The sequence below is a fragment of the Macrobrachium rosenbergii genome, chromosome 55 (genome assembly GCF_040412425.1).
Source record: "Macrobrachium rosenbergii isolate ZJJX-2024 chromosome 55, ASM4041242v1, whole genome shotgun sequence".
Taxonomy (NCBI): domain Eukaryota; kingdom Metazoa; phylum Arthropoda; class Malacostraca; order Decapoda; family Palaemonidae; genus Macrobrachium; species Macrobrachium rosenbergii.
Window position 1 is genome coordinate 40,180,380 of NC_089795.1, and position 72,089 is coordinate 40,252,468.

The window sequence follows — 72,089 nt, forward strand, 5'->3', positions numbered from 1 at the left end:
TTTCCATCGATATTTATCTGTTCCAATATCCTTATAAGGTCTACATGTCTAACCTGATCAAAAGCCTTTCATAGTCAACAAAACAAATATATAGATCTTTTTCACTTCTGTTGCTCTCTCCATCAACATTCTCAAAATAAAAATTGCATTTGTCCCTTTATCTCTCATAAACCACACTTTCATTGCCAATCTCTGGGAGTATCTTATTTCTTATTCTATTCAAACAATCCTTAATATTATTTTTTTGTGATCTGACTCATGATACTGATAGTCCGGTGTTGTTGCACTCAAGTGTTCCTGGTATTTTTGGCATTGTGATAAATGTTGATTTGTACATCATGTTTGCAGGCTCTCCCTTCATATACCCTTCCACTGTTTCCATTAATATATCAATGATGTATTCTCCTGTTACCAACATCTCTGCTGCTATTCCATCATCACCTGTTGCTTTATCCTTTTCATTTTGCTTTAAAGATGCCTCTCTATCTCTGATCTGATTATACTCTGGTCCTTCTCCGTTGTCATTGAAGTCTAGATGTTCTATCTTCTATCATCATCAAACAATTCTCCAATATATCATCCATCTTTCCAATATTTCTTTGACTCCATTACTATGGTTCCATCCGCTTTTTTTTGGATACCGGTGCTGATACTTCTCTTCTTAAAAGTACTTTCTCTGCCTTATCATACTTTCTCCGTTCATCCCTTATCCAAATCTTCTACCTCCTCACAAATCTCATCCATCCATTTCCTTTGGGTTCTTGTGCATTCCCTCTTAATAGTTCTATCCAGAGTCTATATTCAACTCTTCATTTTACCCTTCTGCAGCCTTCTTTCATCATCATTATCAAGATATCTTCTGTCATCCATTCTCTCCTGACTCTCTCCCTTTCTGTTGATGATATTATTTCATTACCTTCTCTTATTGCATTTTCCATATTTTGCCACTTTTGCTGAGATGTTGGAGCACTGGGCCTTCCTCATAAGCTGGTCATATCTATTTCTTACAATTATATATATTGGTTCTTCATTTCTGTTTTCAATAATTTCAGTTGCCTCTTTGATTTAGGTGTACTCTTCCTCTGATTTTTCAACTTCACCATCACTGTTGCTACAACTGGTACATGGTCACTATTACAATCGGCTCCTGGTGAGATTTTCACTTGCTTGACAGAGTTCCTAAATCTTTTATTGATGGTTAGAAAGTCTATTTGGTTTCTCTAACTCTGTCACCAGCTTTTCCATGTCCAGAGATGAAGTCTTGGAGTGGTGCTTAAACCAGGTGTTTGATATAATCTGTTCTCTCTCTAAAGCACCAGTCTACAAATCTGTTTCCTCTCTCATTTCTTCTACCTAATCAAAAGGCCCAACAATATCCGCTGTTCTTCCTTGTCCCACCTTCTGCATTGAGGTCACTAATAACCATAATTACTTCATGCTCTTGCACTGCTACTGCCTGATTTAACTCTAGATAAAATTGATCAACACCCTTCATCATGTTCAGATGTAGGTGCATATACTTGTATTATGCATATATTGAATGGTGTGCTTTTATACGCACCAACAAAATCCTGTCAGATACAGCCTTAACAGTATAAACATGGTTTCACAGATTTGTTTAGAATCACACCAACACCTTCTCAGCACTCTGGCCTCCCAGTATGAAGGTTTCTCCTGTTGAGTTGGAGAATATCCCACTCCTGGCCATCTAACCCTCACTAACCCCTAATACTTGTAGTCACCTTTCCATTTCTCTCTCTCTACATTCATTTCTTTCCAGCCCTGGATATAATATTCTAACATTCAAGTAGCTATCCTTATTTTCCTTGTTTCTGTTGTCTTTGGAGTTGTTATTACATTTCTTTCTTTTCTTTTGGGGCAGTAGCTTGATGACGGTCAAATGCCACCTGCACATGACTAATTTGACCAGGCGAGACAACCACATCATCCATTCTGACATAGTTCCCACTAACGCCGTTCATCTGTAATCTTCTTTGTGATGCAGCCATGATTATTCTTGAGGTTATACATGGTGAGGTCTCCAGTTCTCTTCCATGCTATGGTTATAAGCCATAGACCTATAGTAAAGGGATATTTCCAGTTAGTCAAACTCATTCAGGCATAATCATTAGTGTATATATAAGAACTGCAGCAACGCATGCTCAATTGATCCTATAGATCAGAAAAGCATTTACACTGTACACCTTGTTCCTCCTGGCCGAGAGAAGGCTTGGAATACCACGTCACTGCTGGTAACTTCAAAACAAACCCATTAGTTGGTGGCGCCTAAAATCTGTTACACATCTGGCCTTTCATGGTAATGGCTCTTCTCCAGGTTGGTTGACGCCAAGTTTTTGGTCAGTATTCGTTGACTGGCTTAGATTTGTCTCCCAATTTTTCCGTGGTGAAGAACACACTTGCTCAAACCACATATCTCTTTGAGATTATACTACAAAGTCCCAGCACTTTGATTAAATGCTATAGTCCAATGCCTTTTTAGACAGCCGTAAAATGGATTTAAACATTTATACGCCCTAACTTTCAACAGTCAGTCACGTCAATGAAATTTCTTCAGCTCCGTAAACTCAATAGTGACAATGGTTGCCTTTCAGTTTTAGTTAAGTATTCACACTACGTTTTGCAACAAGAATTGTTAAAAGTTACTCACAGGAACTTATTATCTGTTTTACCAGTTTTTCCTTAGCTGCGAATTATGTTTGGCTCCCAGCATATTTTAACCATAACCTGCCTTAAATACACACTATTGCCTATTCATCTGGGATATTATTACGTGCTTAAACCTAGTAGCATATATTTACTGCGCAATTAATATCTAAAACTATGAACCGATGAAAATAAAGTTTTCGAGAGAACTTCAGGCCAAGGAATGTGTGCAACAGTACTCACACTAATTTTACAGGATTGTCAGTCATCAAATAAAGCATAGCAAAAATCAGAGGTTTTTAATAATCTAAATTTTATTAGTGATACTAGCATGGGTCATACTATCACATACAAGAGGTCTTGAAATTCTTATTACGTCAATCCAGAGCACTTAATTTCACAGTAGGACAAGTATTTAAAAGAAATTTTGACTACAGAATTTGTCATTACCAAACGTGATACGGGGAATAACCTCATGTTTAGGGTACTTTCTTTGAAATAGTTCTAAAACAGTTCGAAGTTTTATTTTGTACAATAAAACTCAACCATGGCAATCTCAAAAGCCCAAAACTTACACGTTCACCGCAGTTTTTAATAAAAAAGACTAATGATAAACTGACTCAAGTATTAAACACTTAAAACAGGATACAGAGTAATGCTGTGGTTCTGTTACTGAAAAAACCAATGTACAGTACGGTACAATAACTTAGTGGTGCTAATTAAAGTATCTAAAAGCGACTACACAAATTCCAAAGAACCCACTTCCCTCGTGTTGCACAAGAAAACCAATTTCTGCCTCAAGGGCAGAGGCGGTCACTGGGAGGTCATCTCGGGTCTAAAACGCCACTTCGTAGCTCATTTGCAAACAATCTAGTCAAATTGATAGCTGGAACACGTGACGTACGATGTTGAGTGGTATTTTTCAGATATTATTATTATTATTATTATTATTATTATTATTATTATTATTATTATTATTATATTATTCAGAAGATGAAACGTATTCATATGGAAGAAGCCCACATGGGCCATTGACTTGAAATTCAAGTTTCCAAAGAAAATGTTCTTTACGAAAAAGTAATATGAGGTAAGGGGAAATACAGAAAGAAGAGATCTCGCGTATTAAAAAAGAAAAAATTAGTCAATAAATAGATAAAATTGTATTATAATGCAAGAGGAAAGTATGAGGTAGTAATGCTTTGCAAAATCGCTAGAAATTTTGAAGTTCCAATTGCATGACATCCTCAACGAGTCAGTGCCACAGTCCATTAACCCCATGCAGTAGAAAATTGGACATTCACACAAGAGAAGCCAACTTTTCAACAAACCGGGAGGTCATCCAATGTCTAGCTGTGATATGCCATGAAGATTTTCTTACGAAGTTTCGCATTCAATCAAGGTTTCACAACAAGAACAGTTCCTGAAAGAAAATATCTTCATTTAGTCTTAAATTTCAAACTTTTGAATGCTAAGTCATGTAGATGTTAAGTATTTAAGTAACTACTCACGATATATTAAGTCAAGATCAGTCCTTAAAAGTGTCTAAAGATTAATAAGTCATTGGTTGAACCTAAGCGTTGAATTGAAAAAATAAAGGCTTAATGTACCAGAATATGAACAAAATAATAAAAACGCATAACTATTCTAAAACTGATACCTTTCATATGGAAAACTATATAACTTCCTGGAGTGAGCTTGTAAAATGAAAATATAAACTGAATACCATTGGTTATTTATAACTACATTAAGTCATCAAGTCCCTTGCCTACAGCCAGTTTAGAAAAATGGCACATAGAGTTTCCTCAATACTTCAGAACTTATTATTCAAAGCCGAAAAATTAATTCCTTACTTGATGAACAGGTGACCAAAGCCATTGTTTTATACCTTTATACGACTACTTGGCTTATCCAACAAGTGGTTACCACAAAGCAAGATACCAAGTCTAAGACATAATCAGATGTCTATGTTATGAAAATAGATAATATCCCTGAAAATAGTTAAATATCCCAGAATATATTTAGGAAGATATCTAATACCCATGTACAAATTACATGAGGTATGTTTTGATTTTTCAGGCAAATTTTACTGTTGTAGGAGTGTTAGGTAATAAGAGTTCCTCTCTGAATATAAATTAGTCATATAATTAAGTCATTTCACCTGCACGTACCATCACCGCTCTTTGAAAAAATGTGAATGACAGGTAAGCACATGAATAACACTGAAATAAAACCGAGAAGGAGTCAGAAAAGATACCTGGTGTGAGTATTGTTTTAGTTTTCGAAGTAATTACATTTAACAAACACATCCAATACTCTCGAGTGAAAACGAATGAACTCTTGTGGTACAAATTTAATTTCCTCTACTTAATTAAAGATTTATTCGAACCCAGTTTTATCAAAGAAATTGTTATGCATTTATTTGTAAAATATTTTTTTACACCCGGCAAAAGAGGGTTTCCTCTTAGGAAAAAATAAAAAGCAACAGGGAAAGGTTTTACAGGTGATTTTTATGTGTAAACTTATATGTCCCTAAAATATTCATATGCTTGTTAGACATCGAAGGAGAGTGGTCCCCATAGAAATATCTTCTGGCAATTGATTCTCATTCCACCAGCCAATGAGAAATCGTTTACGAAGACGCTTTGCCAAAAAACGAAGCTTTCAGCCAATGAAAGAGGGCGTTATGGTGGTTATGGTGGAGGCCTCTGATTGGCCAAAACAATTCCTGTCCTGGCATCGGAAGGCTCAGAGTAGTTCCAAACCGGAACACGGACGGATCTCTTTGTAAATGAGAGCTTGAGAAGTATAGAAAAAGATTCTGGTAAGAGCAAGGCGTTTCAATTCGGTTTTCTTACATTCTTAAGGGATAGATATTCTGACCTTTTTAGATTCTGAAAGTTCGAATAGCCATTGGCTACCAGAAAAATGCCTACCAAAGCGGGTGCTGTGGTCACGGAATTTAGAATTTGGAACTTTTCTAAAGAATTTTTGTAAGTTAAGTCCTTCGTAGCTGGAAGGCCACGGTATACTTTTCAAAAATTGACTTTCCAAATTTTTGTGATGATTCTAAGTGTGGCTCGGGGTCCATGGCAGAGCCTTTACCGTAAGTGTACTAAGGTGATGAAGAGAGTAAGAGGCCCGATGTGGACATCTGGACTCTGTAAACCAACACAAGCAACCTCTGCCAGTCCTTTCCGACCTCGAATAATGTGGGAAAGAGCCAACTATCTCGATTCATTGTGTTATGAGTACCCAAAATGACAAGTATGATAGATGCAGTTAAAATTATTATCTATGAGTAAAAAAACAAAATTCAATTGATGGTAGGCCAGAGATGAGACAGCCCGTAAGTGCCATCATCCATGTCTTTAAAGTGGCTTTAAAAATCCACGAAATATTAAGGTTTATTTACATATTCTCAGTTTGGGCAACAGTAGTAGTCAACGGTCATGTACTGTACTTTCTGAATCAGTATCTACAATCCGTAACTTATTTCATCTCTTAACCTGTAATTAAGGTGACTAGACTCTTTGCCTGCCGAATAATCATCACGAATTTGCAACATACTGCTTAAATTAGGGGAACAACCGTGATCATGGGTTAATTTTGCTCAGGACTACTGAACGGTGAGCTACGGCTTTTATTTCACCTTTTATTTCTTTAATCATTTAAAGATATGGCTATTGATCTAGGTTCGGGACAGTTTTAACTGATTGGTTTGAGATTTTGTAGTAACATAACGCTTTTCACGGCCATCAAAAGCTCAAAAGGACACTCATAGGTTGTGTTGATTTTTGCACCCTTTTCTCGGTGGGTAGTATCGACGGATGCCAGGTGAAAGGTGTGTTTAACGTGCACGAGCGCCCACGTTGAACACAGGCTTTTGCATTCGTTCAGTACTGTATCTTATATCCGAGATGAAGAGGAAAGTTTCTATAGTCTCACCAGCGTTTCAGGTTGAGCTCTGGAGCCTCAGCCACGCCCACCTGTTATGCCATTAGCCGGGTTTTAAGAGAAAAATTCTGGATTCCCTCGATCAGCTTAGGATTTATGTAGCGTTCGTTTGTTAGTCTCTCTCTCTCTCTCTCTCTCTCTCTCTCTCTCTCTCTCTCTCTCTCTCTCTCTCTCTCTCTCTCTCTCTCTCTCTCCATTGGTAATAAACTGCCAAGTACTTGCAGAATCAACATCACGAATTCGTAACTTAGTTCATCACCTTATCTATAATTCATGTAACAATTATTTGAGTACCGGTTGAATAACCATCACGCAATTTGCAGCATACTGCATATATTAGGGGAATAACTGTGATTGCGTGTGAATTGCTTGCTTCCTGAGTGGTAAACGACGGATTGCAGTGATTCCCAACTCTCACATCTCAAATAATTTAAAGCTTTGGCCATAAAGTCAGGCTCAGGACAGTTTTTAACTGATATTTTTTTTATAATATGAAGTTTCTCAAACATTGTCATCTTAAGCACAAAGGACGCACATTGTGTCGATTTCTGCAATGATTTCTCTGAGGGTAGGATCCATGGATGCTAGGTGACAGGCATTAGCAATTTACACACACGCACGAACCTACAAGCGCACGATAAAAGCAGGCTTTATTGCAATTGTACAGCTCTTTATCTTTTATCAGAAATTAAGAGAAAGCCTCCCAATTAGTCTTTCGTCAGCCGTCCGCAAGTTTGACAGCTCGAAGCCTCTGCCTCGCCTACCTGTTATTTCATTAGCTGGGGATTGAAGAAAATATCCGGGATTCCTTCGGTTATAAAGGATATTAGGTTAGGGCTTATTTATCTCTCTCTCTCTCTCTCTCTCTCTCTCTCTCTCTCTCTCTCTCTCTCTCTCTCTCTCTCTCTGATTCAAGCCTCCGAGAATTTCCAAGGACGTTTTTCGGTAATCAAAATTTGAAACATTTTATAGGACAATAATTATATGGTCTTGTATCTGTTTCTATTTAATTTTATGCGTCCATACATTATTTAAAAAAACTCACTTCATTTAACCAAAATCCACCTTCAAACAAAACTCACCGCCGTTGTTCCCAAGTGACGTAAAAGGTAACTGGAAGTGCTTGGCTCTGGCCCAGTGGGGCAGGTGAGTCAGTCAATCACCTGTCTTGTTCAAGACGGGGTGGTGGACGTATAAGTGTTAATGCCTAAAATTCTTCGAATCTGTGGAAAAAACTTACTTTTTGGTGTTATTTGCATAGTAAGTCTTGGGTAGCAGAGGTGTTTGGGTTCTTGATTTTCCTTACATATTGGTAGACGTGGTGGCAAGTAGTTAAATAGTGAGATCAAGTCACGTAAACAACTAGATGTCGGCGGTATCAGGGTGGGATAGATCCTAAGGGTACCGTAACATTTATCAGGAAATATATAGTGGAATTCTGCTATAGACTACCCAAAAGGAAGGTCTCTTGCTTATGCTGTTGGTACACATGCAACTTAATGTTTTAAATATCCTTATAGTACATTGTGAAATTGTTAAATCTGGTGGATTTGCGTGTATGCCTACGGGGCGGGGAGCGTTGTTTATAACTTGTATTTATTAATAGTGAGATTTAAAGTCACGTAAACAACTGGATGTTGGCGGTACCACGGTGGGATAGATCCCAAGGGTACCCATGACAAGTAAAGGTGAGTGTAACTTTTATTAATATATTAGCTTCGTCATATATTAGGTAAGTAAATATGGTGACTGGATATTATTGTACGAAGACTTTTATCAAGGAAAAAGCCTGTAGGACTATAACTAAGGATAGATCGAAGGAAAGTCCACTGCTTATGTTGATGGTATCCATATGTAAATTACGTGTTTTAAGCATCATTACGTCACTTGTAGTCCGCGTAGGCCTGCAGGGTTGGGTAGAACCTTAGAACGTGAGAAAATGAAATAATTTTTGTTAATCTGCGATTACGATCAAGTTTGGTGGTGACCATATTACTAAGCAAAATTAGGTTTGCAAATTTATGATTGGCTTTAAAACGTATATTCTGTGTCAAAATACTTTTAATATTTAAGAATTATATCGTATTGATATTAGCTACTTAAAGGGAATATTTTGTAACTTAAATACGAATGGAATTTCAAACCACACTGCAAGTGTGGCAGTGTTCACATAATGGAAAGTATTTGTCGAAATTAATCTTTACACCCTTGCATTTTGGGTTTAGCCAGCCATAGAAGGTAAATTAAAGTAATTTCCGTCTGGGATGTTATTTAATCAGCTGAATCTTGTTTCTTTGCTATGATGAAAAGTGCCTATGGTAGCTGATATTAAGGATAAACTCCATTTCTTGGCCGTTGAAAATTACAGCACTGTCAATGTTGGTGCAATTTTAGCTTTTATGTATAGTGTTCGGTAGTCAGGATTGTGGTATACATATTTTGCGATTATTACTGCAGTATAACATTTATCGGGAAAAATATAATGGAATTCTGCTATAGATGGCAGAAAAGGAAGGTCCATCGCTTATGCTGTTACTAAGGGATTCGGAGTTGATGAAACACGTTTTTTCGGCAACCATCAAAGCATCGGATAAAGGTGAAAGTTGGCAAGTGTATATTTGATAACCCTACCTAAGTTTTGCAAGTATTTAGTACCCAAGTTCGATAGTTTTGATATTCGTAGAGTAAAATGAAGTCGCCGATGCCGGAACCAAGAAAATCACAGACAAGGATTCTAAAACCATCCGTGACGTAAACATATGACGTCCTGAGGCTCCGCCCATCCACCAGGTTACTAACGCTTACACAGTCTAATCTCAAACAAATTCGATAATGGCCAGCAGGATATGGAATTGTCCCCGTGGTTGCAAGCCTGCATTTGTGCTAGGGTTTTCCACTTTGCATACAAGCGAGAAGACCCGTGGCAAGATTTACTCTAGTGTGAATAGGTAATTATTTCTATAGCGGGTCATAGTTACTTGGCCATCCCAAAGTGTGGGCAGGAGCTGTCAGACAATCACCTCACTTTGAGGAAGAGTACTGGAAGTCGGACAGGATCCAGTCATCATTTACATCGTTAGCGACGATGAGGACGGGGATGATGACCTCTTCCTCGAGAGTGACGATAGAGACATTATGTAAATAAATTATATATAGTGTTAAACATTTTATTTTATAATATCTAAAACATATTTATTAAAACACAATGACAATAATACGTTCCTATTCAAAACTGATTTTATTATATTTTCATTCTTGCATAATGATATAAATCAGTTACATTTGATTGATATTGGCAGGTAAATAATAGCTTGCCTCAAAATCTTGACTCCTACCATTGCAGCGAGTATACGAGCGCTGTTTAGGTATGTATGATATAAATAAAAGAAAAAGAGAAATAGCAGGTTGATTAATCAAATAGAAACAGTGGCGTTGTGACCTTTATGACTAACAATTTGAAGGAAAATGAGGTATCGTTGCTTTTCATTTGAATTCCACTTCTACCGACCGCCTTGATTTACTGCAAATGGAAGGCTTAGTGTCGAAACCTGAGAAAAACAAAACGAGTTGTCCTTCTGTATTCCCACTCACAATAGATGTAAGATCTAACAAATGAGCTATAGACTGGTTCATTGTGTGGATGAATTGCATAAACTTTATTATTTGTAAAGTAGAAACATTACAGTATCAAGAGAAACAAATAATTCCAAGCTAACAACTTAGTCCCAACAACTGCTGTAGTTATGATGAAAACTCTACTACAAAATAATAATAATAATAATAATAAAATTATTGAGAATGATAATGCCGTCAGGGGACGATGACAAATTCTGCTCATATCAATGATACTAACAAGTCAAGAGGTGGTTTGCTCACTTCTCCCCAAATCCCCCCCTGTAGGCGGAGCTGTGTGTGCCTCCTTATTGCGTCAGCAGGTGAATTACCGTAATGAGCAGGTACCGCCAAGATATGTCGCCAGCCACCTCACGTACAGTAGTTACCCCAGGTGGGAGGCGACTCCACCCAGCTGATAGACCTTGTCTCTTCACCTTGCATTGACATCAATTAGTGAACGCAGGCATGTTATCGGCAAGTGGGGCAGAGCCACAGTAGACATCTCTTCATCACTTCTCAACGTGGGTGAAGCCTCATGACGTCATAGAGTTAACGTCACTATTGTGTTCAAAACTCTACCTATTTTGATGGCTCTGCAACGAGAACTTCATGAATGTGAGGTACTAAATAATACTTGCAAAAAACATGGTAGTGTTATAAAATATACACTTGCCAACTTTCACTTTTATCCGATGCTTTGATGAAAAGGTGTTGCCGAGAAACCGTGTTTCATCGGCTCTGAATCCCTTAGTAGTACACATGCAAGTTGATGTTTCAAGTATGCTTATAGTACAATGTGAAACGGTTAAATCTGGTTGGTTTGTGGGTATACTTAGGGCAGGGAGTGTTGTTTGTAGAATTTATAACAGTATAACTTTTATATGTTGATCTTAGTTACGCGCAAGTCAGGTAAGGTGATCAGACTACGGCACTCCACAAAAATGTTCCATTTGAAAATCGTTTTGCTCTTTTTGTTAGAATTGCCTTACTTTTAAGGAAATGGATTTGCTGTACGTACTTGATGGGTTATAAAGCTTGTTTTTGGCAGAAATAGGATGTCTTGAACGGATCCATTAGCCAGCGTTAAATCTGAGTGGTCTTCACTGCCAGTCAAAAATTGTTTAGTTTATCGTATTACTTTTTGTAATAGAATCCAACTGGAATTTTAGCCTAAGGTGACTGCTTGCAAGGCTTTATAAAGTCTAGCATTCCATGAACTTTTTTGCGTTAGTTTTAAGGACATGGGGTAACAGTTTGTTATCGTTCATACTTAGTTAGCCAGACATTTCAATCATTTTTAGCCTTGATTACGGAAGTCTAACTGTGAGAAACATGTGTGTCTTATGATAATAAGTACTATATAAACTTATAGTTCATCCATAATTGTAAAAAACATATTCGAAAGCCCGCGGACCAGAAGAATAGGGCCATTGCGCACCAAGCCATATTGAAGGTGTTGCAGCAATATTTGAATGCGCTGAGATCATTCTTTCACTCTGACTACGTCTCAAAATACGTTCTCAAAATGTTGATTAGTGTAAGATTGTAATTTAACGATGGTCTCTCGGATAATCCGTAAAAAAAGCCTAGTTAGCCCATTGAGTATGCTAACAGTGACATAACAGTATTGTGGCGGTGCGTGAGCCATACCTGTTACCTTCCCGCGTTCTTTCCCGTAGGGGAGTAGTGCCGTCAGTGCACCTCATGTGGTGCATTGTAGGCATTACTTAAGGTTCTTCGCAGCGCCCCTTCGGTCCCTAGCTGCAACCCCTTTCATTCCTTTGGCTGTACCTTCGTTCATATTCCCTTTCTTCCATCTTACTCTCCAACCTCTCCTAACAATTGTTTCATAGTGCAGCTGCCAGGTTTCCCCCTGTTACACCTTTCAAACCGTTTTACTGTCAATATCCGTTTCAGCGCTGAATGACCTCATAGATCCCAACGCTTGGCTTTGGCCGAAATTCAGTACTCTATTCCATTCTATTCTGTAGGCTTTCTCAATGATAGTGGTGTAATGCACACCATCATAATACTGGGAATAAGAGAAAAACCTTTGGGCAGTCGTTTTGGTAGAACCAGCATTCATTTAGAACATCTGACAGTCAGCTGTGCTATGATAAAATATCTGGGCATGGTAGTTCGTTTTAGGCTGGAAGGAACCATATTATTATTTTGAGTAAGGTGAGAATGTTAGTTTACTTTTGAAAAGAATAAAAATGATGAACTGGACATTCAGGAGTGGAACAGACGTTTAATACTGCTGTAGAACGTTATTTTTAAAATTGATGAAGTTATGCTCCCAAGTGCTGCTGTATCGTTATTGATATCAGTTCATACCTGAGTGAAGTACAGTAAATCATATTGGTGGTGAAATTCACACTGAAGAGTAGTTGGTAAATGCACAACTAACATTCGAGCACAGCGCAGGAAATTTGAACAAGGTGCCTCGACATGTCCCACTCCATTTACGCAAACTTACTGAAGCTGAATCTACTTAAATATAATAGAAGAGGTTATAGATGTACAGACCTCACGCTTTATAAGGATATAACGTCGTGGAAATTGGGTATTGAATCTAGTTACTACATTCATTGACTAAAAGGGCTTTTACTGTTGAACCCCGTACGGGGTTAGTGCCGTCAGTGAACCTCATGCGGTGCACTGTAGGCATTACTTACGGTTCTGTGCAGCGTCCTTTCGGCCCCAGCTGCAACCCCTTTCATTCCTTTTACTGTACCTCCATTCATATTCTTTCTTCCATCTTACTTGCCTTACACCCTCCTAACAGTTGTTTCATAGTGCAGCTGCGATGTTTTCCTCCTGTTACACCTTTCAAACATTTTTACTGTTAATTTCCCTTTCAGCGCTGAATTACCTCATAGGTCCCAGCGCGTGGCCTTTGGCCTAATTCTATATTCTTTTCTATTCACTGTAGAAGTATGGTGTTACTGAAAACTCGAGTAAGACACTGAATAGTGAACCATCACTATAACAAGGCTGGGAACTTGATTCAAGTGTTTCTGTTCGTATGAGTAAAGAAAAGTTCTGTTGCTGCAGAGTTTAAATACTCTAAGCTTCAAAATGAATGAAATGGCTTTTTTTCATGCTGCTCTCGTCAAGGGTTGAACTATATTCATTCGTTAACGAATTTGTCCAGTTGTCGAGACAAAAGGGATATTCAGCTTCGGAGCATAATTCAATATGATGATCTCCAGTTCAGAGTGACATTCATTTGAGCATTTATCCCCGTAAGCGGGTAGTGCCATCAGTGACCTCACAGTGCACTGTAGGCATTACTTGAGGTTCTTTGCAGCATCCATTTCACTCATTTTACTATACCTCCGTTCATATTCTCTTCCTTCCATCTTACTTCTCACCCTCTCCTAACAATTGATTCATAGTGCAACTGCGAGGTTTTCCTCCTGTTACACGTTTTAAACCTTTTTACTGCTTCCATTTCATTGGTGAATGACCCCGAGTACCGTAAGTGCACCTCATACAGTGCACTGTAGACATCACTTGAGGTTCTTTTCAGAGTCCCTTCGGCCCTAGCTGCAACCCCTTGTATTCCTTTTACTGTACCCCCGTTCACGTTCTTTTTCTTCCAAGGTACTTTCCGCCCTCTCCTAGCAGTTAATTCATAGTGCAACTACGGGTTTTTCCTTCTAACACCTTTCGAGACTTTTTACTGTCAATTTCAGTGTCAGCGCTGAATGACTTCATAGGTTCCAGCGCTCGACCTCTGGCCTAAATTTTATATTCTGTTCCATTCTCTTAATCACTTCAGTGCTTTGGTGAAAGTAATTATGACAGGAGAATATCAGAAGGTAAATTCACTAATGTTTTAAAAACCCGAGTTGAAAATATGATCCATTAGTGATGACTTTAAAGTTAACTTAAAAGTCTTTGAGTGATGAAGTGATGAAAATTTCTGAACACTAATGATGGGGAGAGAGAGTGTGGCCTTTTTGTTTTTTACTCATTTTTATCAGAAATTACTTGTAAGTTAACTGTCCTAACCTGGTTTTGAGTTGGCTTTTTATTTTTAAGTCGACATAGACCTAATACCAAATTAATGACATTCTTAAAAAGGACAGTTAGTGATCACTATCAAATTGATTTGCCTCATGGCTAAGAGTGGTTTTATAGGAATGGTACGCCATTAAGGAGAGTTTCTGTATTTAGAGGCACTCAGAGGTTATTGATATCCCAAGTAAATTAATTTGAATTTCTGAATACAGTGATAATGCTTTGAAATAGGGCTGGATTGAGAAAATGCGGATGATTTGAGTTTTAGCGGGAAAAAACGCCTTGATAATTGAAAAAATACCTTTAGTTTTCCCCTGGTACCCAACTTGTATGGCAATGTATTTGTACATTTTTCGGCTAGTCTTAGTCTTAGGATTTACGTCAAAAGTGGGGAAAGCTGAGGTATCAAAACTGTTCGTTTTCCTCGCTGTACCTCTTGCCCAGCTAAGGAAATACCTTATCTGAGTGATAATGAATGGTTGAGTCAATTATTTATCATTAACGTAGGAATATTATCTGAATGTGAAATGTTACTTAAACAATTTCGTTCAAGTACATTAAGTAGTTGAAATGAGCAATGCTGTCAGAATCAATCAGTCACGTACAGATTTTGAACAACTGGGTAATTCAAAGATCGTATTTGATATCAGGAATTCGTAGCAGTAATGATTGGCAGTTGCAGTGGACAAACAATACTGAATAGTATTTATTCATTGAGTTATTTTTGTGTCGTGTGGCATGACAGCTGTAAGGAAGATGATATCAAGGGACATTCAAAACCAGTCCCTGTAGTAGGATAATGCCGTCAGTGCACCTCGTGCGGTGCACTGTAGGCATTACTTAGGTTCTTTGCAGCGTCCCTTCGGCCCCTAGCTGCAACGCCTTTCATTCCTTTGACTGTACCTCCGTTCATATTCTCTCTCTCACATCTTAATTTCCACCCTCTCCTAACAATTGATTCATAGTGCAACTGCGAGGTTTTCCTCCTGTTACACTTTCCAAACCTTTTTGCTCTCAATTTCTATTTCAGCGCTGAATGACCTTACAAGTCCCAGCGCTGGGCCGTGGGCCTAAATCCTATATTCAGCAATGTTCCATTCAAAACCAGTGATGAGGTGATTTTCATTGAGGAATTTTGGCGACTTATCTGTAATTATTTAAATCGATTTTTTTTCTGATTAATAAGTTGTCGTTAATGTAGATCATAAGAAGTTGTCGTTAATGTAGATCATTAGAAGTTGTCGTTAATGTAGATCATTTTTTGTTTACAGACAAGGCTTCGCTTGAAAGCCTAAACCTAAGGCCGGTTCGCTTTAAGTCGTTTCAACACCTCCATAAATTCGATTCGGTACAACCCAAGGTCACTAGATGAATTGTTCGTTTCAAAAGTCAGCGTCTCACTCAAGCAGAAGGAAAAATTACTTGATTGTTTTTACTTTCGAATCTTGTAAACCTTTCAACTCAATCCCTTACCAGAGAACTGAGATAAGTCCCTCAATAAAAGCAAAAATATGACGTGGTCCATTATGGCGAGCCTTAATGTTATTTCGCACTTTTGCATTTACGTTTGTGGGGTGAAAAGGGAGGTGGGTTAAATTAAAATTTCGAAATCGATGAGTAAGTTTAGATCAGCGAAATCAGTGAGTAAGTTTGGATTCTCGAAACGGAGACGTAAAGTTGAGATATTTTGAGTAAATTAGAATCGCGAAATTTTTGAAGAGTCAAGTTATCAAGATGCTAGATATCTGAATTATGTTAATTTTGTTCTAGTTGTAATCGATAAATTAAATGTTTGTTTACAACAGTAGACGTCAGCTTAATATCTATTACTATAACGCAAATAAGACTGTTTTGATAAATATGAGAATGATGAAATTGGTTTTTTAAAGATACCAAATTGGAGCGAGATCAAAATTTGTGTTCTTTTTTAATAAATCAGATTTGATTTTACCTTACTGAAACGACTTTGGTTGTATCAAAGCGACTTTATAGACGTATCGAAATGACTTAGGGAGCCCAGAACCAGGGACCAGGAAACAGGAACCAGGGACCAAGAACCAAGGATCGGGAACCAGGGACTAGGTATAGAATGCTGGTCAACCTTCACGACAGGCCAGGAACCGACCATTGCAATTGGTGAGTTAAATTTTTTTTCATCTGGTTGGATATTCTTTAAAAAAAAAACATTAATCTGTCGGTGACTCAAGGGCGGAAACCAGGGCATAAATATTTATATTTGTTAAAATAGGCGTGAGTCATTTTTCTAAACAAAAACAAAAACAAAAATGGAACGTTACTGAAGTTTTTGTATAAATAGTCTTGAGGTAAAGATAAGTCAATAAAATTTACTCAGTGCTGAATGCTGAACGTTTCACCAGAAGTGTCATGTTAAATTATGTAAACGTGAATAGGTACAGGAACTGAATTCTTACTTCATTTTTCAGCAGTATAATAGCCAGTACAAAAATGCTATATGGATTCCATAAGACAGAATAACATTCTTATGAAGCTCATTCCATTCATGATTTGATTCTCGTTTGATATTGAATGTTAGGTGTGTCTCGCTCAGTATACTTTATATAGGTATTCATTCTATGCGTCTGGTTTGTTTTTAAAACTATCGAACAACGCAAAATTGGTGAAGTGCTGTAAATTGATGCAGACAAATAGAAACAACTGGTCTCTGTTGTCTCTCGTAAAGGTGTCATTTCTAACACTGGTTGCTTGATAAATCAATTGCAGCCCATAGTAATTTTTGAAGAGTTGCTCTTGTGTTTTTAGAAAACCCCCAGCATCTCGTGAGGACAGCTTCACGATATCATTTTACTGACTAAAGGGTGTACTGTATATATGATATTTCACCCTTGCGACTGTTATTGCATTCTACAGCCTAACACCCTCATCATACATCTCTTAGGGAAGTTCAATGACGTTTTCTTAACGTCACAGCTTCCTCTCTTATAACTTAATTTTGTGTTATTTTGACCCTTCCACCGAAGGCAGCAAGCATAGCTTCTTACTCGTGAGCTCTTCACACCAAAGATAGCGTCTGAGTGTACGAATAATTAATTTCTTGCTTCTTAGGTCTCTGCGTTGTGAACAGTTGATCACGTCACATCCACGATAAAGCTGCTGCCTTTAAGTTCAATTTTCTACAACAACATAATGTGGCCAGGTACGCCTGAAAGGTAAGGAAATGCTTATCAATGTTTTTTTTCCATTATCACTGCTAAGGAAGCATATGGCATATGTACCGTGTATCAGAAAACAGCGATGACTGAAACGAATATAGTTCACTTTTTGTTCACTGATCTAGATTTTAATAAAATGGATGATTGTGTCCATCGTTAAGTTCAAAGATTGGCCTCGATGATGCACACTGGTCTGTTGCACGAATCCCCCAAGCTTTCATGGATGATGTGGAAATAGTTTGTCCTACTGAAGTATTTCAGTCAAATGTTGGTTTTCTCAAAAGATTTCCTGAAAGAAAAATATAAGGCAGAATGTCTGATTCGTCCCAGTTGGTATTGCTTTTTTGATATATGAGTCTAATGATAAATTGTGAAAGAATGAATGCAATAACCAGTTTGGTGGGAACATGTACAGTTCGTTAGTCTCATTTGCTTCTAAGCTTTTTGTAACATGACATTCGAAGTAACAAGGTTTGGCATAACAGTATAATAATTGTGCTAAGGACACTACTTATGAATACTTTCGATAAGTGTGACATCATCTGAAGCATTTGGTAACACTGCATTCAAAAAGTTATTTGCTCAGAAGGCTGTTTTGTAAAATGAGTAAGGTTTCCCTGATTTTGGTGAATGAGCAGAGCCCTTACAAATGACATTCCAGATTGCCTCTTCCGGTATTTATAAACGTATATTAGTTATCTGCTATTAAGTATATAAATTTTACAGTATAGATTGTAGTGGGATTTGTTTCCCACTTCAGTCTGTCACTTATACACACAACGCTGCCTAAACTCAGGTGGTGTGTAGAAGAACTATATCTTATTCAGCACATTAGGGGAAGGTTTAAGCTCTATCATTTCATATTCAAATAAGTTTTGATTCTTACAAAGATTATTTTCCTTTGCAGGGATCTTAGACCACTCACCACAGATGGACTTTCGACAGCCAGTTTAACCTAGGCCGAGGTTAGGCAAGCATGAGTGTAACCGCCTGATCACTCACATCACAGAGCACAAATAACTCCCTCAGAGATAGCATGCTGTTACCCAGGGCATTATCTTAAGGACTCGTGAGCCCTCTCCACTGAAAGATAACAATAGCCACTACCGTAGATCCCACCACCTGTGGACTGAACCCCAGTGCAAGGTAACACGAATATAAGAATGAATGCATCACTGTCCAGTGCAACAGGAAAACCCAGGGTGGCATCCAACAATTAGTGGAGCTAGCAAGCCATTCTGCAAGTAAGCTAATATCTAGGAAAGTAACTAATAGGCCTAAATCACAGTTACCCCTGCCATGTACGCAACCATTGCCCATGACTGAAGTGTGCTAAGCTGAGAGTGCTTAGATCTTGCCAGATACTACATAATACAATTGTCCAAAAGCAAGAAGTGTGTTAGAAAGACCACTGATATTGGGACTTTATATTGACCACTTGCCAAAGAAAAAAAATTAAAATTAAGTATGAGAACAGTTTTACATAGGAATACAATTTTTAACACTACCAGTGAGAACTAGACTTAAAAAGACTGATTCAAAGCACATGGGCGTTAATGATACAAACAATGGAAACATGTTTCAGTAACAACATAGAAAATGAAAATATAACGTTTCAGTAATAACATAGAAAATGAAAAAATAACGAAGTGTTACCGGCCCCCACGAATTTAATCATGCGTCAAGAACAAGAGTAAAAAGGTGGTATAGGAGTATTTAATCTCCGGAAGCAAGAAATTTAGAGAAATATGTATTAATTCACCTTTAATAAACTGCTTTCACGTATGTCTACACTTAAGACCACGAAGAATGAGAATTAGTGGGACCAGTTTGCTATTAACATATTAAAAATCTGAATGTTGTAAGCACGAGCCACCAAGAAATGTAACGACACAAGATATGTGGTTTTTCAAGAAAGCAATATACGAAAACTAGCGAGAGGACCTGCTTGATGAACCAAATGAGGGCTGACAGGAGTGACTTCCATCACCAAACAGGAAGGGGAAGCCAAACTGCTGAGCTATGCCGCCATAACCTGGATTATCATGGGTGAGTACTGAGGTATTTAGGAGTATGAAATCCTGTTTTAGCTTGTATGAGTCTGTGTTTAGATAGAGTATAACACTTTAAATTCCTATTTATTCTGCGGATGTGGGCACATAAGCAGAGAATTAGGAAACTGGAGCAAACCTGAGTGGTATCACCAAAAGAATAAAAGTATAAAGATGGTATTTACTGTAGCCTACAGCACAAATATTCATGTTCACAGACTTTCTGAAAGAGCTGAAATCAAAGACTTGGAAAGTAATTAAGAGAATGTAGCAAATCTATAAGAGATTCATACTGGGAATTTGATTTTGGGTGTGTGCTGTTCAAAGATGATGAAATTACAGGAAATCAGCTGAAGTGTAGAATTGTTTCATTTTATGAGATGTTTGGGTATTTCCAGTTGATGGCACACTTCTCAGTCATTTTGTCAAAGAAATCCAAAATTCGTCATCCTGAGGGTCGAGCTCAGAATTTGCAAGTTTTCTGAAATAATGATCTGTTGAGGATGCATATCCTTTAATCGAGACCGCTTATGAAAGGGGAGACTTTAGATCTTAAAGCAGCTGCATAAAATGCCTAGATTAAATCTCTCATTTAAGGAACTACAGTAGAAAAAAAAGTTTGCCTAGTCGTTCTAGTATGAAGTTAGACAACTCAAACGTAAATGTCCATTAGATGTGGTGGCTCAATCTGCTTAGCAGAGCTAGCCTACAAGTAGGACAAATGAATTTGGTGATATGTACAGTGCTTAAGCTTATTTATAGCCTAAGTCATATCCTCCTGGAGAAGGAGGGCGAAAGGTACGTTAGCTACCATGCAACTATTTTGCAACTTCAAAAAGCAAGTTGAAGCAACACGCCTTTAAAAAGAATGATATAAATACAAAATACCGATGCTTATAAGGAGTTTACAGGGGAACTATCGTATCATTTGGAACGGTTGTAAACTTTCTTACAACTTGATGATATTGGGAAGATATTCCTCAACAGCTTTGGTATAGATTTTAAATGCTAGAATTTCTGTACCTTTTAGACGTTATCAGTATCTAGTTAACTGTTTTTTCCTTTAGGCTGGCGACTTGGGGAAAACGGTTCGTCATGAGGAACAGAAGAATGAGTGGCCCTATTTGTTGTAGTATACTATAAGTCTTTCAAGCACTCTAAGATCGCTAGAATTAGGGCGAGTAAGGAATTCGTGCGGTGTCAAACGTCTTGTTATGATTAAAAATTTTGCCTTGTTAGAGCTTGCTCAAGTGAAATTCTTAAAAAAAAATTTCATTCATTTTAAAGATAACATCGAAACTTATTTGGCTTCATATTTGCAATACAAACTTAATTTATTTTCCGTAAATACAGAGATGACATAGCTGGTGGCCGCGCGCTCCCAAACCCCAAGTTTTCCTGACACGTGGTCAGTGAGGCATTTAATGGCCTGGTTCAACAAAAATAAATAAGGTAATCACCTCAAACAGCCAGTCACTGGACAGTATGGATAGCCAAAGCGGATCAAATCTCCCCACCGCCAAAATCTTTACTCCCATTTCATGTAAGCCGTTTATAACATATAGAAATACTTCATATTTTAGAAACAACAAGAGGCCTGTAATTAATGGTAAAAGATTTTTCTCTCATAAATGATGAGTAGTTTAACCCGCAGAGGCACTGAAAAAATACAATCACGTAACCTATAAATAACTGCTAAATAGAATATGGATAATAATCAAATGGCTTGAAAAGTCATTCCTGCCGAACCACCCTCACAAATTTTAAGTGTTAATGCATTAAAAACATTACGGTATTAGTATAAGAACTATGATTATTATTTCCTAAAAGCACACAAAGAAAGAAAAATCTTTAAGAACAACCAAAATTTACTCAACGCTGTTTTTTTTAAAAACGCAGTACACTAAATGACAGATCTCAGGCAAAGCCATAAACAAGGCATTGACCTCGAGGGTGAGATTTAGAAGGATTCAATAGATCTGCCAGTGCTGTATTCTTTTCCTGGCCACACCCTAGCGGTCTTAGAATGTTTGAAAGACTATGGAGTGGACTAAGCCAGTTTGTCACCTGGATCAAAAGAATTGTAAAAAGGTAAGACATTGATAAAATTAGAAATGTCCCACTAAATGCCTTTACTGTGTAAAGTTGAATTTCACTCTTTATGTAACGCCTTTGTTGTCCAAGAACATCAGTTGAAAGTGAAACTTCGTTACACAATAGATCAGACTCGACGGGAGTCAGTTACCGTACGTTGCCTTGAGAAGTATTTTGAACCTGATAATGTGCTGTAGTCTGTAGTGAAGTGCACTGGTAAAGCATTTTGGTAAGGATTTCGTCAAAACAGTTGCAGTATCATCAACTAAATGGATTTAAGACGAAAATTAATACGAACGTAAAATAAAATGTTGAAGGTAGCGTTAATAAGCCAAGTGTAAATGTGAGGTAACATTTTGCAATACAGAGAGTTTCCAACTGAAGAATCCCAGAAGTCTGGTAGAGCTTTGTAGAAGGAACTGTGATATCTTGACAACATTTATGATATTCCCTGGTTTTCTTAGGTATTTGATTCGTGTTCAGATGCAATAAAATATAGGTGGTCACTTGCCTGAAATGAGTATTTCCAATGTGGTGCTCTGGGAAATCTCAGTACAAGGCTAGATTTCGTATGTATATATTATATATGTTAAATGGACAAGTTTATGTTGTATCATTAATATGAGTAACATGTTATTCTAGTGAATTAAAAAACTGCAGTACTAAAACTTCCTTCGAAAATGTTTATACTGAAGGATAGTACGAAAACTGAGCGCCTAATGTAAATGAAAATTGTCACCTTTACAAGTTGCAATAAACGTCACTAAATTGTGAGAATCTATGCCAATTTTAACATGGTTTATAAAGTTAATGCTCATTATTTACCAGATTTTTTATTATTTCAGTAATTATGTTTTCTGTTTAATTCCCATGGGCAAAATAGCTATACAGAATATCAGTTTGGCAATACAGGCAACTTGACACAGTTGAGGATGCACTTACTCTGGACTGGGGATGATTTTTGATCTTAGTCTCAAAACCGAAAGCTTGCTAGAAAAATTTAACGCCCTGATTTTCTTTTTATGAAACAGAAGTTTCTGTGTAGAATCTGACAGTGCAGAACTGTATGGAAGGCCTTGTCACGACCAAAAATACCAAATGAGCCATATTCAGATGGTCCACTTGATTTCTCAAATGGTTAGAAACTGTATGGGAGGCCTTGTTACAAGACCCAAAAATACCAAATGAACCATATTTAGATTGTCCACTTGATTTCTCAGATGGTTAGATATGAAAGCTCACAGATTCAAAATTCCCGTGGCACCAGGTCATAGTAGATGTGTATGGATTTGTTGCTTGGAAAATTCATTGGTTAAAAGGTATTCTGGAGGGTTAATTTGTGTCTTGCAAGATTTCCACGCATAAATCTTGAAAAAAAAGACTTTTGACAGCACTGACTAAAAACGTTATTTCTTCCCAAAGAAAATCAAACCTTGGTCCCTCTGTCAATGGTTTCGCCAGTACAGTATTAAGGTTTCAGCTACATGGCATAAGACAGTAATTACAGTACAATCGCCTACGGTTTGCTGGAGCTTTACCAGAGAAGTTCGTTCCTTTCGTTTAGCAGGTGTACGATTTCATTTCCCCAGTTAGCTGGTCGTTTTGTGAATTACAATACTGACTGTATCATTACTGAACTACCCTTAATGTGTAAGGCATTTGTACCGAATTAAGAAACAGGACCACATTATTTTTCCGCTGAATTAAGAGTATTATATCTGCACTGCCTTATGTCCAGTGCATTTATACTTCATCAAAGAGTCGAGACTACGTTATTACAGGAATACCTTTTGGACTGTAAAAATTAATGTCCAGTTAAATTTTACTGAATTAGGGAACAAGGACAGCATTGTAAGTAGATTGCCTATAATGCTTTACTCTGAAGTGTTATAAATACATTACAGTATTGCTGGTTGATATTCAGGGTATGTTTTACTAAATTGTGAGTCAGAACTACTTCATTACTTAATTACTTGTGATTTGAGGGGAGTTTTACTGAGATAGTCAGGACCAATTTATTTCTGAGCTATCTTTGATATTCAGGGCAACATTGTCTCACTTCTAAAGTGTCAAATCGTTTTTTAAAGTGTTGTAGTTAAATTAAGAGTTTTCAACTCGATGTAATAGATTACCACATTTTTCACTTCAGTATTGATATATCTGGACAAAAGATTAGTGACAAAAGGTTGTACTGATATTGCTGCTATAAAATACTCCATGACCAAATGATTGATTAAGATGTGATTGTTCAGACTCTTGGTATGGGAAAAAAATGTAAGATCTGATTGTTCAGACTCTTGGTATAAAATAAAAGATGTAATGCACTATACAGTACAAGCTAAAAGTAAAAGGTTTATGGCCAAATTTTCAGAAAAATTGGGGAAAACACTGGATATACTTTTGATCTTAATACCGAGTGACTGCATTTTACTTCACATAGGATTCATGACTTTTAAATTTAAAAAATGTTGGTATTATGGTGCCTTCATGTTCTGTAAGACTAATTAAGTTTTTTCTGCCAATAAATGGTAATTATGGACAATTTTAGTCTATTAAAGAAAATGGTATGCGAAATGCAGTTAGTGACAGCAATAAATGGCTCTTTTCTGAAAATAATTGAGCCAACTATGAGAGTAGATGGGTGATAAAGACAAATTGGGGAGAGGCGGGACATTGTTTGTGCAGAACAATCTTCCTAGATTATTTGAAAATTTTAATATTTTGTCTTATAAATGTTGTAGCCAGGCCAAAGAGCAATAATGATGATGACAATATTTTATTAAGATATGGAAATATTAATTGTAATTTGCTAATTGAAACTCACACTGAGAAGCTTCTTCTTAGGAAAATTTACTTTGCAATCCAATTTTCAGTTACTGCAGCTGTATCTAAATCAAAATTTCATTTCATGAAGATGTATTGACAAAACTAAAATGTCTAAGAAAGATGATGTCCAATCTGTGCCCCTTGTAGTAAACGAAGTTTAGGTATAGGATGCATGGGGCCCGGCTATAAAGAATAATCTTTTATATTAATACCTTGTAAGCCAAAAGTTCCCAATGTGACATGAATTCATTAACTTCTTCCTCATCTCCTCAGGAAAGGGTCTGCTGCAGCCCGCAAGAGTAGATGGGACAAGTTGATTAGACTCCAGTCTCACCTTAGGACTCCACAAAAAAAAAAAAAAAAAAAACTGCTGTTAAGAAGATCCTCAACTCCTCCGAGACACCTACATTTTATTCTTATCAAAATTGTATAAAGGGCCTGAATGAAGAAGAAAAAATGGCTCCTTTATCGTAAATGCTAACAAGTCATCTTTTCACATAATGAGAACAATTTTGTATTTGTTGACTGAGTGTCAATTTTATAATCATGAGAAAAGTGTTAGTTGATCAGGGTTATTACGGTTCCTGTTGACCCAATACCGAGTAAAGGTCAGCTCTGCTTCTTGTGATTTCTAAATAGGAGCCAAGGGAGTCTTTGTTGTACGAGGTGATTCAGGATATATCTTTTATTATCTAAATCTGCTATTGGTTCACTGTTTCTTGATAAATATTTTCGGTAGCTCATTGTATCCGGATACATATGTAATTCTGTTTTCTTATTCATATTAGATTAGATAGCTGACATACTTCAGGTTACATTTTTTTTTACGTAAAGCTCCGGTGGTTTCACGACACATTACCTTTAATTCTTATTAGTTTCGTATCATCTATCAGGTAGTTAAGAATGCTTCAGGCAACATAATGACACGTATCCGGATACATATGTAATTCTGTTTTCTTATTCTATTAGATTAATAGCTGACATATTAGTTTTTTTTTTTACGTAAGCTCCGGTGGTTCTCGATCATCCTTTATCAGTTTCATCATCTATGTAGTTAAGAATGCTTCAGGCAACATAATATTAAACGTGAAGTGCTTAACGTAATATCAGCTAAGATACTCATGGCTATATTTTAAATATATCGATAAGTCACGTAAGTCTAAGGATCGTTTTTTTCATCAACGTATTGTTTTGATTTGCAGTATCTAGTAGGTCATTGTTCAATGCACACTTGTCTGGGTATGAAGGTCACGTGAGATTACTACAGTAGTATAGGTTATGGTTTTATTTTCAGTCATTTTCCGGAAGTTCAAAAACTATCAATAGCAAAAATGTTCATTAGTTAGAAAGAATCGGTTTTGCAGATTTTATGGAATATCTTCTTGTTGATCAGAATACTCAGGAATAGCATTGTGGAATCAAACCTGTGAGATATTAACCTTTACAGAATAGGTAACATTTTCGACTGAAGTTTAAATTTCTGTCATTTTACTCTTAAACTAGCTAACTTAGTAGGGACTTGTAGTTTAGCTTTTTATATACTCCTTATAGCCTCCATCCATAGTTTGTTTCAATTGCTGATTTATATCAGAGTTCCTCTGGAAGTAAATTTATAATAGTTTTGAGGTCTTGCGTTACGGTCATGTTCCGTATGTATTGGTAATTTTACTTAAACATTTGGGCGTTTTCACTGTTAAGATAAGAGATATTTTAGAATTTAGTATATTAGTTTTATCTGAAACATTATGGCATAAAGAACTTGTTATTCTTTCAAGTGATTTGACAGTAGGCCTACTCTCTGAATTTATGAATTTTGTATAAAGCTTGCCATGAAAATAATGCATCTGCTTGACATTAAACATACACCAATTAAAAGTTAATACTGTAACTACTTATGAAGAGCATTATTGTCATGGTATCTCTATATTTCAAGACACTGGTGGCATGTGAAGGTTCCGAATTGAAAGTGTTACGTTGAGGGAAGTTTTGTATTGTTTTCAAATGTATTGTAGGTAAAGGATGTGATAAGCAAACTCAGATTTATAGCAATGGTATTTTAGGTAAATGATTGAGTCTCATTGAATGCGTTACTTGTGGATATTGGTTTTTGCTGAAAATTATATAGCATTATTTTATATAAGGTTAGATATCGTTAACAGTGCTCGCTCAGGTATATGAATAAGTAAATTCGAAAGTGCTCTTTGAAGTGGGGTTTGACAAAGATATTTTCAGTATATGAATTGAAAAGCATTCTCAGTCATGAGAAGGTCTTATTCGCTTTAATGTTACATTGATAAATACAGTAGACTTCCTGGGCAGATCAAAATCATCTTGAGAATTAGTCAGTGATATTTTCACTGGAGCACTGAATATTTCCCAGGCCCTTACTATGAAAAGGAAATTCATTTCTTAGTGGACTTTAGCTAGTAGGAGAGTTGCAGTTTTGTTAACTACTACTTTTAACCTGTTTTGGGAGACAAGCAAGTCACACCTCTCTTTCCTTGTCATTTTCTCACAAACGGACTGATTTTCCATGAACATTGTAAATTGTAAGGAGGTTGTTAAAGAAGTTGAATAGCAAAGTACAGAATGCTAAAGGGGTGGAGAGTAAAGGAAGATATTTGATAGTCAGGGAGATTGTTGTTATGAGTATACTTGCCCTATGAATAGTTATCAGAAATGAAACCTTGACAGAAGAGTTCTGTCTCAGCTTTGGAACGAAGTCAGTTCGGAAATTGTCTGTATGTAGTTAAATTTTAACAACATGTAGACGCCTGAGGTTTCATTGACGTAAATTGTTTGAGAAACTCACATTTATTTATTTATTTATTTATTATTTTTTGAGTCGTAGGTTTTTGAAGATTTTCGAATTTCAAGTGCAACAGTGTCTTGAAATGTGGAGATTTTTAGGTTAAGATAACAATCAATTTTTTAGGTGGTGTTAATATGTTTCATATAATTCCCATTGAAGTTCAGTAATTTGATCAGATTAAGGTTCAGTTAAATGTTATTGTTAAAAATTGGGCTCCAAAATTTGTATTTGGGAAAATTATTGTAATACTAAATTCTGTATTGATTTTTGTACAAGGACTTCTGTATTTCAGCTTGATGCTCAGTTCTCACCTAGTTTTAGCGAGACAACCTTATAAGCTCCTTAGTTATTTTTTAGCATAACAAAAAATCGAGATAATTTGATCAGTATCCATTGTCTCCTTGTTTGTGGAACAGTGTGTACATTGCAGTCTAGGTTAGATAAACTTTGAATATGGAGACTCACAGTTACGTATAACTGTACTAAATTTGTACATTGTAGTGTAGGTTAGATAAACTTTGAATATGGAGACACAGTTACGTATAACTGCACTAAATTTGTACATTGCAGTCTAGGTTAGATAAACTTTGAATATGGAGACTCGCAGTTACGTATAACTGTATAAATTTGTACATTGCAGTCTAGGTTAGATAAACTTTGAATATGGAGACTCACAGTTACGTATAACTGTACTAAATTTTCCCCAGTGGCCTACGTTTGCAGGGATCTTTAGTGATAACATTTTTTGCAGTTATTAGCTTCAGAATAGGATAAATTTGTAAAATCGTATCAGTAACTAAGATGATATTCTTGCTAATTCCCTTCAACCTTCCATTCTGACTAGGCTTCCCTTTATGTGAACTTTAAATCACACACTACACACTGAAGGGCGTTTCTTCAGTCTCCTGTTAAAGCTGTTACACAGAAACACTAAATTTATAACACAACTTGGAAACTCCAGAATCACAGTCTTTCTGCACTGTAGAAGCAGGGTTGATTATTAGAACACATAACAGAAGAAACCCTGCATGTTCTATACTGTAATCAAATCCACATGCTTTTACTTTGGAGAATTTTCTTCTCTCTCTCTCTCTCTCTCTCTCTCTCTGTATGTTTTACTGAAGCACGTCTACACATTTTGTGCCTTGACGAAATCTTTACATGGTTTTCTGAAGAATCAGTATAGTTTTCCCAAGCTGCCATGTACAGTACGCCTTACAATTTTTAAAACATCACCCTTTACTGAAGGAACACACACACACACACCAAGGTGTTTTTGCCATAACTTCCGGATACTGGGATTAAGTACCTCACTCTTACCATCACACTTACACTCTTACTCTAAACACACACTTAAATTACACGCCAAGGAGTTTCTGCTTTCACTCCAAACACAGGGATTAAGTAGGTCATTCTTACCATTTTCATACTTACGTTCTTACTCTAAGGATACACTTTAAACTACACACTAAGTAGTTTTTGCTCTACTCCCAGACACACTTTAGAGTCTTACTCAAAAACACACACTTAAACTACACATTTAAATTACACACCAAGGAGTTTTTGCCATCACTTCCAGACACATGGATTAAGTACCTCATTCATACCATTTTCACACTTAAAATTCTAGTCTAAACACACTCTTAAAATACTTATAGGTGTTCAGTTATACCTTAGTAATATATATTTGAGCATTAGATTATTAGGTATAAAGCTCAGGTAAACCTTTGGATGTACGTAAAGATGCTTTGTTTTGTCACCATATTCATAAGTGAATTCTAGAGTTTTTTGTCACCATTTTTAGTTCATATTTTGTTGTGTGATTGTGTTTGGCGTTTCATCTTATCCTAATATTTGAGAAGGGAAGCTTTTTTAGCACTTGTGTACAGAGTGAGAACAAGAGCACAGTCTGTCAAAAATAAAGATTTATTTGCAAACTTGAACAGTTTCAAGAAATCTAAGAACTGTTGCTCATTACAACGTGTAAGTTGAAGTACAGAAGTCCTCAATATATATATATATATATATATATATATATATATATATATATATATATATATATATATATATATATATATATATATATGTATTATATATTATATATATATATGTATGTATATGTACTGTATATGTATGTATGTATGTAAATATAATGTATGTATATACTGTTTTAATAGGAAACTGGAAATATTGTTGACTGGAAAGACTTGAAATAAAGGACTCCTTGGGGTCAGCGTTGCAGTGCCCCGAAGGAGGGAATGCCCCCAGCAGGAGGTATACAGCCAGTCGGTTACCAACTTTGAAGTCGACTCAAAGGACCCAAGTTTTCTAAGCTGACAGTAGCTGATTGCGGAGATGGGAAGCCTTATATACTTCCCTTGTGGTTTCTCAGATGTTCCAATTTTCTATGCCACAAATGAGAATGTTAAACCATTTAAATATCAAAGGAGAACGTTTATGTACAGGAAGTCCAGTTTGTTAAGATTACTACTAAGATCAGCCTTGGCCTATTTACTCATATAGCTGTATTTTTACGTAAGCAAATGCTTGTTGGGGATGTAGTTTTGACATGGTGTATTGAGCCAGGAGATTTTTAATGCCAGAATTTTGTATCGAACGATGCGTAATGGACAAAAAAAAAAATACATTTTTCTATGGATAACTTGCAAGAAAATCTATGATTTTCAGACATTTTGACATTCTGTTGTCGGTTTTCTAAACCAACGTCTTGTTACAAAATTTCTTTGATCTGTGTATAAATTTACTTGTAAAAATTCGTGGATAGGGAGAATTTTATCTGTCTCCAGAGAAATTTATAGATTAATTTATTTTTATCAAGGATAAACAACTAAAATTGCAAAAGTACTCAGTGCATGACTTCAAGTGCTTCGATTATTTTCAAAGAGAAGTTCTCATTTCCGGGAAATTCTTTATTCAGTATTGTCCCATTTTACTTATAAATTAATGATTAGATTCCTGGCGAAGTTCATATAAGTTTTGGAATGGAATAATTTCAACTTGTAAAGCATCATTGACCAAGATTAGAGAATTTATTTTCTTGGGCGGGATTTGCATTTTTACTGATGTTAGGTTTAACTGTATCACATGCTGGTGTCTTAAAGTGATTTGCATGAAAATGTTTCACAAGATTTTTTTAAGTGTTGAATATAATTTATATCCTGCCAGATGTCTTAAGAGATATAAAGTTTCAAGACATTTATAAAGCTAAAAGTTGTCTTTAAGAATGTAAAGTAAATCTTATCAGAACACTAGCAAAGTTAAGAGTTATCCTTTTGGTCACGCTAATGACAAAACTTTTAATTATATTTCGGACACATGCCGTCTTTCCAGAAGGGGGTACCAGCTTGGGGCTCAAATACCTTCTCGTTTCAGGCCTGATATTTTATTCGTGTACTTGAAATAAAGAAAGGATAAATATCACGAAGGTCATTTTTGGAATCTGTGTGAGAAACCTTGCGCAACTTCATTTCGTCAGTTAATTGAACAAAATCGAGTGTGTGTTAATAAGGGGAATTTTGATGGAAGTTAAGTGTAATGTGTAATAATGTGGTCTTCCATATACTAGAAAGGTTATTATGCTATCACCAGATACCTTACAAAAAGGGATGCTGGGATTTAGAGGCTGTGTGAGATTATATCCAGACTTCAGTGATTGCAAAAGATGAATTTCCGAACAGCATTTGTTCTTCTCTTTAACGAAATGAGGAAACTCCTCATTTTTAGGTTACCCTTTCATGGAAGGCTTACTTGATATGGAAGTATTCAATTTAAAAGTTTGGTAAGATTAAGATGAATTAAATGCTTTGGAGGAGCTGCTTGCCACTTCTTACGGAAGTTTCAGAAACCTTTAATGTAGATTTTTGGAATGTTTACTTCAGTTTACGATGGGTAATTGACGTCAGGTGTCCACAGGTTGAAGGTTTGTCGACGATGAAAGTGTTGTACTGGTTTACCAAGCTTTGTGTTGGTTTTAAGAATTGGAGATACATGTCCCTGATGTGAGGCGCTTAAATAATAATGGTACTGTTTTGGGAGAATTTGTGATACGAAATTTGATTTAATTGCTTTGTGGATATTTAGATGTATAACTGGTGTAACATTTTCATAGCTCCAGAACTGTCTTGGCAGGACTTACTGTGTTGTGATGCCTTTAGAAGTCGTTAGACAGTCAACTTCTTTTACAGTTAATATACCTGGTCTTGGATAACTTGATTTTTTACTCTGTTCATGATGTAGGTTAGAAATTTAACAAGTTTTTACATTGTTTTTCATTAACCTTCCCAGATGTCAGGGGATTAATGTTGAGGCTTTTCAGGATTTGATCTTCCTGAGTGTTGTTATAAAGGTCAAAGGTGACAGTATATGCAATATAGGATTCAATACGTATATTTTCAAGATTGTGGCTTGTGTTTTAATCAAGTCCTTGCTCGTGATACTTTACAATTCGAGGTGTTATTTACGAGAGCAGAGTATTGTAAAAGAGAAACTAAAGGTTGAAGTTTGGTGTAGATAGGGTATTGTTAAAATAAGCCTGGTTTACCTAAGCATTAATGATAAGAGGTTGTGATTAATGTGATTTTAGTTCATGATAGTGAACTTTGGTTCACAGGAAAGCTTGATACTCTATAGCTTGTGATTGTTAAGATCCTCATGATGGGACTTTTTCATTTGGTCAGTATTGCCTTGTGATAAAAGACTCTTAGAGTGTTTAAGACAGTGGAATATGAAATACGGACTGGACTAGTTTTTTATTGCATTGTTGGGAATTTAGGAAGTATTTGTTTGTGATTATCTGGTATTCAGCTGTTACTTGGTGACAGTGGTTTTGGCAGTCGGATGTCAGGTGTTAACAGAGGATTTGGCACTCAGCGATTTCTAGAAGACAGTGGATCTTTTATTTGGCAATTCGTTGGTGACTGTGAAATTTGGTTTCAGAAATCATTTAGTGACAATGGATTATAATATTCGTAAATGAGTTGATAGTGGATTTCAGTGTTCAGGAGTTAATTCATGACATTGGAGCACTGAATTCATTGTTCTCAACAGCAGAGTTTGTGATGTCTAGTCTGAGATTCAATTTGTGTACGTTATTGTAAATAGGGCTCCAAGCATTGCTTGTGGTAATTTGCGATTGCCTTCTTAGTGCACGATGACAAAGTTCACGATTCACCATCGTTAGTATTGTCCAGGTATAGGATACAAAGTTTAAAGCATCGGATAAGTTTGCAGGAGTTTGAAACAAGTCTAGGGTTCAGAAAAAATGTTGGTTCAAGATAAAGTGGGATTCAGGAAATCTTTGTTCTTGCTAGATTTTGGTTTAGAAAGTCTGTTAGTTCATGACAGCTCTGGGTTTAGAAAGTCTGTTTGTTTATAATAGTTCTGGGTTTAGAAAGTCTGTTAGTTTATGATAGTTTTGGGTTTAGAAAGTCTGTTTGTTTATAATAGTTCTGGGTTTAGAAAGTCTGTTAGTTTATGATAGTTTTGGGTTTAGAAAGTCTGTTAGTCTGTGATACTTTCGCATTTCTTGGTCTGAGGTTTTGGAAGGTTACTTTTGGTATTTTGCATTCATAACGTTTCCTGTGACAGTTTTGCATTAAGGAAGTTTGTGTTGTGCGATACTTTTGATTTCTGAAAGTCAATTAATCTGTGAAATATAGTTTGATAAAGTTTGATTGTTCATGGTAGTTTGCTTTAGGAAGGTCTGCTTTCTAAACTTCTGTGTTCCGGAGGTCTCTCGGTTTGTAATACTTTTGGGCTTAGAATGTACACTAGTTTGTGAAATATATTCTACCTAAAGTCATTCTGATAATTTGTAACATAATTTTATGTCCAATGTCCGTCTATCCCGTAGGTGGGGTAGTACCGTTAGTGCACCTCATGCGGTGCACTGTAGGCATTACTTAAGGTTCTTTGCAGCGTGCCTTCGGCCCCTAGCTGCAACCCCTTTCTTTCTTTTTACTGTACCTCCTTTCATATTCTCTTACTTTCCACCCTCTCCTAACAGTTGATTCACAGTGCAACTGCGAGATTTTCCTCCTGTTACACCTTTCAAACCTTTTACGGTCAATTTCCGTTTCAGCGCGGAATGACCTCATAGGGCCCAGTGCTTGGCCTTTGGCCTAAATTCTACATTCAGTTTAATTCAGTGCCTGTCTGTTTCTCTTACTTTCCTTTAGGAAGTCAGGAAGTCTGTTAACTGTAGCAGGTTTGCCTTCACGAAGTCTGTTAGCCTCGAGAATTCTGATTTTGTTTTTACTGAAAAGTCTGTGTTTTTGCGTATTTCATTGGAAGTATTTTAGTTACTATTCTTGCTGGAAAATTTTTTTCTGTCTTTTTGGCCTTAGATTCTTGGTAGTTCGCATTTTATAGAGGTAGAAAGTATGTTTTCTTAGATGTTTTAATTAAAAAGTGTTTGTCCGTTTGCAATTTTTTCCGGTTAGAATGTCTGTTAATTTGTGATTCCTTTGACTAAAAGGTCTGGTGGATGTATTTTTGTCTGTAAAGTGAATTCCTTTGTGTTTTTGCCAAGAAATTCTGTTAACCTGTGATTTTTCCTGCACAGAATTTTTCTGGGGTGGGAAAGTTTTTGGTTAGAAGGTCTATTAGGCTGGTAGTTAATCTTAGGATTTATAGGTTATTAGCTTAAAATTATTCATATCTCGTGAGTTTTATTCTCAGAGTTTTGCCAAAGAAATGTGTCAGTTCGAAAGAGTTTTTTACCTGGAAAGTGCATATGTTTGGGAGAAGTCTTGCCTAAAAAGTCTCTCTCTGGAAGAGATTTTTGCATGAAAGTTGTGTCAATTCAGCGGAGGTTTTTTTTCCTAGAGAGTGTTTTGTTTGGGAGATATTTTTGCCCTGAAAGTATGTTAGGTGGAAGTGCTTTTTTCTCTCTCTCTGCTCATTGTCCTCGTCCCTGTATTAGTTTGGATGAAGTTTTGTTTTGTCTGGAAATTATTAGTCAGTTGGTTTACAAGTTTTTCTATCCACAAAAATGCCCCTTTACGACTTTTGTAGAGTTTTTTGCCAATGTGTTTTTCTGTTGGCTCAGAGTTTATTAGTTTGGGAAAATCTTTTGTGACAAAAAGTGTAGTTTTGATTAATCAATGGAAAGTGCTTGTTTCTCAGTTTTTAGGCAAGAAATTATTTTTACCTAGAGTATGATTTTTTTTTTTTTTTTTTTTGTCTCGGTCGAGTCGGTTCAACAGATCTTTGCCTACAAAGTGTGTAAGTTAGCTTTTAGTCTAGAAAGTGTCAGTTATGGAGAGTTTTTTGGCCAGAATTTGTTATTTGAGGAAAGCTTTTTGCTAAGAAATTCTGTCATTTTCAGAGTGGATTTTGCCTAATAGTACTCTCAACAGCAGAGTTTCAGTATCTGGGATATTTTTTTAAATCAAGTTCACGGCATAAATATTTTTTAAATCGAGTTGAGTCATAATCAAGAATTAGGAGTTCAGTAACCTGGGAAATGCACAATTAGTGACTGGAACGCGAATGAGCATCGATAATTCTATTTGAACCAACCGGCAAAAATTGGCAAAACTGATAAGACATATAAAAGAATCGTGCAAAATTGCATTATCTTTATAAAGGTCTTCCACGGGTTTGCAATTGTTACCGAAGGAATGAGCATCGATAATTCTATCTGAACTAACCGGCAAAAATTGGCAAAACTGATAAGACATAAAAGAATCGCGCAAAATTGCATTATCATTATAAAGGTCTTCCACAGGTTTGCAATTGTTATCGAAGAATTAAGTTAAAAGGACAAGATCCAGAGCATCAAACAAACATTTATTGAAACTTGGTTTGTCAGTAGTTTAGTATTAGCATTTTGTAGTCAAGTCTTGAGGGATGACGTCGAAATTAAAAATTGTAAATTTTCCTTTGAAGTTTCTCCTACACAGTACTCGTTTAAAAGGCAATATCTATTGTTCTGTGGTCGTGTACTGGTGGATCAGTACAAAGTTGCAGTTCTTGGTGTCTTTTAGCCCAGTTCTCTAGAGTATGTAAACAGTAATTTTAACGTGCGGCCAGTTGTAGTGAGGAACATAATGTTTTCTTGTTCAGTATTTGGTGATCAATATGAACTTATGATTTGTCGTGCAGCCCTTTTCAGGTGATCAGTAAAAAAATTCCTTTCAAAAACTTGTAAAAAAAAACTCGAAACTGAAAAGATTTTAAGACAGCCTAACTTCAAAACACTCGAAGCTATGTTCAAATCAAGTCCTGGACTTAACTCCTAATTACCTGGCAATGTGATGGATTTTTGTAAGATGTATCACACAGAACCAAAATTGGCCCGGTGTTCCACGTGTAGAGTGAAGGTTGACGTTAGTCCGACCTGCTGTCCTGCTGGGGGAGGAAGAACGGGGCAGGAGGATAGTAGCTTTGCACGTCTCCGACCATTTACCGGACTCAATCACTTACATTGAATAGTGTCGGACCACAAGACGAAGCGGTTTTTGGAGGTGTTCCACGAAGGCATTTGGGTCACTTGTCTGCTTTTGGAGAGTCTGTATGTGTCTTGATGTAATTAACTGTTGCTGTTGCAACATAGACTGGAGGATCACTTGTAATTTTGTAAAAATAAATCTTGTATGCTTTTGTTCCGTTTATTTGTTAAATTCCTGCACTCCTCTTGTTAAGAAAGACACCTGAGAATATAAATGAATATTCCATATTTTACAAATATGTCTTGTGGACGAAATTATGATGTAAACTGAAAATAGCACCAAAGTATAGTACTTGGAAAAGTTTTAAATTAGTTAATTGAATTGAAAATTAACAAACTTAGCTCTAAATAGTTAAAACTTTTGGTGCATACAGTGTTAATAAGCTAATCAAAATCGTTTAGATTACAGCCAATTTCTTCATTTAAAATATAGCGTAAACAACTATATAGCTTGAAACACGAGTGCAGCAAAAATATGATTTTGAAGAATCAAAATTAATCGGTAAAAAATGCTGTGAAAATAATTGTTCAGAGTCAATTACTGTAATTTCTGTAACCCTGCCCATTTTATGAGTTTTGTCAAGCTGAAACTTTTTCAATGATTTCGTTGATCAAAAATATGACCCTCTGTTTGAGGAGCCTAGTGTTCTACGAGCTTCAGTTCATCGCACTGTCATCAGATGTACATAGAATAAGTTAATTATGCAAGGGTATTTGAAGGAGCGAGATCTAATGATAGTATAGTAACTGTTAATGACCAATTTCAGCTTTAAAAAGTTCAGCTAAATGAGACTACTATGAAAAATAACCAAGGAATTTGAAGTCATTACTATAGAGCATTTCTGCATCGGATGGGGGGTTGTCACTGGAGCTTAATTTCTGACATTTTAGTGTTTTGCTGTCAGATTTGATATCAAAATGGCGATATTTGTAGCAAAATTGAAGTCTGTTTGTAACATCGTTATGAGCACGACAAAGCTCCGGTTTTGCCACCAGTATTGGCATTTTTATATCGTCACATCAAAATGCTGGAAGATGCCAGATTAACAGGTTCTGTAATACCCTCAAAATGTACCAAGTTATTTCAGTCCACCACATATTGAAAAGAATGAGGTCAATTTTCTGTATAGATATCTCTTTAAATAAGGTTAAAGTAACCATATAAATTAATAATTATGAGTAAATTATCCTCTACAGCTTTCAAAGTAAGATTTTGTCAGATACAAAGTCAGTGACAGATGGCTCTGACGTTCGAGAGATATTTATGTAAGCGTCTGCTTCTTGTTCTTGCTCGGTTTTCTATGAGGGTTGACAAAAGACTCACTTTCTAGTTAAGACGTTAGAAAACTACTTGGTTTCGAGACCTCAACGAAAACGGAAAACAGAATGGCAGAGTGTATGTTTACAACCCGTAGATATCTCTCTAAGTTATCCATAGAGGAACTGGACTGAATTTCTTGGCCATTATGCTTCTGTAACGAAATTCTGGCGATGCATGTCTACGGTTTTGTACGCCATGTTTCAGTAGATAATACTCTTAATTAAGCATTTGCCCAAGTACGAAATCACAGTCTTAAAAGCGAACATAAGCTAAGGCTCGTCTCAGTGGTAACTTGACCACAGCCATCTTGGATTTTCTGTACTTAAAGGTTCTCTTTGACATTTGAAAGTCTATAATATTCCTCACTAGTAGCATAGAAAAGCTGGACATCTTGGAAAGCACAAGGGAAGCATATGTAAGGTTTTTCCCATCTCGGCCAACAAGCTGTCGGCTTAAAAACTTGAGCCCTTGGGGTCACTTCAGAGTTGGTAACCGGCTGGCTGTATACCTTCTGCTGGGGGCATTCCCTCCTTCGGGGCATTGCAATGCTGGCTCCGAGGGGCAAAAAAAATTTTGCTTTTCATTTTGATTACCTTTCAAATTATTTTGGGATTTAAATAAAAGACTGTCCGATTAATTCATAGTTTTTATTTCCTCTATAATTTTACATGCTGCTTATACAAGAGTACTTACGTCATCACCTATGACGTTACATCTTTGACTTGTGAAATACTATTACGTCACTAACTCATACTCTTCTACTACGTTCACCTTGATGACGTAATTTAGAAGTACGGTTACGCAAGCGGCCAACACCAGGCCCCGCCCCGGTTTTTTCTACTCTTTCTGAAAGACCATTTCTTACCGATATTCATAAGGGCATAGAGCTATTTTTAAGCCATTTCTTCTAAACACGTATATTTCATGTATTTTTAACGGCTAATTTTTATCTATATTCTTCAATTTGGGGTGATCTTTTTAGACGGTTTAATTATAATTAAGCAGAGTTTGTGCTCAAACGGTTTTGCAATTGTTTATATTGGCCTTCATTTAAATACATTTTCCTTAAAGCTCTCTCACATTAGCTCCGAGTAATTTACCTATAGCCATACTTTGAGCGGTGTTCAGTTTAAATAACACCAATCCATCATTTCAAACACTTTTACGTACCAATTCTACTGTAAAAGTCATTTATGACTTTCATATGGTTTATATCACGTCTTTGAACCTGGTATTATAAGAGAGAGAATTTAACAAACTACAGTATGATGAAATATTACGAGAAATACTGGCTAGATCAGAGAGAGAGAGAGAGAGAGAGAGAGAGAGAGAGAGAGAGAGAGAGAGAGAGAGAGAGAGAGAGAGAGAGAGAATTTAACAAAGTGCAGTGAAACATTACGAGGAATATTGGCTAGAGAGAGAGAATTTAACAAAGTGCAGTGAAACATTACGAGGAATATTGGCTATAGAGAGAGAGAGAAACTGTAATGAATTACAAGAATTATTGGCTCGATTACGGGGCGGGGTGAGATTTAACTTCAATGAAATATTAATTTAACACACTACAATGAATATTACTCGAAATATTGGTGAGAGAGAGAGAGAGAGAGAGAGAGAGAGAGAGAGAGAGAGAGAGAGAGAGAGAGAGAGAGATTCAACAAACTGCAATGAAATATTACGAGAATACTAGACTAGAGAGAGAGAGAGAGAGAGAGAGAGAGAGAGAGAGAGAGAGAGAGAGAGAGAGAGAGAGAGAGAGAGAGAGAGAGAGAGAGAGAATTTAACAAAGTGCAGTGACACATTACAAGGAATATTGGCTAGACGAGAGAGAGAGAGAGAAATTTAACAATATTTACTGAAATATTAGCTGAGATTAGAGAGAGAACAAGTGAGAGTGAGAGAGAGACAAGGAGAGAGAGAGAGAGAGAGAATTAACAAAGAGGACACATTACAAGGAATTTAACAATATTTACTGGAAAATATTAGCTAGATTAGGAGAGAGAGAGAGAGAGAGAGAGAGAGAGAGAGAGAGAGAGAGAGAGAGAGAGAGGAGAGAATTTTCCCCACTACAATGAAATATTTCATATGGTGTGTTGAGGAGAGCGAGAGAGAGACTGCAAGGCACTGCATAAGAGCTCCTGAGAGAGAGAGAAGAGAGAGAGAGAGAGAGAGAGAGAGAGAGAGAGAGAGAGAGAGAGAGAGGAGAATTAGCAAATTGCAATGAAATATTACGAGAAATATTGGCTATATAAGAGAGAAGAATCTAAAAATACAGTGAAATTTACAAGAAATATTGAGAGAGAGAGAGAGAGAGAGAGAGAGAGAGAGAGAGAGAGAGAGAGAGAGAGAGAGAGAGTTTAACAAACTGCAATGAAATTTTACGAGAAATATTGGCTAGATGAGAGAGAGAGAGAGAGAGAGAGAGAGAGAGAGAGAGAGAGAGAGAGAGAGAGAGAGAGAGAGAGAGAGAGTTTAACAAACTGCAAATTTACGAGAAATATTGGCTAGATGAGAGAGTTTAACAAACTGCAATGAAATTTACGAGAAATATTGGCTAGATGGAGAGAGAGAGAGAGAGAGAGAGAGAGAGAGAGAGAGAGAGAGAGAGAGAGAGAGGAGAGAGAGAGTTTAACAAACTGCAAATGAAATGAGAATTTTATGAGAGAGAGATTGGCTAGAGAGAGAGAGAGAGAGAGAGAGAGAGAGAGAGAGAGAGAGAGGAGAGAGAGAGGGAGCTTAACAAACTGCAATGAAATTTCTGAGAAATATTGGCTAGATGAGAGAGAGAGAGAGAGAGAGAGAGAGAGAGAGAGTTAGTTTAACAAACTGCAATGGAATTTCTGAGAAATATTGGAGGAGAGAGAGAGAGAGAGAGAGAGAGAGAGAGAGAGAGAGAGAGAGAGAGAGAGAGAGAGAGAGAGAGAGAGAGAGAGAGAGAGAGGATTGTTTATCACACTACGAGAAATGAGAGAGAGAGAGAGAGAGATATTAGAGAGAGAGAGAGAGAGAGAGAGAGAGAGAGAGAGAGAGAGAGAGAGAATTTGTAACAAATAAATGAACACAAGACTTTTTATTTAAAAAAATATCAAATAAAACGATTTACTTATTCACAATGACTGTCCCACAACAATATCCAGTTATATATAACCTTAAAATTAATTAAAAAATATATAATACATCCTGAATTATTTTACCAAAATTCTTTTAATATTATATATGTAAACAATGTTTCTTACCCACAGAGGGTATCCAACATTATTTTTTACAACAGGCAAAGTAAGAATGGGAAGACTTTCATTTTAACAGTTGTTGTTTGAGTATGACTTTTAATGAGATGCAAGAGAGAGAGGGAGCTGGGGGAAATTATTATTATTATTATTGTATGAATGCAGTGTAAAGGAACTACTGAGTGAAAATTTCCCTTATGGGGCTCGTTTAGAGGATCTGTTTTCAAATGACAGGTGGAAATTGTAGCAAACAGAATTATTTAGAAAAAGAAAACTCAGCATAAGGAGAGAAAGCGGTCCTGTGTAAGGCTATAAAAACCCTGGGGTCTATCTTACTAAGTACTTTACCAAACCCCAAACACTTGTAAAATTGTCATTTTTTTTAGAAACGAAATTGCTTTTCCTACACTAACTCTCTACCTTAACCTGGCTCAATTCATGTTGCAGTGCAAAGTCCCAGACACCATAATCCACTGTAGACAAAAAAGGGGCAGTTTTGTCCTGTAGACTGGCAAATGCAAACAAAGGAATTTGGGGTTACCAGTTTAATCAGACCAGTGTGTTAAAATTCTAAAATCTCATAAGGCTGGCTTGAAGGATTTGGTCTTGATGCCCTACAGCAGACCTTGTTTATTACACTGCAACTCCTTCAAGACTTAATATCTGGAAACTGAAAAGATTAATCATTCTGGCAGAATTTCTTTCAGATATTTGTTTCCAATACTTGATATACGTCGCTGGTTTAAAGTTAGACACTCACTAAAGCTATGTTTGATTGTAAAGGTTGATCTGCACTCAGGGACTGGATCATGTGGGTTACTCAAAATAACCATAGGTCACCTGAGTGTGACCAATTCGAAGACAGAATATGACTCTAAAGGCATTCTTTTATGAAAGAGGAACAACAAAATATAACAGTTCATTTTTAATTTATCGTCAGATTCATTACTCCACAATGGCTCCAGTGGCTGACCAAATCATTCTTTGGATGAGGTGGATCCAGCTGTGAACGAGCCAAGGGATCAGTAGGAGGGCAATTTGCTTGCAAGTACTATAATGAGTCTGTGTATAAAAAAAAGTACATTTGTTATTCACAAACTCATTACTGCAAACTAGGCTGCTGCAATGCCACCCAGGTCAAAAGATCCATAAAGAACCAAAAAGAGAGCTCTCCAGACAGTGAGGCATAAAGAAACCTTAGCCTCCAAGGTCAAAAGGGGTCAGGAGATAGACTGAAATTCCTAAACAAGCAGATAACTTCTGAAAGATGTGACAGAAGGAAATCACAGAAACATTAACTCACTGATGGGAAAGATTGCTGACACAGAAACTTGCCCTATTGTAGCTGGTGGGCCTGACTACCAGAAGTTAAATGAAGCATCTCTAATGGCAGCACTACTCAGAGAATAGTCAGCAAAACACAAAAGTTGAAATTGAGCCATGAAGACTTTTATATGCTCTTAACTGGTCAGAATGAGCAGCAATAACAGCTGTAACTCGTTGAAATGCAGTACTTTAACCAGATTTCAGAAGGGACCAAACCGGAAGTGAATCTCGCTGAAAAAATGGTGTAAACGAATCAGTCTTTTAAAAGGGTTGAAAGAAGGTAGGAACTTGAAATGAGTCTGAGAAGGGGAAATAGGCCATAAGGTTACCTAGTAGCTGCTGAGCCTAAGTTCATAAAGCCTACTACCCATCTAATAATGTGTGTTCCAGTCAAAACTGCAGGGCAATCACCAATAAACTGAGAAAAAGCAAACACCGACATAAAAATGTTAAACCTACAGGACCTTGCCTACATCAGTCAGCAACTGGGACTTGGTGTTTTCCTTTTTCATTCTACCGTGGATTATGCTGTCTAAAAAGTCACATGAATAAGGTCAGGTTAATGTAATGGGCTTATAATAGACAAAAATTAAGAACACATTGTAGCAGGCTGAAGTTGATAAAATTTGCTGCCGCCCAAAGAAATAATCTTAAAACCTCACACAAAATACTTGCATTAGTACTGGCCTGTGCTGTAAATTTAATAAGTCTTCTGAAAACAATAACCACATACAGATTGCCATTCATGATTATGTCAAATATATAAAAGGAAGTTATGAATCATCAAAGCTGAAAGTGTACCATACATGAATATACTGATACCACCTCTTCTTCTCAGCTTAACTGTTACTTTGGGTCACTGTTTTAACTGAAATCAACTTGCTCCTTAAACTAAAAAAAAAAAGGTAATATAATAAAATAAAAGTGCCAAAAAGCAATGTAGCATTACAAATAAATTTAAAATGTAAACCTACTCTAGGATAAAATTACACTTACTAAAAATAACTGACGAAATAAAATACTTATTTACCATCACATAAGATAAGGCAACTTGACAATTATGACCACAAGGCCAAGGATAAGATCTTGAATTGTTGCATCCTGCATTACTATACGGTTAATTAGGCAAATTGCAGAGAAAAAACACTTGACTTCCATGGGGGCTCACCTGAGTGACTTGTTTTTAATACCAGAACTTAAAATTTATTAAGTAAATTGTAGCTCTTTAGAAAATTTGCAACTTGGAAACATAAAATTTTGAGGATTCTAACAAATTTCTGGGCAAAAGGGCATAAATCTCTCTTGTTTGTAACCCAACATTAAAATGGTTCCATTTAACATTCTTAAAAAACAACTGGCCTCAGTATTTTCAACAGGGTATATTCAAGGACAATACTGTAGATGAGGCCCATTTGTCTACCTTAGAAATGACAAGGATTAGCAATCTTTGAGAATGATAAAGGATTGAATGATTTACAATAAATATTAAACAAAAATTTTAAATCAAAAAAGGCCAAGTTAAAAGTCAAAGGATGAAAGCAATGCAGCTGTGGTTGAAGGGACTCCAAAGTGAGCCTTTAGTAACATCTACAGAAAAGCCATACATGGTACACTGTAAGTGGTAGCTCCTACAGGGGAATCACAAATCAAAAACATGGCTAAGGAAGGTTCAGAGGGACGCATAAATAAAGAGAGACTTCAAATTCTGGCAGAGAATAGAAAAATGAGGATGGCAAGGCCTATGAGAAGAGGGAGTTCAAGAAGCATGTAGCTGGAGATGATGATAATGTGGCAGGTATGAAATCAGAGAAAGAACATGTTTGGAATAACAGAACAGTCAAGAAAACATATATAAGATGTGAAATGGAAAAATTATAAAAAAAGACAAGGCAGAACTATAATGGCATCGCTTCGAGATTCTTCTGTAAAGAAAATGAACATGAACTAGAGGATGTTGCAGTGACAGTAAGATTAATACAGAATCCAAAATCTGAAGAGATTATGAGAATCCTTCACATGTCAATAAAGCAGCAAGGGAAATTAATCATTTAGGAACTGAACAAGAATACAAGGACACAAATGCCTATTCAAAATGAGCGATCATTACAAGCCTTTGCAGTAATTTTAGAGAGCTATTAACTAGCAAGAAGGAATCTCCTATGTGAAAGACATAATGGAAATAACATACAAATAATAACACATATGCCTCAACAAATGCATATAATTTACAGTACTGTGTATAAATATAAACAAAAAGTCAGTCACAAGGAGGAAATAGTGCAAGGTACTTTAAGGCAGTATTATATAAGGGATGAGGCCAGAAAAATTAGACAATCACATGAGCTGTATGTAAAGGTTAGGCCACTTATTACAAAGAGGAAAAAACAGAGGAGGAGGAGCAGGATGGTGACTGTTGAAACACAGCATACTAAAGTAAGGGTGACAGTGTTGGTGTGGAGGTAAGGAAGCTGCATGTTAGTATATCTTGATAAAGCACTGAACACAGTACCAACACAAAAATTTGACTGAGACTTACAAAAAGGCAATGAGCACAAGAAGGACTTATTAAGTGTTCAAACTTTATAATTTTACTAAAGCTTGAATGAATATAGTGGCAGAAACATCCAGAAAATCTGAGATAAACACTGACACCCATCACAGATCAGCACAGGACCCATCATCACTAATCACAGTCACAGGGGAAGCTACAGAGCAATAAGGAAAGGGGGACAGCCTAGGAGCTTCTGTTTGCAGATGTCCTGGTGTTAACAGCTGAGTCAGAGAAATAGTCTTACAATATTTTTTGAAAGATTGAAGACTGGAAAGGAGAGCTGAGAACTGAAAATCAAAGGAAGCAAAACTAAGTTTATGATGAAGGGAGAGGAAGCTTAGGGCAAGATATGGTCTGAAACCACAAGGGAATTCTTAAAAGTATAAGCTCATATGAGGAAAAACTGATGGAAGAACGTGTATGAAAATTTGTACGATGTGTAAAACAGACAGGGAAATTATTCCTAAGGCACCATTTACAGGATAGGCATACTTTTGATCTCTGAATTGACCTGAAGTAAATCCATGCAGGAAGTAAAATCTGATCCCAAGAATAGTATACACAGTAACTAAGGATGGATGGATGTATGATATTTAGGGCAAAAGCCCAGGCACGGAATCACTTCGGTATCCCATCGGCCCCAGGTGCATTGATCTCTGGAAGTGTTCATGTGCTTTATTACAATAATGACCATTTCATTTTATGCAAAGTTTTGGATCCTATCTATCAGAGCAGTATGTGCGTGTGGACACACCACGAGAAGTGTCACTTTCTTTCTCTAAAATTATTATTCAGATTATTATTCAGAAGATGAGCCCTATTCACATGGAACAAGCCTACAAGTGTGAGTCACTGACTGCAATTTCAAGCTTCCAAAGAATATGGTGTTCATTTGAAAGAAGTTACAGAAGATAATGGGAAATAAAGAAAGAGATCAACAATTAGAACAGTAAAAAAGATAAATGATTAAATAATAGATAAATTATAAATAAATTACAGAAATACAAGGTGAATTGTATTAGAGTAGTCATGCACTGCATCGTTGCTTCAGCATTTCAGTTCCAACTGCATGACATCCTCAGTAGGGATACTGTTCCACAGTCCACCGGTGTGAGAAATAAACACCTCTGGCACTTCATATTGGTGCTGCTGTTCAGTGAATTTGGTTGCTCTCAGCAGGAAAAATGAGGATCAGGGATCAAATAAGGTAGCAAAATTCTTCTCTTATTTTCACTTTGTGACTTAAAGGTCACTGATGACAAGGAATCATATAACCTGTAACAAAAAATGACAATTATAATTTCAATCTTGTAATTTGGATACTTTTTCATAAAATAAACCGAAGCAATTACCAAAAATACTCTTGCCTTAATAATTCATGGTCTGACAAGAAACTTGTATTTCCAGTTAATTTCTATTCAAATATGAACCATTTTGGCCAGAACTCTTCCTGTATATAAAATAGTATGAAGAAATCTCTAACATCAAAGATGAACAGGTTCAAACTATCTCTATTCATAAATGCACAAACCTCTTGTCATACTTCTGCATAGTATCCTAAAAGGAGCAGTTAGCTACTCATTCTTAGTTTGGTTTTAATTACCTGTAAGATCTGTGAGTCAGTGTTTCATGGTACTGCATAGTTTCACATGCTTCCTAAAAGGGAACAACCATGCATGACATCACTTTTCAATACTTATGAGAATATGCACAGACACTTAACACCACCACTTCTCAATTTCATACAAAACCTTGTCCTATTGTCAATTACAGAGGAATCGTACAATTTAGGCAGAGAATAAGGGCAATAAAAATTCAGTGCCTTCCATACAATGACAAAAGAAGAATTTTCTTCCTGTTAGTACTGATTGACAAACCAACAGCATCTAAAGAACAGAGAAATGATAAGGCAATGCTAAAAGGTGTAATGTGTTACCAAAGTATCTGGTTATGTCGAAGCCTGGTGCCAAATCTCAAATTATCTAGAAAGTGAGACAGAGTAACCTTAATGCTGCACTGTACCACTGAAATTTTTAGTAAACAGTGACTTGAGGTGCAGTAATGCCTCAACTACACAGATGCTCTAAGGGTCTAGTCTTTCTAGATAAATACCAAAGTCTGGTAGGTAACCAAGACCCTATATTACAGCCTGCACTTGAGTATTTTCTAGATATCTTACAGCTAACCACAATTTCAAGCAGTTCCTAACTTAAAGAGATTTATCTAAACACACATCACACCTAAAATGGCAGCATAGGAAAATTAATCATATTATAGTAACTGATAAGTACAAAGTCTGCTAAGTTGGGGTTTACTGTACTTTCATTTGCAGCTTCTGCTCAACACAGTGTCAAAATTTGGGCTCTGGGACTAAATAGTTTGCAAGATCAATGATCACTTCATATCTGACTATCCATTTTCTACACAGCCACCAGAAGGTACTGTAGATAGTGCACAATACTATGCATAAGAATCTAAACTCTCTCTGCACAATAAAAACAAGTAAAAAAATGCGCCGTAATATGAAGCTCTCAGCCATGGCCGGTGGTGTCCTGTGTTGTTGGCACCTATAGTGGTGCCAGATACATGATTATGGCTAACTTTAACCTTAAATAAAACAGAAACTACTGAGGCTAGAGGGTTGCAATTTGGTATGTTTGATGATTGGAGGGTGGATGATCACCACACCAATTTGCAGCCCTATAGCCTCAGTAGTTTTTAAGATCTGAGGGCGGACAGAAAAAATGCAGATGGACAGACAAATAGCCATCTCAGTAGTTTTCTTTAACAGAAACTATGTGTCACTTAAACTCCACCACAGAAATTAGGTCATGTAAACAGAAGGTAACATTTAGTTCAATGAGTTGAAAGCCAATTATGTTCTTTTTACGCTAGTGCAAGTTAAGGGGAGACAAACCAAAACTTTAAATGATTTATCGAAAATGGCTTAGAAATGGTTAATAATGAGCAAAACCTCTCTCTGCTTCTGGCTACACATCAGATATATGTACCAATCAGCGGGTGTGATGAAAGTGCACTCATGATATACAAAAGTAGCACCTAAACTTAACAGACACTTTGTAGGTCTGGATTTCTGATAAGTAGCAAGGTCTGACAAGGAACAAAGACCTTATATTACAGCCTGCACTTTAATATTTTCTATATATCCAACAGCTAACAGCAGTTCCACATATTTCCTAACCTAAAATAACCTATACTTTACACTTAAAATTCAATTTAAGAGATTTATTCAAAAAAGTATTACATCAAAATGGCAGCATAGCAAGAAATTTGTAGCTGATGAACAAAAATGTCCATTAAGCTGAAGTGTTACTATAATTTTGAAAAATTTTACTTAGCCTTCCTAAGACACCTTACAAGCACAGCACCCGAGCACACCCTGAGAGGAACTCCAATTTATTGTGTGGAAGGCTACAGTACATAGGCTACAGTTTACACCAAGGTTTAAGAACATGTTTATGCAGTGACAAACCAACTTTGGTACAATAAACCCAGTTGCTAAGTTGACATGGCCATCACAAATGCGCTAAATAAATGATGTTATGGGATGCTGACCAATCCTACATACCCATGACACAAGATACAATATAATATACAAATGAACAACATTCAGATAATGTATACAGTATACTGCAGTTTCTTCTCAAGGCCAATAAATATGTCTTGTGAAGATAAAAAGTAACAAATGTTCAAGAACATGACCCTACAGAACACCAGATATGACAGGTCTAGTCTTAAAATGCAGAAAATGACTCTCTTCTATTTGTCTTATTTTGGACTTTGAATAAGGCAGAAAAAATAGCCTGCATCACCTAAGGTGCTGTAGATATAAATAGAGTTACCTCTCAAAATTTGCAAGGGTTAAGAGTGGAATGGGAAATAAAATTATGTCATGAGAAAGTCAGGTTACTGTGCACTACAAGAAGTCCTTCCCCATACCTGCTCTAGAGGTATAAACAATGACAAAAAATTATTTTTTAATACAATAAAAATACCTCCCTAAATATTTGCATTCTTCCCAATGCCACACTGCGTTAAGTTCAACGAGGACTATGTAGGGCACTCCAGTTCTACGGGTGGAAGGTAAGGTATCCAGCAGCAACCTCCTTCAAAATCTCATGGACTAAATGCTGACCAGTTCCTTGATAGTTAATTACTAAAAGAGCAATCTTATACCAGACATGGGGAAAATATACCATATATGCAACATAAATTAGCAAGGTGTCTAGTGAATGAAAGAGTAGTACAAATAATTTCAGAAAACTAAGCAATGCAATACAAGCTCTGAAGTTCATTCCACCAAGACACATTCATTTGAAAGGAACTAAAGATTTTTGGAGTTGACAATCACAAAAATTATCCAAAGCAACATTAGCTCTCATAATTACTCTAACAATATACCTCATACAGATGGCAGTGGCTTAAATGATATTGGTGTTCTCACGCAAAAGTGTAACAAATCTTTAAAAATCAGAAGTTCCTAAGATCAACACTTGAAAACCATGAGCCTTTGAGACCAACTGCCTATGAAAACCATGAGCCTCTGAGACCGACTGCCTATGCCAGAGTTTGAAGCGAGACCAACTTCTGATCAAGGCACCTACCCAGGCCATGTACCTAAACTCAACATGTGGTGACCAAAGGACGAATTAGAACTAAATATACAAAAGATATTATCAAAATACCAGCTACATTCAGGCCCATCAACTTTTCCCCACAATGATAACTTTTCTCAGGTCCAGTTTGCTAACAACACATGGAACACTCCCCAAACTGTCAATATGCTTTCACCGAATATGTAAAATCCTGCAAAAAATAGCACTTTCGTTTTACCTGGATTGTATCTCCAGCCAAAGATCTGTTTGATAAGAGTATGGTATCTAATTATACAGTCAATTTATCATTTATATAAGAATGTGACACCATATTGCATCCAAAATTCTTCTTTAAGAAAAGTGTTCACAAGGGAACAACTTCAATACCATATAAGACATTAAAACTGCATGATTGTACTATACTTCTTCCCTAGTAATCTGTACCACAAACATACACATACAGTAGGCCTATTTACCTGGGATTTAGCAGATAAGGTTGAATTCAATAACAACATCTTGTAGACTTTGGCAACAGAATTCCTACATAGGGAGGCATGCTAGAATTAACTCCGGAGAGTGATGACTTCAGGGGTAGACCTGGAATAATAAACATAGAAACTTTCAGTCACATTCAACTGAAATGCAAACCAGAGTAACCACAGTGAATAAAGATTTTAGCTCAGTCAGTAATCTAAAATTACATCCTACACAGGCAACTATATAAAAATCAACAAAATAGTAGAAAAAAATTGACAATTTGGCCTCATTCAAACACCGAGACTTTTCAAATCGCTCATTTTTCATAAGCCAGACGTAAACTTTGAAGCAAAATGTTAACTTTGAACACACTACCACCTGTACTAACTTTGAAACAGCTGTACATTTGGTCAATAAAACAGATCCACGTGTGTCAACAGTCAGACTCCATGCTCCTACAATCAATGTGCTGTCACAGGCTGTACCACACCTGAAATTAAAAAGCAGAAACCTTCAGGCACCTTCAGTTAAAGTGCAAACCACAGTAACCTTCAAAATCAAGTGCAGAGAATAATGGTTTTAGTTCAGTTTGTAATCTAAAGCTGAACCCTATGCAATTAACTATGTATAAATCATCAAAATAGTTCACCAAGACCACAGAGTCACATTTCGAGACTCATAAGGCTCCTTAAAAGAATGTGTTTTGGAATGCAAACTGGAAACAGGAACAGGGTAAAGCCAAAGAAGTTGGACAACTTATAGGTGGGAGGACCCAACAGGGAATGAGCAAGTAAAAGACTGGGAGCCACATAGCTGATGCCTATGAAGGAGCAGCCCAGAGTCTTCAGTACCAATTACAGTGTGCCACACAAGGCATATTGTAAGTAACAATCTACCAGACTCCAAACACCATCTTCCCCCCTGTATTTCAAAATGACAAAATTATCTTTGAGCATATTCCTCTTGTATGGTATAATGTACTGTATATATAAAAATTCTACACAGTACAGTACACCCTTCATGTCTTCCTACACAAGCAAGTAAAATTATGTTAGATTTAGATGAATTTTCTACATAAATTCATAATAAGGCAACCTTGCAGCATATGTACATCTTATATTCTTCGATAATATAGTACAAGACCTTGTGACAGCATGCACAACATTATCCAACCATATGCTAGTGCTGTCACATTTATTTCTGAATTACTGTGATACAACCAAAACATTTTTGATTATGAAATGTATAGATAAGCCTCCACAGAGGTGAAACTAGTTAAGATGCACCCAAAGTTTACCACTGATCCTTGGACTGCATTGCGGGAAGAGGAGTCCTAATGGATGTTACACAGTCACCAGATAGGCAGAGGAGCACATGACATGGTTATCTGCCATTTGAGTTCACAGATATTGTGTCTATCGAAGAGGGTATTTTCATTCTTCCCCCATTTCCTCAACCAGGAAAATAATAATACAAAGAAGTTTTAAGCCAATTGCCCCCAAACACAGCTGGAGTTCACAGGTATAGTGTCTATTGAAGAGGGTATTTTCACTCTTCCCCCATTTCCTCAACCAGGAAAATACTAATACAAAGAAGTTTTAAGCCAATTGCCCCCTAACACAGCCATCAACTTTACTTTGATGACAGCCTTGACCGCAGGAGCCCTTTACAAGTTTATAAGTTATTCTCTCTTAGTAATAAATGTGTTCCAACAGAAAGACCAAGTTCTCATCTTGTAATGCAGTTGGTAGCCTAAACCCATGCAAATAATATAAAACCAAAGACTCTGCTGTCATGCTACAAAAGCTGTCATGATTATTTAAGTATCAGACCTATCATTAGATAACAAATTCTGGCACTACAAATCTGCCATATATGGTGTCACAGTATAACTGATTTTCAGATAACCCATCAAATATTGCTTCACCCACTAGATTATTGTTAATGTCAATTAAATACAATGTAGAGACCTTAACAATACAGTTTCTATGATATGTTAATCAACTGCAAATGCATATGCCAAGATTTCATAACCTAACCTAACCTAACTGTTGAGAACATTTACAAACTCAATTAGGTGATGTAATCACGTTTTTTTTCTTGGCTAATTGGACAAATTTAAGAATACCATTATTTGTACAAGCATTACAAAACAAATACATAATAAAGGGAAAAATCCACAGCTATTTCAGAGGTTGAATGTTGGGAATATATATATAAAGTTCCACTGTGCTACTGCACCACTTTGTAAGGAGATTTGGTATTATTACAGTTTCGGTCAAATTTGGATATATATTATTTTTTTCCTTGTTATCATTCATTTTTGAGATTATTCATATGAAAAACTTACTCGTAGTATGTACACCCATGCTAGACCCGTGGCGGGGGTGCACAGCGCAACAATACTCGCTTGCCAAGAATCTTTATTTCTGCGGATAAGGCATGCAGCACCATTCCGCCAACCCCTTACTGACAAAAGATCCTTGGCTTTAACTGCAGTCTACATGTGGTTTTATTATTGGCGGATCTTCACCTGCTATCGTAGGTTAGACAGCTCTTATTTTACTCGTTTTCTGTATTACCCCACCCAAAAACCCCAATTTCCCACTGTGGAACCCCATTATTGTAGTTATTAAGGGGGCCCTGTATCTCTAAATTTTATCATTTGCGTTGGAAATAAAGGTCAAATTCGTTGAAAACACACTATTTACGCCAGGGAAAATATATTTTTATATCGGAAATGCGAATTTGACCGAAACTGTAATTTTACCAAAGTTTTTATTACTTAGCACTACCACACAACCCTTATGGCTCTGTGTTCAGTATGCAGCCAGGTAGCTGTATTAAACACATGGACACATCTTACAACCAATAACGGTAATGGTAGAGAACAAAAACAGCAAAATTTTTTGCAAAATTTGAAGCCTGGTTTTGTACACATTCCATTCATGGACTACAGTAAATAACTTTTTATACACTTACAGTATTTGCATTTAAAAGTTAAAATTGCTTGGGTTTACTTGCCCTTTAATATTTCGAACTTACTCAAAGGCTCTAGCCTACATATTTCCCCACCTTATACATTGCTGTACAACGTTTCCTCCAACCGTAACCACCTCTTACCTACATAGGCTATTCCTATGGCTATTCACTAATAGTGTAATGAAAATAGTGTAATGAAATATGCAGCTAGGCAGTTGTATTAAACACATGGAAGCCTGGTTTTGGAAAGAGTCCATTCATGGACTTAACCACTTACTCTTTGGACTTACAGTCTTTGCAAATAGGGTAAATGACAATTGTTTTGGTTTACTTGAAATTTAATACAGTATTCTGAACCAACTCAAAGGCTCTAGCTTACATAATCCCCCACCCTGATCACTGCATTATCAACATTTCCTTCAGCCTTAAAAAATCACCTCTTGCCTACATAGGCTAAGCTTATTCTTACGCCTATTCCTCAGCCTTAGTCATTTCTTATGTATAGGCCTACTGATTATTACTACGACTAGGCCTTTGCACTATCATTCTAGTGGAAAATTACTAAAAATCGAAATGCAAAAAAAATTCCTGCAAAATGAAACTGGCCTCCATGATCCATCCCATGGTTCAATGACTGACGACTTCCGCTAACCCACCTCATATAGACTATATATATGACCTGAATAAAGGTAATTAGGCAATTCTTATTTAGAAACAACCCAGAGGAACTAATATTACAAGATTATGCTTCCAATAACAATTGATTTTCCTGGTTTCAAAATCTCACGTTTGACCTGTTACCCTAGGCCTTATTTTGACAGTTCATAAAAGCCTCTACATAAGCCTTATAGTCGTGTTTCTAGACAATGCCTATCAAAATCACCGTTATTATGACCATAAATCACCGCAATTATGACTCACCGTGGGTGAAAAAACACATATCTTCATAGTTAAATAGTGAATACTTGATAGGGTACGTGGTCACTCACCATGGTAGTACGGTACTTTGAGAATTACCTAAAATAAACTAAACCAAAGACGAAGAAGAGTTGCCAGTTGGGGATTTTGTTATTTCTATTTTATTTCACTTATTTTTTCTTGTTCTTTTTATGATTTAGTTCTTGTTTTCACTCTTAGTATGAAAAGAATGTGCTTATATTTGTTGAATTTTTGACATTTTCCGGTTGAATATCCTGAATTTCTGCTTTCCCCTTTGACTGAGTTAACGGAAAGAGGTCTTATTTTAAAATGACACCAGAAATGTTGGTACATTGTAAAAAAAAAAAAAAAATAAATTAAAATAAAATCCTTGAAAACTTTACAAGACGAGGACTTCTATCGCCAGAGTGGTCCTCAAAACTTTAGGATTTTAACTGAACTTTCATCAGTATACCAAGATTTACACGCAAGAAAAAGGTCTAATTTAGCTTCATATTCCATTCATCTTCTTAAGAAAGTTATTGTTTATAATCTACAAGATTATTTACAAACACACGAGGGGAGCATCAGAGGCATATGATAATACAGTGTAGATATATACTGTATATATGAATATACTATATATATATATATATATATATATATATATATATATATATATATATATATATATATATATATATATATATATATATATATATATATATATATATAGTTTGACAGGAATGTCCGGCAGAGTCGGCATCAACTCCTAATCTCTCTTGATATGTCACCATAGACGTTGGAAGAGGGGGGGGGGGGCAGAACTTCAGAAGGGGCATGTGCCCCCACATATTTCAGAGAGGGGGCAAAAAAGGGTATTTTGCCGCGCCCCCCCTTTTGTAAAACATAAAAATTTAATGAATATTGTATATGTATATATATAGTATATTTATACATAAATTGCTAGAAATCCAGGAATTATTACCCCAATTTCTCCAGAAATATTGCAGATGTCATCTGGCAACAATGTCCTGATGTCACCTGGCAACCCGGTGTCCACATGCCATTTGGCAACACGCACCCAACTTTGCTGATTATCTCTGACTCAGCAGTAGTGACATCTTGATGGTGATGTTATTTTTGCAGTGCTGATATACACAGTACCATTGAGAACGGTCACTGGCCACTGTTGTCATGGAGTACACTATTGTGACTCAAAAGTGGTTAAGTCATATCCTTGGGCAAATGTGAAGTGAAGTGAGGGGAGTAATCCTTTGTTACCTGTGTCAGTTCCTCGTTGGACGAATCGGTAGAGTTCTCGGCTAGCACCCTACTAGGCCCGAGTTCGAGTCTCCGGCCGGCCAATGAAGAATTAGAGGAATTTATTTCTGGTGATAGAAATTCATCTCTTGCTATAATGTGGTTCGGATTCCACAATAAGCTGTAGATCCCGTTGCTAGGTAACCAATTGGTTCTTAGTCATGTAAAATAAGTCTAATCCTTCGGGCCAGCCCTAGGAGAGCTGTTAATCAGCTCACTGGTCTGGTTAAACTAAGGTATACTTAACTTGTTACCTTTGTCGTTCATATCATCTCAAGGGAGCTTGAATGATTGAAGGTGACTCGCCTTCAATCATTCAAGCATTTTTAATCTCTTTTTTTATTCATTTTAAAAGGGAATTTACGTTGGATTCTGATGCCAAGACTTGCAGAGAGAGAGAGAGAGAGAGAGAGAGAGAGAGAGAGAGAGAGAGAGAGAGAGATTGCTACCCAATCGCCTATGAATTCAATTCACAGATTGATAATTAACTTTAAATGGATTTTACATAATATTTATACTTGCTTTAAATTAAATATACAGTACTACTCATTATTGCAATGGTGAATACCACGTCAATTTAAAACTGACATTTTAACCAACGTCCAAAGGGTGGAAAATCGAGTAGTCTGAAAAGATCTAAAAGCTTTGGAGTTTTCGCTGAAAGCGTTTCGGAATCCTTCTGTTTCCAGCTCCTGGAAGGACGAGAGAAGGCCATTCGTGCATGTGCCCAATGCTATAGCTCCGTAACACATAAACCTCAAAGTCTCCAGAAACAAGATCGGAGAGCTTTCAAATTGTCTTCAGAGACAGGATGTTGTTATTTATTCGAAAATCTGATTAAATTCAAGGTAAAGAATTAACAAATGAATTTAGTGAACAAATGCACACTTATGAAAATATAGACTACATCGCAGAGCAGTTTGGAATCGGCGTTCCGGCATTAGGCGATTTAAAAAGCAGCAATAATTGTGTCATCACATTTGGCAGTCGAGTTCTACACTTGACATTAGCACGAAAAGGAATCAAGAAGAGAGGTGGACAGTGGAATGGAGACTTTCAAGAATCCTTACGGGAAGAAACCAGAGTGAGAATGGGGATTATTTTTGGATTGCCAAAATTACCATTTCGATCAACAGATCAGGTAAATCTCATGAGAATCCAGAGGACTTTACTCCGTCTGGGCATCCTATCGTCTCCAGTTCCTGGAGGCACGAGAGAAAAGCCATTCACACATGCGCCGAAGGCTATAGCTCAGTGAAGCACTAACTCGGTCTCCAGAAACCAGTTCCGAAATCCTTCAAATCGTCTTCAGAAACAGGATTGTACAAATAAAGTCAGTGAACAATTGTACACTTATGAAAATAAGGACAACATCGCCGATGCTCTAAGACAAGCAACTATTGCAGCTATATGTATATTAGGAAAGGAAAACAAAGGAATGGTTGAAGCGATGTTACAATGGTCTAAAATCATCGGGTCTTCCTTGAAAGTGTTTCGGAATCCTTCAGTCTCCAGCTCCTGGAAAGACGGAAGAAAAACCATTCGCGCTAGCGATAACAATACTGCTCAGTAAAACAGCAGCTTCAAAGTCTCCAAAAACAAGATCAGAGATGCTTCAATTCGTCTTGAAGCCATCTGAGTAGGAGTGTGTCTTTTTCGAAAAGAAAGGTAAAGGAATACTCCTACATTGTCACTGCCAGATCGTGAGTTCTTATCTCCTAACCATGAAGAAATGGAATCAAGAAGAGGAAACTACATCGGAGGGACTCAATCACAATTGCCCTAGGGAAGCCATCCCGTGAGGGCACCCTTGAAAGGGGAAGGACCTCCTCAGAGGTTGCTCCCCTGGAGGGAGGCAGGTTTCCAGCCAGGCTGGGGAAGCAGGCCTGGGGAGGACCTGAACCACAAGGGTGAAGGGACCCAAGGTGCCCTAGGGAAACCATCCCGTGAGGGCACCCTTGAAAGGGGAAGGCACTCCTCAGAGGCTGCTTCCCTGGAGGGAGGCAGGTTTCCGGCCAGGCTGGGGAAGCGGGCCTGGGGAGGACCTGAACCACAAGGGTGAGGGGACCCAAGGTGCCCTAGGGAAACCATTCCGTTGAGGGCACCCTTGAATGGGAAAGGACCTCCTCAGAGGCTGCTCCCCTGGAGGGAGGCAGGTTTCCAGCCAGGCTGGGGAAGCAGGCCTGGGGAGGACCTGAACCACAAGGGTGAGGGGACCCAAGGTGCCCTAGGGAAACCATCCTTTGAGGGCACCCTTGAAATGGGAAGGACCTCCTCAGACCAGGCAGGCTTCCAGCCAGGCTGGGGAACTGGGCCTGGGAGGACCTGAACCACAAGGGTGAGGGGACCCAAGGTGCCTTAGGGAAACCATCCCTTGAGGGCACCCTTGAAATGGGAAGGACCTCCTCAGAGGCTGCTTCCCTGGAGGGAGGCAGGTTTCCAGCCAGGCTGGGGAAGCAGGCCTGGGGAGGACCTGAACCACAAAGGTGAGGGGACCCAAGGTGTCCTAGGGAAACCATCCCTTAAGGCTACCTTTCTCAGGGGAAGGACCTATTCAGAGGCTGAGTCCCTGGAGGGAGGCAGGTTTCCTGCCAGGCTGGGGAACCAGGCCTGGGGAGGACCTTAACTGTAAGAGTGAGGGAACCCAAGGCGCACTAGGGAAACCATCCCTTAAGAACACTTTTGGCAGGGGAAGGACCTCCTCAGAGGCTACTTTCCTGGAGGGAGGCAGGTTTCCTCCCTGGCTGGAGAAGCAGGCCTGTGGAGGACCCGAACCACACGAGTGACGGGACCCAAGGAGCCCTAGGAAAACCATTCCTTATAGACTTTTGCAGAATTATCGTTCCAGTCTCCAGGCAAATCCATGCATATTGCATTAAAACTACCGGCTCCATTCTAACTATACAGTCAGTTTTACCTTGCTGACATAACGCCAGTCTTAATCATAAACAACAGACTGTAAGTCACTAGTTGTTTAAATACACTTATGAGACGCACCCTCCGATGAGGACCTTCCCCACGCAAGGGTGCCCTTAAGGGATGGCTTCCCTAAGACGCCCAGGGGGCCTCTAACCCTTGTTCGTCAAGCCCTCCTCAGGCCAACTTCCTAGCCTGGACGGAAGCCTGCCTCCCTCTGTTATCTTCCCTGGGTGCAAATTACTAAAAATTCAGTTCTGTTTGATTGGATAAAGCATATTTGTTACATCCGCTGCTGTTTACGGTAAAAACAAAGATGCAAATTTCCGTGAAAAATATATAATGACATCCATCAACTCTATATACTATGCCCGCGTCATTGAACAAAAATGAGCCATTAGAATGAATCGTGCAGAATGTGGTACAAAAACACAATGATCACTTGTAATGAAAAAATTATTTTTTGGGCTGAATATTCATTGCCCTTTCACTTTGGCCTCGTTCACTTGTCTCATCAGACAAACGATTTGCATGCAAATGACGAAAATCCTAAATTGGATTCCGTTTTCGAATATGATGGGCGGAACGCAAATTGGGACAATGGGGAGTTAGACAGTTTTTTTTTTCTAATTCAGTTTTTACGTTTGTTTGGAAGCAAACAATTTTCATAGCGTCTTAAAAAAATTCGCTAACAATATTTATACTGTAAAGGGCAGAGATATCAATTCATGTATTCCTTTTCATCCTAACGCTTTCACTAGTACCAGAGATCTGACACTTGAAGGCCTGTAGCATGTGCAACAAAACGCAATGTTTCCCTTGACATAAAATACTAATTTTCAATATGAAATTGAATCAAAATGACTTTTTGTCTTTTCGGTTGGGGCTGGGGGTGGATATTCTCTCTTTTAAATTAAACATGGGATAGTAATTTAAAATATATGCATTTTTGAGAATTTTTCTACGAACATAATCCTTATATGACCAACTACAGATTATGCAGCATTTTCTGAATCGGAATTTTCAATAAACATGCAAAATGATTAGAAACAAATTTCCAAACATGCTGACTGACAAATTTACTAAAAATTCAGCTCCTTTCGATTAGATAAAACATATTTGTTATGTTCGTAGCTGTGTGGGTTGAAAATGTAAATTTCTCTATGAAATAAAATAATGACATCCAGCAACACTCTTTACAATGCCCACTTCATTGAACGACAATGAGCCATTAGAATGAATCATGCAGAATGTGGCATAAAAATCCAATGATCTCTTTTTATATAAAAAAAAATTACTTTGAGCCGAATATTCATTGCCCTTTCATTTTGGCTTCGTTCATTTATCTCATCAGACAAACGATTTGCATGCAAATGACGGAAACCCTAAATTGGATTCCATTTTCGAATATGATGGGCGGAACGCAAATTGGGACAGCGGCGAGTTCGAATTTTTTTTTTACATTTCAATTTTTACGTCTGTTTGGAAGTAAACAACTTTTTGCTGTCCTATTAAATTTGCTAATTTAATTCAGAAACTATGAAAGGTAGTGATGTCACCTCCCTTTATCCTAATATTTTCTCTAGTACCAAAGGTCTGACTCTTGAAGTCCTGCAGAATGTGGAACGAAACGCAACGCTTCCCCAGACTTCAAATACTTGTCAGAAATTGAATCCATTTTACATTTTATCTGACTTTCCATCTGGTCGGGGGTGTTTTATTCTTTCTTTTAAATGAAACATTGGAGTATAATATGAAATAAAGGCAGTTTTAAGATTTTTTTTACTAACATTAGCATATATCACTAACAACGAATTATGCAACATTTTCTCCACAATTTGTAGTCTTTCACAAAATGAATGACTATAGCCTACATCCTACATTTATGACCTTCGCTTACACAGTACGATATTGTTGTGTTTACATTGGCATAAATGGATTTCCATGAATTTTTACCTGCGAGAAAAAAACCCAAATCACTCTGGTATCGTCCATACGTGCTTACTATATTATATATATTCAATAATCACCGCGTTTGCATCGAAAAAATTCCATAGCCTTCGTACGCGCTCTGAAGCTTTCCAGTAATGAAATGGATGGGAAAACTAATTTGATCATGCTCTCAGATTTTGGCCAGTGTCATGAAAGCGTGACTGACGCTGCGTTGAAAACACACGTTCTGCTGTTATGGTGCCCGTGGTCCTTCTGATAACGAGGCGAAAGCATGCGGAGCGTTGGCTGTTCGGTCTAGTCCTCACATCTTTCTCCTCACGCGAGAGGCTCGTGCCCTTCTCTCTTTTCCCCCCGAGAGGTGATGGTTAAGGGGAAATAAGATTGCATTTCATTATCGATATTGTTATTGCTACTGTTATCATTATCGTTATACCGAGTGAGAGGGAGGGAGGGAGGGAGACAGGAGGGCGGCTGGCAAGTACTGAGTCGAGTGGCTAATTTGTAATTAACTGATGTATCGTAAAATTAGCGATGTAATAAAGAAATATAATGGTGCTGGTGTTGTGTTCATTTGCGCTAGTGGATGTGAATTATATCATTCGATAACAAATTAAAGCTTTTTCCAATATAGCCATCAGGTATAACTGTTCATGATTAAATAGTCTTAGGCGCTGGGTGGGCAGGTGTGAAAATCAACTACGAGAGATCTGTAGAATCAGAGTAAATGTTTTAAGTGCACTATGCGAACCTGTTTCAAGTCTTTATAGCAAATTTCTTTGATATAAGTGATTATATCTCAACTGAGAACACTGACATGAAACTTATACAGATATTTAATTAAAGTCAGAGCAAACATATCACCGTGTGGTATATCATTAAATCTGTTGGAATAGTTGACTTCAGTGAGAGAGTGAGAGCCTGAGAACGAATTTTAAATTCTATTTTAAGTTCTTTTGGGCTGTTAAAAAAAATTAATATAAGAGAAAATTTGATCTAACCTCCAATGATCAAAATATACCATAACAGACAACTTTTTTCAACAAATTTCATATTCCTGTAAGCTGTTCAGATTATTCGTAGAGACACAATTATGCACATCATTTTCCTTGCCACATTCAAAGAGTAGGATGCTCAAACATGTACAAAAAAAAAAAAAAAAGAAAATCATTGCATTGCTGGTAGGCACGATGCTCTGTCTAGTAGAATATGCATTTAAACGCAAGAGAGAATTGCAAAGGCTCATTTTGGCTTTTGGGTAAAACAGGTTGAGTTTATATTACTCTCTTGTTAAATATCAACATTCAAGGTATGTTTTCTCAAGATATTTTTTGCTTAGTCTGGTATTCTTGTAATGTTCCTTCGCCTCACAGATGGTTATATATATATATATATATATATATATATATATATATATATATATATATATATATATATATATATATATACATATATATATTATATATACTGTACATATACATATATACATACATCATACATAAATATAAATAAAACTGAAATTTAGGATTCATAATTATGCTATTTGTCGCTTGATTCTCCCTAAGCCTAATCCCCAATAGCATCCATTAAGCCGTTCATCATTTATTGTTGTTATTTTAGTGGGACAATGCACACTTTGTTTAAATAATGTGAAACTCGCGCGAAGTTTTAGAACATTAATTCACATTCTCCGGAAAGCTGTGGAGAATATTTGCATTTTTTTTCATTTCAGTGAGTTTTCCTATTATCGTCGAAATGAATTTATAACAAGTCGCATATACCGTTGAATTTAATGAGTTTTGTAACGAAAGTTGAGGAAATTTCTCTTCAATTCCGACTGAATGTGCGCATAAACCTCCACAGACCGAGCATATTAACAGTATGCAGAGTAAATTGAAATCAATATATATATATATATATATATATATATATATATAAATATGAAATATATATATATATATATATATATATATATATATATATATATGTATGTATATATAAATATATATATATATGTATGTATATATATATATATATATATATATATATATATATATACAATGTATATACAAATATATATGATATTTATATATATATATATATATATATATATATATATATATATATATATATATATATATATATATATATATATATACAATGTATATACAAATATATATGATATTTATATATATATATATATATATATATATATATATATATATATATATATATATACTGTGTATATATATATATATTAATATATATATATATATATATATATATATATATATATATATATATATATATATATATATATATATATATATATATATATATATATACCCCCTGTTTATACAATATCCTTTCCTTTTAGTACATAAAGTACATTTTTAATATTTCCCAAATTGAAATGGTCTTCATTTGGCACATTCCTATCAGAAACACGAAGGATAGTGGAAAAAGTTTGGTGACTAACCCAAAAGGATTACGAGAGAGAGAGAGAGAGAGAGAGAGAGAGAGAGAGAGAGAGAGAGAGAGAGAGAGAGAGAGAGAGAGAGAGAGCTTGGAATCCTTCATTGCTTTTTTGACATTTTAATCATTCCTGTTCGGCTTGATTGCATGCATCCCCCCTAAAAAACTGTTAATGCTTAACGAATTTGAATTGCAATCTATCCACAAAGCTCCAATTCTATGTATGTGATATTGGGCTTCGTCCACCAGAATAATCCCTTTTGTCATTTTTTAATAAGTCGAGTTCTCAAATACAGTAATTTCCCTTAAGGGTTTGGTTCTAATTAGAAAAAAAATTAACTTAAGTAGCAGTGAAGTAGAAAATTAGTTTATTCAAAACACACTAAATTTAATATGCCAAATTTGAGATTCATTGGCCATTACTTACTAATGGAATTGATGACAGGGCGTGTCCTGAGGACCTTTCGGATAAAAAGTACATCTTTCTTAAGGTTTCATCACGCTAAGGCCATGCTTGACTTTCATTATTCAGTAATCTTATTTCACGTATTTTACAATATATTTTCTGAAGGACTTGCGAGTCCATGACAGTGCTTGGGATATCTGTAAGGCGTTTGGTAGGGCCTGGCATAAGCCTTCAAATACCTAACACCATGCAGGAATTTCTTTCTCTCTCTCTCTCTCTCTCTCTCTCTCTCTCTCTCTCTCTCTCTCTCTCTCTCTCTCTCTCTGTGTCTGTGTGATTATGTACTTTGTCTTACCTCATTTCTGCTGTTCTTAATTCTACAATTCACTGTTATTTCTCTTAGGGAATAAATTTTATTTCATAGAAACAGATGTTTACTATTGTATGTGCTCTGCGGTATTTTATGTCCTAAAAGAAATAGATTTCTTCCTCTTTATGGTACCGAAATTACCACTGAGGTATTAATTTCACCCTTTTTCCTGATAGATGGGCTTAAGTTACATATTTAACGGTTTTATTTGTTGTTCGAGAATGATTTGTTCTTTTTACGCTTAGCGAACTTTAATTTAAATATACATGTGAAAAGTGTTTACAAATCTAGTTGTTGTTATTTGAAGTGACTTCCTGCTAACAATTAATCCACTTCCTTCTTCAGCAAGTTATCACGATGACCTAATTTTGTTGATAAAATTGTCTAAAGATTATTATCGGCAAGACTGTATTAACAAACTCCATCAGTTAGCGATTTACTATCAAGATGGAGTGTTTATAAGAGTTAGAGGAATTTATTTCTGGTGATAGAAATTCATTTCTCGCTATAATGTGGTTCGGATTCCACAATAAGCTGTAGTAACCAACTGGTTCTTAGCCACGTAAAATAAGTCTAATCCTTCGGGCAAGCCCTAGGAGAGCTGTTAATCAGCTCAGTGGTCTGGCAAAACTAAGGTATACTTAACTTAACTTATTATTTTGCCTATTACCTGTCTATCCATTACCGTATTGTTTTCAGATTTATTTAAAGAACACTGTTTTCTTTCATTTTGGTTTCTGCTTCGTGAATTTTTTTAGTATTGCAGGGAAACTGCGTTCCTAAATTTTCTATATAACTTAGAATCATTTCGCGACATTAGCTCGGTGTGAGTCCCATGCAATTTCCCCCACATTTTTGTAAAACTCGAATGTTATGGTTTTTCCCGTAAACCCCCTTTTTTTTTTATATTCCAGGGAACATTTAACTGGATGCGGAATACTTTTTTCCCTTAATGGCCAGGATCATTTTTAGTAACAATAAGCTTTTCCGTGTTTAATATTTTGCGTGAGAGGGCGGAAATTCTTGTAAAATTCTAATTATCATCGCCTGAACTTTTTCCTTTTTAACGACCACTGAACATTACCTTTTTCGCTGAGGAGCCAAAGAATTTGCATGTGGCTTTATGTTGGTAATACCCATAATGAATAAAATTAAGAGCATTCCAGCATAATTCTTACCCACTATAGATCTTAGGATGTTCTGTTTATTTGTTACAAATCTCCAAGGAGAAGGAATAATGCAGCGCATATGCGTGTCATTCTGACAAACAAATTCATTTACGATACCCGTCACATAGCTAAACTAAGATACGATTCCAGATCAATACTGGAAAGATTTATCACAGGGTTATTAAAGCGCTACACCATTCCTTCCTTTTCCCTAAAAGAAGCCACTTATGTGTAGCCCTGGAGATACAAAAACAAAGTCACATACATAATTATTTGAGACAACGTCACTGAAAGAAAAAAAAAAAAAAAACTTGTTGAATTCCATAACAATGTTAACCCTTCTTTCTGGTTTCCTGGGGGCCAGTTCAGATTCAGAGAACTAATAGTAAATAGCTGCTTCCTTTAGTCTATCTTCTAAGATTAAGGGGTAAGTTCTAATTTTCTACCCAAAATTTAACCTAATTTATGTACCTAAATTAAATTTATACTTAATAAGTAACACACGCACACACATACACACACACACACACACACACACACACACACACATATATATATATATATATATATATATATATATATATATATATATATATATATATATATATATGTGTGTGTGTGTGTGTGTGTGTGTGTGTGTGTGTGTATTCATAATAATGACATGGTAGAAATTTATCTGATAATTTGCCATTATTTTCTCTTCCTTATTTACAGTAAGACTTATTTTTCTTACTGCCCTTAATTGTCTGTGCTTCAAAGCACACACACACACACACACACACCTTCATATATATATGTATATGTATATGTATATATATATATATATATATATATATATATATATATATATATATATATATATATGTATATATATATATATATATATATATATATATATATATATATATATATATATATACTGTATATATAACCAGCTGCAAGGCGAACGAACATCACAAGAATGCCAGTGTAAGCAAAAATATCTTTAGAAAACATATCTTGAATGTTAACATTGAACAAGAGAGTAATATAACCTCAATCTGTTTTACCCAAAAGCCAAAATGGGCCTTTGCAATTCTCTTTTGCATTTAAATGCATATTCTGCATACTCTTATAAGTGTACTACTAGACAGGACATCCTGCCTACCAGCAATGCAATACAATGATTTTCTTTTTTGAATTTTTGCGTATATTTGAGCATCCTACTTTCTGAATGTGACAAGAAAAATTATGTGCATAATTGTCTCTGGGAATAATCTGAATAGCTTACATAAATACGAAATTTGTTGAAAATACGTTATTGTCTACTGATAGTACATTTTGATCATGGGGAGTTGGATCAAATTTTCTCTTAAATTCTTCTTTTAGTCCTTTTTTGAACCCAAAAGAACTAAAAGGAGATTTTAAAACTGGATATCACTCTCTGACTGAAATGGACAATACCGATCAATTTAATGTGAAAAAGAAGTATTAATGAAATACCACACGGTGATTTGTCTTCTTTGACTTTTCTTGAAAGTCTGTTCAAGTTTCATGTAAGAAATCTCAATCGAGTTATAAACGCTTATATCAAAGAACATTTGCTGCCAGTCGTTTCTCCTTGCTATATAGAATGGGAACACGTTCGGATAGTGTACATGAAACATTTACTCTTCTTGATTTTCACATCTGCTCGTCTATGTCATGAACTTAGATGTGTACATTTGATAAAGCTTTAATTTCTTATCGAATGATATAGTATACATCCACTACTGCAAATGAACACAACACCAACACCATAATATTCCTTTATTACATCGCTAATTTTACGATACATCAGTTAATTACAAATTAGCCACTCGACACAGTACCTGCCAACCGCCTTCTGTCTCCCTCCCTCCCTCTCACTCGGTATAACGATAATGATAACAGTAGTAATAACAATATCGATAATGAAATGTAATCTTATTTCCCCTTAACCATCACCTCTCGGGGGAAAAGAGAGAAGGGCACGAGCCTCTCGCGTGAGGAGAAAGATGTGAGGACTAGACCGAACAGCCAACGCTCCGCATGCTTTCGCCTCGTTATCAGAGGGACCACGGACACCATAACAGGAGAACGTGTGTTTTCAACGCATCGTCAGTCACGCTTTCATGACGCTGGCAAAAATCTGATAGCATGATCAAAGTAGTTCCCTCGTTCGTTTCATTAGCGGAAAGCTTCAGAACGCATACGGAGGCTACAGAATTTTCCATGTAGATGTGATGATTATATTGGAGATAATGTAGTAAACACGCATGCGCCATACCAAGGTGATTTCCTTTTTTTCTTGTGGGCAGTGGGAGAACATACCAGAGCACATGGAAATCAATTTACGCCCATGTTAACACTGGATTGTATTGGGTAATGCAATATATAGCAAAATCGTTTCATGTAATATGAGGTAATCACTGCAGGATATCTAGTCATTAATTTTGCGAATGGCTGAAAATTGTATAGAAAATGTTGTATAATCTGTAGTTAGTAACGTATGCTAATGTTAGTAAAAAAAGTCTTAAAAATACATTTATATCAAAATACTCGCCCATGTTCCATTTAAAAGAAAGAATAAAACACCCTAACACAGAAAAAAAGATAAAAGGCGATACTGATTCGCATTCTACAGGACTTCAAGAGTCAGACCTTTGGTACTAGTGAAAATATTAGGATGAAAGGAACAATTCAGCTGACATCTCTACCTTTCATAGTTTCTAAATTAAATTAGTAAATTAAATAGAACAGCATGGAGTTTTTTACTTCTAAACAAACGTAAAAACTGAAATAAAAAAAAAAAAAATATCGAACTTCCCATTGTCCCAATTTGCGTTCCGCCCATCATATTCGAAAACGGAATCCAATTTACGGTTTTCGTCATTTGCATGCAAATCGTTTGTCTGATGAGACAAATGAACGAGGCCAAAATGAAAGGGCAATGAATATTCAGCCCAAAATATATATATTTCTTTTTCATCAAAAGGAATCATTGCATTTTTATGCCACATTTTGCATGATTCATTCTAATGGCTCATTTTTGTTCAATGACATAGGCATAGTAAATAGAGTTGATGGATGTCACTATTTCATTTCTGAGGGAAATATTACTTTTTTAACCCTACACAGCAACGAACATAACAAATATGTTTTATCTAATTAAACAAAACTGAAATTTTAGTATTTTGCCAGCAAACTTGGAAATATCAGTAGTTACCCATATTTTATCCTAATCATTCTGCATGCTTGTCGAAAGGTTCGGTAGAGTAAAAAGACAAAGTTATACACTTCTGTAAAACTAATAAAAAAATCTCTGGTTACATTTAATAGCAAGAGTAATGCATACCTTGAAATTTGCGTATTTCGTTTCAATAAACATTCGCACATTAACCAATAAATACCGAAAATAACTCTGACCTATGATAATCATGGTAATTTATGATGAAGACTTCACCAATAAGATACTAATAAAGTCTGCTGAATTTACCAAATAAGAAAGAGAAGAGCTTACACCATTATAATAGGTTGATACAAATATTCCTTGTGCTCACATATATATAAAGTTCTAGATGTTAGTGCACGCGTCACAACGTATCAATTAGAAAAATTGGTGCGAAACAGTTGACTTAAATACATAAATAAATATGACTTCCTCTCGATATCGAGACTTTCCTAGTATTAATTTGATGTTTATATTCCATTTATAGAACACGTAACCACGGCGAAGAGCTAGCCCCGTCTAGCTAAGCCTTTAATCCCAGAAGGATTATAGGTTATCAGGGGCACGAAGGGTAAATATTTCCCCACTCTCTCTCTCTCTCTCTCTCTCTCTCCCTCTCTCTCTCTCTCTCTCCCTCTCTCTCTCACACACACACATCTATCTATCTAATTATATCTACTTGTATATATATAATATATATAGATATATATGTATATATACATATATACACATACATACATACATACATACATACATACATACATACATATATATATATATATATATATATATATATATATATATATATATATATATATATATATATATATATATATATATAGCTTTATTAGCTCAGTCCAGAATGAAAAAACGAAGTAATTTACAGGTAATTCATAAAGATTCGCCTACTATGAGATTCAGAGCCTTTGTCCCGGTGTTTTTCCGGAATAACTTTTTTTCTGTGCATTTGACAAAGATATTACTTAGCCATAGTATACTTTGTATCCCTACCTAATTTTCGTCAGCATTCTTTATTACTTATAGTAGAAAAAAGTATATTCATAAGAGTAAAATGAAGCAGCCGAAGCCAGTGGCGGAACACTCTAATGTATGAGTTCAATGCTATATGTGACGTAAACATATGACGTCCCGACTCCTCCCACAAGGTGATGACGACAATCAGCTGTCTCTGAAATTCTGAATGAATATTCGTACCTTGTCAAGGCTTCAAGAATGGCGGCTATGATAAGTCATTGTCCCCGTGGTTGCAGGACAGCTTTTATGATTCGACTTGCACAACTGTTTAGAAGTGAGGAGGCCCTTGGCAAGCCCTACGTAAGCTTGAACAGGTAAATGAATAATAGGGCCCTTTTTTGGGTAAGGAGTACACCCAGACATCCAAGGCTACCAAGTTTTCGTCATTTGTTGACTTCCATAAGGTGCAGAAAGATAACTATATATGCTCTATAAAGCAATAGTTGTTGATTTCTTAGTAAAATATAACTTGCAGAACAACATTAAAACTTGCTTTGCCAAAAAAAAAAAGTCATGGGTTATAATACATCACTGAATGACCTCTATAGGTCCCAGTGCTTGGGCTTAGCCCTAAACGCCATAATCCACCCATATGTAATTATGTTAAATAAAGGATCCATGTATTGTAAGGGCATGTCATTTCATATGATCGCTCCTGTCCTCTTAGTGGCAAAGAACAACAATGGCTGAATTGTAACATCATAATGAAAGTCGTTTCCATATTCCACAGAATATTATCGGTATGGTGGTTCGATTGTTGGTAGGCTTTTAAATACCAAGATCGCTTGGTCACTAAAAAGTATAAGTATACTCGGTCCTTTAATTTGCTCACTTGAATGATTCTTAATTGAAAGTGATGAATTGACAGATCATCCAATTACGACCTACAATAAGCAACTGTTTATCTCTAAGATTAGACGAAGTCACTCTGGACTCATAATGATAAGCGAATGAAAATATTAATAGTAATTAGCTGTTCGTACATTATGCAGCAAAAGTCAAGCGACCATTTATTTTTCCCCTTTTTCGGACACCAAGAGTACAGTAAAGTTAATCCACCCAATTGCAAAGGTATAGCAACAAGCATTATCGTCTTTCGAACGAAGAATAGCCTATAGAAGATGGGTTACTCGACCTCATGACATAAATCCTATACTACTACTACTACTACTACTACTACTACTACTACTACAAAGTGTAAGCAAGGAGTATTGGTTGTATTTCATTGTTGCCAGAGGTTGAGACTTTTTCACGAATAGCCAATTACTCATCGAGTATGAGGCAAGTTAATGCCGTCATAAGTTACGTCATTACATCTTCGAAAGACATTCCTCTGAGTTTGCTGGCGATGTCTACAAGAAGTCGGTGTTACTCTTATAATTACCAGAATTATGCAACTTTCGTAATACAGGATATAGTCAAAAATTAGGTAGGGATGTCAGATACCCTGTGGCAAAGTATCAACTCTATCAGGTACGTTGATAAAATTTTATTCTGGAAAAACACTGTGAATCTCATAGTAAATATGAATTTGATGGTTTATCAAATCGACCTTAATGGCCTAATTCCAAAGCATCTGCTCCAACTGATAAGGCATATATTAGAAATTAATGAATAAAACCAAAAAAAAAAAAACAGAAATAACCTCAGAGACTCCAAATGACCTCTCTTCCAAACATCCCCACCGAGGTGCCCTCAGGGGATGTCACTAAAGCTGTTGTTTGCGAGTTTGGCATCAGCGTTTCTGAAATTCCTGACCCGCTACTGGGACGATGCAGCAACCTCTGGACGTTCTGTAATAAATACGGAATTTTTTCCATGATTTTTTTTTTTTATTTCGAGAAGGAATGTGCAGGACTTGCTCTACCGGTTCTGTCGATGTTTTAGATTTAACTGGCATTTTATTTGTCTGTCCATCTATATACTTACATACATACATACACACCCATACACATATATATATATATATATATACATATATATATATATATATATATATATATATATATATATATATATATATATATATATATATATATATATATATATATATATATATATATATATGTGTGTGTGTGTGTGTGTGTGTGTGTTTATGTATATATGTGTATATTATACATATGTATGGAAATATATCTCTACATATACATCTATATGCATATATATATATATATATATATATATATATATATATATATATATATATATATATGTGTATGTATATGTGTGTGTGTGTGTGTGTGTGTGTGTGTGTGAGTGTGTGTGTGTGTAAAATCAGATAAAAGTTAAAAGAGAGATCTTATATTTCATCTTTGAAAAAGCCATTATTGCTGTAAATATGAGATATTTCCTATATCCCTTGAATGTTCTTTGGGCATTTTAGAGAGAGATGAATATATTTCAAAAGCTTAAACACTAATTACGTATGAGGGAAAAAGATATTGTATTCATCAAAAAGAGTTACTGCTACTTAGAATAACGAATAGCAAGAATAAACGATATTTATTTAAGACTTAACCACCCCTTTATCATATTCACCTACCTTTTCGTAGTTATTTAGGGAAAACAATTTTTTGTGACATGTCGGAAATTACGTAGGATACATAACAGATTTGCACTGTTACCAAAACATTTCCAGTACTGAATACTAATGAGATCCTGTCACAAAACGTTTAATTCATATTTAAAATTCCACGTTCCATTTATGAGTCTTTAATAAACCGGATTTATTTTAAAATGTCAAAACTGTTTCGACATTCGCAAGGCCTTGGGAAAATACAATATTTAATATAGTTTTGTATATTTAATTAGCCTCATTCCTCTGTGATATCATTAATATGCATAAAGGAGATGTACGGAGAAGAAAGATACTAATGGATGATGCTTTAGTGCTAAAATTCTTTTCTGACGAATGCATCTTTTTTCATTAATTTTTCTTTTGGCTCTAACTTTTTTCATATATTTGTTCAGTTACCTGTCAAGTCTCTTGTTTTACTCAAATAGAAAAAATAGATTCTACCAAAAAGCAGTGGGGTTCGCTACACAGTACGTTGTTACATTCTTGTCTATTATTAAACAGCTTTATTATTTCATTCAGAACATCTATATCATCTATATCGTTACACCAGTAATGTTTGTTGCATCGAATTTTTAATCGTGAAGAATGTTTGCCTTTGTGTGTATATATATATATATATATATATATATATATATATATATATATATATATATATATATATGTGTGTGTGTGTGTGTGTATGTATGTATATGTATATATATATATATATATATATATATATATATATATATTATATTACATATATATATATATATATATATATATATATATATATATATATATATATATTATATATATATATATATATATATATATATATATATATATATATATATGTGTGTGTGTGTGTGTGTGTGTGTGTAATATGTGTGTGTATATATATATATATATATATATATATATATATATATATATATATATATATATATATATATATATATATGCAATCAGCACAGAATAGGACAAAATAATTGTTCTGAAGTAATCATGTAAAAATTAAGATTAAAATTATGGAACGTAGATTATAGGCATTAGCAGTGTATTTTACACACCCTTTATACAGAATACGACCCAAAAATTAATAGCAGATGGTAAAAAAAGTGAATCTGTTTACCCCGCTGTCATCATACATAATCACCATCGTTCTTTGCCTATATAACAGAAAAACTCTCGGCTCAAAAAATGAAACTTTCGATACAATTTCACATATAATGTACTTTCATGAACAAAGCGACGAGCTAGGGCCATTACTTGTAACTGAAACTTGTTAAAGGTAATAATTCTAAAGCCAGTGTGAGTTACCTATTGACGAAAACCCGAAATATTCACGGTTGTTACTAAAACATGATCGTACTCAGCTGTTCAGTTTACAACATAACAATAAAACCTTTTAGATGGAGCTCTTGTTGCTGTAAGTGGATATAGCTTTGTGTTAATTGAGAAGAGAAAATATGTTTTCCTACAGAATAATTCCGGGATATTCAGTTTCTATTCGAAGTCCGGGTAACTCA

The 72,089-nt window shown here is 36.1% G+C and overlaps 2 long non-coding RNA genes across 2 annotated transcripts; one reads left to right on the plus strand and one right to left on the minus strand.

Annotated features, from left to right (window-relative positions):
* The first annotated feature begins 5,379 nt into the window (after positions 1-5,379).
* Positions 5,380-21,595, plus strand: LOC136835143 (uncharacterized). The gene is made up of 5 exons (XR_010851998.1): positions 5,380-5,485; positions 15,534-16,398; positions 17,347-17,450; positions 18,361-19,502; positions 20,572-21,595. It is a non-coding gene; the product is annotated as an uncharacterized lncRNA (long non-coding RNA).
* A 23,697-nt stretch (positions 21,596-45,292) lies between these two features.
* On the minus strand, positions 45,293-53,255 carry LOC136835687 (uncharacterized). Its single transcript, XR_010852238.1, has 4 exons — positions 53,131-53,255; positions 49,616-49,717; positions 49,227-49,347; positions 45,293-45,409 (listed from the first exon to the last, which is right to left on the minus strand). It is a non-coding gene; the product is annotated as an uncharacterized lncRNA (long non-coding RNA).
* Positions 53,256-72,089: the final 18,834 nt, after the last annotated feature.